Source organism: Maylandia zebra, linkage group LG16 (genome assembly GCF_041146795.1).
Source record: "Maylandia zebra isolate NMK-2024a linkage group LG16, Mzebra_GT3a, whole genome shotgun sequence".
NCBI classification, from domain to species: Eukaryota; Metazoa; Chordata; class Actinopteri; order Cichliformes; family Cichlidae; genus Maylandia; species Maylandia zebra.
In genome coordinates, this window is record NC_135182.1 from 17,264,779 (window position 1) to 17,321,250 (window position 56,472).

A 56,472-nucleotide genomic window follows, 5' to 3' on the forward strand; every position below is an offset into this window, starting at 1 on the left:
ACGGCAAAATGTTCCCCGAAATGCACACTTAAATCTCCACATATTTCCAAAGAGCCGCACAACACTTAGAAAAGCTGTTATCCAATAACATATTACATGTTTAAGCAATATGGCAGGTCTACAGTCTGATGTCTTTTTTATTGTTTGTTACCATTGTTGGCTGTAATGCATTCCAAAATAAGTCATTACTGTTATCACATTAGGTTTTTCAGTAATGGAACACATTACTGTATTAAACTCAGTAATCACATTAGAGCTGCAATTATGTTGTTACATTGTTACAAAGGTTCATCAGTTATTTGCATGCCAGACAGACAAAAAAAAAAAATCAAATGTGTCTTTTTCATTCTCTGCACTTGCACTTTTCACTTTCACTTTTTTTTTTTTATTGTCACATCACATGTGCAGGCACACTGGCACAGCACATGCGAGTGAAATTCTTGTGTGCGAGCCCCACAAGCAACAGAGATGTGCAAACACAACAACACAAACGAGCAAAATACAAGAATGGCCAACCTGAAACTAATAAATATATGTACAATATATAATAGTGTATGCATTTCTGGATGTGTATACTAAATATTTTCCTACGTGTGTGTGTGTGTGTGTGTGTGTGTGTGTGTGTGTGTGTGTGTGTGTGTGTGTGTGTGTGTGTATACACATTTTTACAAATTAAATAGTAAAAAAATAAAATAAAATAATAATAATAATAATAATAATAAAATATATAAAATATACAGAGTTGAATATGTGCAAAACAAGTGGCATTTATATACAGTGTGGAGTGCATAATGTTGAAGTTCCAGTAGTGAAGCTGAGGTGTCTATGACGTGTTCAGCAGTCTGATGGCCTGATGGAAAAAGCTGTCTCTCAGTCTGCTGGTACGGGACCGGATGCTGCAGAACCTCCTTCCTGATGGAAGCAGTCTGAACAGTTTATGGCTGGGGTGACTGGAGTCCTTGATGATCCTCCCCGCTTTCCTCAGGCACCGCTTCCTGTAGATGTCTTGGAGGGAGGGAAGCTCACCTCCAATTATCCGTTCAGAGCACCGCACTACTCGCTGGAGAGCTTTGCAGTTGTAGGCGGTGCTGTTGCCATACCAGGTGGTGATGCATCCAGTGAGGATGCTCTCAATGGCACAGTGATAGAAGGTCCTGAGGATGCGGGGGCTCATGCCGAATCTTTTCAGTCTCCTGAGAAAGAAGAGGCGCTGCTGCGCCTTCTTCACTGTTTTGTTTGTGTGTACTGACCACGTAAGATCCTCAGCCAGGTGTACGCCAAGGAACCGGAAGCTGCTCACTCTCTCCACAGCAGCGCCGTTGATGGTGATGGGGGTGTGTACTTCTCTGCACCTCCGGAAGTCCACTATCAACTCCTTTGTCTTTGCGACGTTGAGGGTGAGATGGTTGTCTTGACACCAGTGGGTCAGGGCGCTGACCTCCTCCCTGTAAGCCGTCTCATCACCGTTGGTGATAAGACCCACCACTGTAGTGTCGTCCGCAAACTTCACAATGATGTTGGAGCTGTTAGTGGCCGTGCAGTCGTAGGTGTAGAGTGAGTACAGGAGAGGGCTCAGTACACACCCCTGTGGAGCACCAGTGTTCAGTGTGATGGGGGATGAGGTGATGCTGCCCAGTCTGACCACTACAATCATCTGGACTTTGCATTTATTTTTATGTTTATATTCTTATTTGTTATTTTTTATTGTTAAAATATCTATTTTTCTAGAATAAGAAAATTATGAAAATGATGGTGAAGTGCAATTATGCCAAGAGCAGGAACAACTGCATTAAAAATACCACCACAGTCTCTTTGTAAACATCTGCACAGACTGCACGCTCACATAAACCCAGCCAAGAGCCCAGAATGATTGCATGCCAACCCCCAACACAGCAGCCAGAGCCTGATCTTCCACAGGTAACAAAAAGCAGTGATGAGCAGTCAGGATTGTATGGCATTGTAGCTTCCATTTCCTCATGTGCACGTTTGTAACTTTTATACAAATTACTTTCTGCAGTGATTAATTAAGTAATGTACTGTAATTACTTTTTTGACTAATGACCTGAACACTGTTTATAACATGATATTGCCATGTGTCTCCAGCCTGCATTACTTCTATATGCTTCAGGTTAAAAAAAAGTAATAATAATAATTATTATTAGTTCTAAGGTTATAATGTTTATAATGTTAATAAGAATTTGAATTAATACAATTTTAATAATAATAATATTATCATCAATAACAATAATGAGGAGGGGGAGGAGAAGCAAACCATCAGTTGAGCATGTAATCAACCCATTAATTTAAACAAACAGATAAACCACCCAAACATTCGTCATGAAGAATCCTGAAAAGAACATGAAAGAAATGTTGATTATTCTTGTAACTATATGGACAAGAGTTAGACTACATGGAATATGATGGATGCTAAATGACCAAAATGATTTGATCCCATAAGGAACCACAGCCTAGTGTGCTGACTGGAGATGGCTACCTGGATTTACAGCCACATTAAATATTGTACTAGTTACACTCTAGCCGTTGCTGTCATAGCAATATATTTTAAAGAGCGAGCGTGCTCAGATTCAGACTTCGTGACATTATTTCTGCAGTGCTGAAAAAAATAAATGCATGTTTGCTTTGTTTTTCTTTAGATGATGATGATATAAATTTGGTATATAAATCATGTTAGACACCAAGTTATAAGATGCCAAAAAAGAAGTATATCATATACATCACTAAAGTGAAAGCCCTGAATAAAATGGCGGATGTTTTTGCCTGGAAACTGTTGTATAAGTGAAGTTTGAAGTCATGCATCTTACTGTGTTACTGTTTGGGCTTGATTTAAGCCCACTGTTCCACCTGCTTTTAGATATTAGTCCTGGATTAAGAAAGATGTTGAAGATGCCAGTCCATTGTTATAGCGCTATCATAGCGATACATATTTTTAATTGTGCTGCCATAAATAGCAGCTGATGATCTTAAAGTAGCGTTCATGTCAGCATCCAAATTTTAAATACGACCTGTATCTGAAACATTATAATAAAGGTATCCAAAAACAATTACTCATATTAGACTTCACAAAAGTCTGCTCAAGGTTAGGTTACCAAATGACTTGAATGAATGATCCTGAAATCTGCTTCCAACCATCTTTCATTCCTCCTATGACATAAACAAAGCACAATTTTTATGAACAAATGGATGCGAGAGGAATTTTTTTTGTATAACAAATAAAAGTGACATTTAGAGACTAAATTAAATATGCTGTCTCAGTTTTTTTCTTATCATAAATTTGAAAGAGCTTCAGGATCTAACAATGTAGGTTAAGTGCTATAAAGTCTGGGTGTGCAAACTGAGTTATATTGCTTGACTTGTGTCCTGAAAGTCAAGTGGAATGGTTTGAAACATTAGTGTTTTCTTAATGCAAACAAAATCTAATATGGAGAAAGCAGAAGATCTTTGAATTCTAGAGCACAAATAAAGTTTGGTTCAATCAGCTTGATTGTGTTTTTTGTTGCCCGTACATCACCTTGGCAGGCAGCGATGGCTGATATTTTTTCTGATCTGTTTTCATGTTATAGGAATCATCTAAGTGCCACCACATTGAAAATCACAGTAATATTATTTGATTTGACCACAAATGGTCTTATCGAGATTAGTTTACCAATATATTTGTTCTAATTTCCAAATTGTGTTCTATCAGTGTATCAGCGTTTGGTCCCGTCTTGGATGATTAGCCATGGCTCTAAAATATTCCCCACAGTGTGTCCATGTATAACTCAGGCAAACAAGGCAAGACTTGTTTTTTCATTTTACTTTCTGTACAAGAAAGCAGCTCTGTCCACAGGTGTGGTATAAAATATTGTAAATGTTAAGTCCCAGTGGAGTCAGCAAGACAAGAATCTATGTGTATGAAGACAGATTCTTGAAATACAGTTCAAAGCACAGCACCGAAGGTTGCATCCTGTTTTCCCTGAATGAATTATCAGTTCTGTGGGGATTGGATAAACATCTCTGTGATCTTCTCATAGGAAAACTGAAATCTGATTTTATGAAATACTCATAGGATGTTTAGTAAATGAAAGTAGCAACTATAGTTGCTACTTTTGTGTTCTATCAGTGTAGAACACAAAAGAGAAGCAGCACGACTCAAAGGAAACATACTATAGTATGTTTCCTTTGAGTCATGCTGCTTCTCTTTTTGCTGTTCGCAGACAAACATTCCTTTGAACATAGCTTAATGTTCAGATCATTACTACAACGCTACATTTATATTTACCAAATTATTCAAAAGTAGAAGAGTATAATTTGCTTTCTGGCTAAAGTGATCATGGTATTTATTTAAGGAACAGCCCAAAAAGCCTGTGTTTCCTTAGTAACAATGTGATCCAAATAAAAGTGATCCCACTAGAGGTGTTCGGTGATAATTAAGGGTCAGCAACAGGAACAGATCTTCAAGGGAGGAATAATGAGTGAGAAAGTCATTTATACAGGATGACACGTGTTTAAACTGTGCAACTAAGGCAGCATTTCATCTGATTTTGTATTAAATGTCTGTGCAAGGGAAAAGGCATATTGTTTTAATAATGTATCCTAAAAAGTATGGCAGTATCTTGTGTTGGAGTCTTTCTGTAGCTCTTACACTGCGTTTAGGATCCTTATGGAGCAACACCATCACTTAAAATAGGAACCATTAGGTGAAGAGACCATCACGAGTCTACCATTGCTATAGTACGAGATTGCCCTCATCAGTCTCACCAGGCTCCTGATTGATGTCGTTGATAACTGCGGGGGGATTTGATGTGATGGTCCAATGTTGTGACAATCACTCGCAAATAGAAGGATCTGAAATTTTACCTCCATACAGTAAAGATTGAGAGCAGAAATAGCATGCCTTTCAGACAATCAAAGAGGAGAAACTATGCAGGTTTCTTGCTCAAGGAATCTTTGTTACAGGCAGAGGAGTCTCAAAATAGGAGAAGAGATTTATTTATAAACCCTGGCATATAAACCCACAAATCAGCTAACGTTAGACAATTCTGAGAGCAATTTTTTGTAACTCTCAGTAGGGATGGGTATTGATAAGATTTTAACGATTCCGATTCCATTTTCGATTCTGTTTAACGATTCGATTCTTTATCGATTCTCTTATCGATTCTTTTTTTTTTTTAAAAAGGAGAACACTAAGGTCGATTAGCTCAGAGCTTTGTTTTATATCTTCTCTTTGAACAAGATAGAAATTTAGGAGTAACATGGCCTTACAAACCCAACAGTGAGATCTTGAGAGATCCAGCCTACGGCTCTTCAATGGGGTGTCACAGGGTCCCCAGGAAAAAAAATTGTAAATGTAAAATAATAAAATAAATATTCTTGTGAGACATATCACATATTGACGGGGTCGGGTTATGTTAAAAAGTATAAATTGTTATACTTTGTTCATTGGTTCAAAGGTACCCCACACTTCTTTTTTTGTTTGCTTGTTTGTTCTGGTGTATTTTTCATTTGAACTGTTACTCTGCCAGAGTACTCATATTTACAAGATGGCATTGAACGCCCCATTGGTGTATCAGGAAAACTATTTTGTACGTATGTTCCTTGAAGGGGATTGAAGTCGTTCTTTTTTCCACCGCAGCGAAGGGCTAGGAGTAGGAGAGGAGCTGCTGTATGTTTTTGTTATCGAATCGATCTGATTGTGAAATAAAGCATATGCAGTGAGAAAGCAACTCCAGGAGTCATCCCTGCCTTAAAGCTGCAACATTCTTCTGTAGCAATAACAAAGTATAACATAAATTGTTCTGTGGCAATTACACAAGAATATCCAGTAATGTCCCTGCCCACAATTAAACACATTCACTTACCAAAATTCGGGGGCATCTGCTGTGGCAAATGGGTGCAAGCCTTTTACCACAAACTTAGTCACTGCTCGGTGACATTAGTCTATCCTGGCCTGAAAGGAGACGCTACCGGTAGACTGCAGCGAGAACTACCAGCGAGCGCCAGCCAGACTCTGTCTGTCTCTCTCATCATGGTCACCTACATGTACAGTAATGGCAGGTTTTGGAATAAGGCAGATTGCGCTAACATAATATGCACTGTTAGTTGATTATTTACCTGCCGCATTAACGGGAGAGGACGTGCAAACGTTAGCGCTGCTGCTGGGTTGAGAGTCACGAGTCCGGAGCGGAATTAAAAACGCGTGTCATCGCGTGTTTTGTGAGCAAATGCTTTTGCATATTCGTAGTGTTTCCTCCCTTAAATGAAATATCTACTTTGCAAGTTGCCCTGTTGTCATCGGTTCTCATAAAGTATAATCAAACTTTTGAGCGTTTGAGCCGCTTAGGCGCCGTGTTTCCTGCCAGGTAAATGACGCTCCGCAACGTGGTGACGTCATTCGGGGCGACTGGAATCGATAAGGGAATCGTTTGCAAAAATGGCAAACGATTCCAAGGAATTGAAACAGTGGGAACCGGTTCTCAGCAAGAACCGGTTTTCGATACCCATCCCTAACTCTCAGACATACTTAAGATTGAATGACAAAAAAAAAGGAACAGTATGACTGATGCTTATGTTCAAACTGGGGACTGCATATCAATTCCTGTGAGGTTGTGACATAGGACATTATTAAAATTAATTGTAAAAAAAAATAAATAGCAGGTGCAGATCGGAATTTTGTCAATGTAGCAGTGAAACAAAACCTTTGCGAGCTACTTAATCTTTTGAAGCATAAATCGTCATCCACTCCACCCTAGATTTTGGAGAAAAAGTACTTTATTGGACAGAATCAACATAGATTTTAATGCCTGTTGGTTAGATTTTTTTTCCATGAATGCCAAGATTTGAGAAAACTTTTTTAAAGAACTAAAATAACAAATTAAGATAGCATAGAGTTGGGGTTATAGTTAGGGTCATAACTGATTATAGCTTAGACCTCAGAGGGGTAAAAGCGAGACTATGCTCACTTCATATTCAAAATCTCAAGTCTGTCTGTCCTTTCAAATATGAAAGGCAGAGAACAATAACAGGTTTTTTAAGTCAGATTATCGATCCACAATCAAGAAGTAATATAGGAGGGTAACAAGCATTCTGCTGACCTCAATGTGAGGAACCAGCAGTATCTGTCTCCACAGCAACCTTCTTAAACTATCTTTAGCTCCAATCCAGTAGCAAACATGATTTTCAGCATCACCTCCATGGACACGTGTCTAGTCTTGCTCAAGCAGTCCAAGATAGTAGAGCCATGATCATGCCCAGAATACAGTATGTATGTATCTGCATTTCATGGTAAAGTACCGTGAGAGCTTGCTTACGAATTGAAGCCTCACGACATCCCCTTCAGTGTTTTAACATAGGAAAGATCCATTTATGCATTGACTCGGGCAGACTCAGTTTTCTTAACTGCTGGAAGGATCAGCGAGAGCCAAAGTGGGATATGTGCTTATTGTTCGTGTTTATAGAACTACACTGCCATATATATTACATTTTGGTGAACCATCAATTTAAAGGGTATGCTATACAAATCTTTTTCAATATTAATAACATGTTGTCTCTCTCTCTCTCCTACTCTTCTCTTTATCATTGTCTCCTTCTCTATTATTCCTTTTTTTGTAAAACCCCTGTTTCCTGTTTTTCTGTTTCAGACTGATTTTTCTTTTAGTTTGGTGACTTTCCACTTCAGTGTATGTGGGCGTTAGCACTCACACTTGTATATGCACTGTATGATGTGTGTGAGCGTAATGTGGAGGGCATGGTGGGTAAAGCCTGCTGGACATGTTCCTGTTTTTTACTTGCTATATTGAGTCACCAGTTAAGCCTTGCCAGACCAGTGTGTCAACAGGGGATTCCAGACAGTTAAGCTGCTGTGGGTGGATGCCTACCTGCCTAGGCTGAGCTTTGTTGGTAACACGCACCTTTCCATCCAGAATTGAAAACTCAATCTCTTATCCCGTCCTTATCAAAGTCTGCAGTATTACAATCTGTATTTTCCATCAAAAAGGCTGATGAGAGCCCCCAAGGCCAAGCTGTTGTTATGTGTTGGGAAGCAAACAGAAGGCATAGACCATAATGTGCTAAATCTCCATGGCAGGTGTCTGGATTACCTGGGGTGGCACCAACATTTATGCACATTTATATTCTTCTCAAAGTCATACGAAGTAGATTTTGTGGATATTTTAGATTTAAAATTATTCAAAAGTTCTGCAAGTGCTTCAATTTATTAAAGCCTCGTTGGTTTTAATATCAATAGTTTCTAAATTAACTTAGAAGCATTTTTATTTCCTGACTTTTCCGGTTGCCTATCTCACCCCTAGGTATATATATGCCAGCACTCCTGTTTGTACCATATTTCAAGGTCATCTCCTGGCACCATATGTGTTATTTCTCCCACTAGAGCAGGTGATGAATAACCTGCTATGTGCATTAGCAATGTTTAGACAGTATTGCAAACTTTTACATTTGCAAACATTTTCGTTACCGCACCATTGTCCAACTAGTGCAAGCATCTGTCTAACGATCACAGCAATAAATGGTGTGCCTACAAAAAACAAAACAAAACAAACAATAAACCTTGCGCATATTTATCAAAATAATGTGCTGAATTTCAAACTAGCATCAGACTGGGAACGAAAGGGCATGGTTGTTGATGACAGGCAGGCTGGTCCGAATGTTTCAGAAACCGCTGTTCTACCGGGAATTTCCCTCACAGCCATCTCTAGGGTTTACAGAGAATGGCACAAAAATGTAAAAAATATCCAGTGAATGAAAGTTCTCCCAGTGAAAATGCTTTGTTGTAGACAATAAGTTCAGTGCGCTCAAATAGCAGTCAACGAATTTCAATCTAACAGCTTTGGGATATGTTGGAACAGGAGATATGTTTCTGGAGCAACAGCGTGATGTCAATATAGACCAAAATCTGGGAGCAATGTTTCCAACACCAAGAATCCACACCAGTGTCTTTAGGTCTATGGAAGATCTCCACTGCCTTGCAGTCCACACTATTCAATCTTGAGCAGCATGTAAGGATGCTCTTTGAAGATTTCAGTTTTGTTTTTAATACCATCAACCCAGACAGACTGGACACCAAATATAGCGTCTTAGGACTTCACAACCTGTTTGTTACTGGACTTTGTGACTACCTGCACCTTGATTGTTAGATTAGGCCCCAATCTTTCTTTCACCCTAGCAGTGCACAAAGGCCTCTTTAATGTGCTCTCTACACCCACAACTCTGTCCCTTCCATACTACCAAGACTCTCGGTAAGTCATTAAGTACGCGTACGATGGAACTGTGATTGGACTTGTTTCAGGAGAAGATGAGACAGCCTATAGGAGTTAAGTCTATGACTTACAGCATGGTACACTTGAAATCATTTTTCCCTGAACTCCACCAAAACAAACAAACAAAAACAAATGCATAATAGAGTTCCAAAAACACAAGAAATTCAATACACACCAATGGAAACTTCACGTTTCAGGGTGTACATGTTACGGAAAATCTCTCCCTGTCTACAAAAATTGCAGTGCCACAGCAGAGACTTCTCTTCGTGAGGGTTCTCCGAAAAAATATAACATGCAGAAGAAGCTGCTGGTGTTATTTTTGTTTTTACCCATGCTCTAGTGTCTAGTGCTGTCATACTACATCTCTACGTGGTATGCCAGCAGCTTAGCTGGCAGACAGGAAAGCCCCTCAGAGGATCATAAACTCTACACAGAGAATCATCGGCTGCACACTCTTTCTAGCTCTTGCTGAGCAGCCGACATCATGAAAGACCCCTCCCACCTTGGACATTACCTGTTTAATTTACTGCCATCTGGCAGATGATTCAAGTCCATCACAAAGAACCAGATTTAACAGCCTCTATCCCAGAAGCACACGAGAGCTGAACTCTGCCAAACACTTACCTCAAATGAGAAAGCACCACAACAATAGTCAGCCTTGCATTACAAAGCACAGGCTCTAATGTCCAATATACCCAAGTGCAATAACTAAGCTGCTCTATTGAATTGTATTTATTGTATTATATTGTATTGTTGTAAATTAATTATGTCTATTATATGTGAAGGCACCTCTGGGATTGCTACAAATTGTGTTGTACTCTGTGCAATGACAATAGAAAGGATTGTAATCTAATCTTTACATCCAACAACTATTTCCTCCACAGACAGACAAAATTCTTCTTCCATTTCAGTCTTTAAAAAATCATTTTTAAGCAATCTTCTGATCAGTAGTAAAGCTTTACTTCCCACTTATTATTTCTTGAAGAGAGCCAGATTTATCTACATCAGGCTTAAGATTGAATGTGAGATATTACAGACTTTTGAACCGTTTTATTTAAAATAGTTGAGTTTTTTGGGTTTTTTTTTACCTTTTCATTCGAGGGACTGTTTAAAAAGCATGAAGTAGGTTAAGAAAAACAAGTGGAAATCAAACAAAAGCCGGAAATGTGGTCAAACGGGTTAGAAATGGAAAACGACAAAACTGAATGGTACAAAGGAAAGCACAAAGATGACAAACCTCCTTTGATTCATGCTGACATCATCCTTGCTGCTTTTACTCAACATTGATTCTACCCCTAATGAGAGACACTGAGAGGAAACCAGGAATCAGTAATATATTTGATTACCTGGGTTGTAAACCTGTAGTGTAACTGCGAAAACAGCCTCCAGTCAACCATACCTCTAAGCACAAGAGAAATAGGAACAGAAGAGATGAAGAAGTTAATTTAAGGTTCATGAGCTCTTTCATGCCTAATACAGAAAGGGCATTAGTGTTTAATAAAATAAGAAAATTGCCAAAGGAGTCTTTAAGCCTATAACTTTAGTGGCACGTATTTGCTTTACTAGTGACTGAATTCACTTATTAGTCTATGGCTTGTTCATGGGAAATAAAGGTGGTTTTGGACTGAGATACACTACTGGACTTGAAACTACAAAAGGTTTTCTGTTGAGACAGAGTTCGGATACAAGCAAGTCTAAATGTTTTATCAAATGTTCTCTGAGTGTGCCAGTTTGAAAAATAAACCTGAGGATGTTTTGCTCCATCCCAATGTTAACTATGATTTCCGTTTTGTAAAGAAGAAAAATATCACTCTTTGATTGGTGTCTTGGAATTCAGCTCTGTCAGTGCAATTTATTCTATGTTCCACAGGCAGACAGAGAAGATATCTGGCACAGCACTGGACTATTCTTAACCCTTTCTTTGCTTTTCTTCCTGCCTTTAAAACCACATTAGTGATTATTACTGGGGAATGAATCAAAACTGATATCAGTAATTACCCTTAAATGTTCTGATGAGTTTAATTCCATCCTTAAATGTATAATTTCACTGTGTAATTATTTTTGATATGTGTATGTTGGCACGCGTGCATGTGTTTCTGGACAGTAATTAATTAAATGTCTCTTGAGCTGTCTGGTATTCCCTTCATATAATTTAATAATCTAGATGAAGAATCCATTTTTCACTTGTCATTTTTCATTATTAAACTTTAGAGTTTTACTTCATGAGTGTCCAAGAGGCCTCTAATGGAGAATGGGCTCAGCTATTCCAATTAAGGAGATGAGACTGTGCAGCCTCCTTATAAATAAAGGCATGCAATACCAGGTTACAACAGGCTTTGTTGCATCTGGATATATACTTATATGGAACAGCGTTCTTTGGAGAGATAAGACAAGGTATCACACCAAAATCTTATCCCAGCTATGAAGCATGGAGGAGGAAAACTGTGGCAGATTGCCCACCATACAAGCCATGTATTTGCATATCAAGCATAAATGTACTCTTACTAAAAAAGGTCAGAAACAGAAAGCGTGTGGAAATGTTGCCAAAAAATATTTCTCGGTGTATAATGCTACTATAAATAAATGATAATGACATTAAGAAATGCATTCAGCCTACATGCTGAGGCATAAAAACAAGCAAAGTAAATTCTGAGAAGAACTTGCAACACTGAATATCCTGGTAACCTTGTGATGATGTGACATCCGGCATCCCCATCCATTGACTTATTGACATCGAAGTGACCTAAGATTATTGTCCCAATTATCACAACATCACGTCTGAAATAGTGGCAGCTGTGACTCTAAGGCACTTTACTCTTCATTCTCTGAAGATATCCTGTTAACACGATGAAACAACCTAAAGGTCACATGTCTGTCTTATTGGCATATTTGCTTAAAGCCTTGCTATTCCTGAACCTTCGTCCAACCAACCCCTTCTTTAATTAGACAACTGAAAGGCTAAAAATAGGCAATAATGACTCATGGAATATGTTTCACAGTGAGACTAACACTGTTTCATTTTCCATTTGACCAGAAAATATGGCATATAAATGATTCCATAAATATGTGCTTTGGTCTAGTTGTAAGCAACTGTAATAAGATCTACAATGTGGCCCCGAGTCACAGCAAGCAACCAATCTTCTGCTAGTGATTTGTATGTTCAGTACTATATGTTCCTAGCAGTGGCAATTTCTCTCCCGCATCAGTAAAAAATAGTACTTCTGTGTGGTGCTATTACCTTCTTAATAGCTCTGCTAGAATGAGTGTATTGAGAGACAAATTGTTGGAGTATCTGGCATTATATTCAGACTGAAGGCTTGCTACTGAAATTTGGAACACGTCTAGGCCATTGCAGCAAATATATAACAATATTAAACTCAAAACCTACAAGTCCAGTGTGGCTGAGGTGTCAAATTCTATAATATGACAAGGGAGTACAAGCAAATGAATGTGTCCAAACTTTCTAAGCCAGTTAATTGTTTTTTGTTTGTTTTTTGGTGTGTGGGTGTGTGAGAATTGTTTAACTATAGCACCACTAAACAACTTTCTTTTGCTAACATGGAGAAGTAAATACAGTTGAATTTGGTTCTATTATCTAATCTCCCGGGTCTCCGTTTCATTCAGATCCAATAAGTTCTGGTAATCATCTTATCTTGGTAAGCTTTTTTCTTTTTTTCTTCTTCTTCTTCTTTTTTGGGGAGTTTCCAAAAAAAGTGATTTAGGAGATTGACACCTAAAAGCTTAATTTAAGGAAGTGAAAAAGTCATTGTGTCACTGGTTTTGTACTATGCTGTTGAGTCACTTTGTATTTGTCCCAGCACTGTTCATTTTGGAAAAGAAGTTGTCAAATTCTTTCATTTCACAAATTAAAGTAGCTGGAACACATCTATAGTCTAGATGCAACATGCAAAGGCTCCTTAATGGATTTTAAAGTAGAGGTTAGGAAAATAAGCCCCTTCTCTCCTGCGGCTCGCTTTTAGCTATGTGGTAATACTATCTACACTGAGTTCCATCATGTCGATGGAATTGCTGTACTCTACATTAAACCTCACTCTTGTCTCCATCTCCGTGGCTCTCAGTGCTCTGTCAATTTTTCCATCCTCCCTTTAATGTTGCAGAGATGGGAGTCCCTAGCCAACAGCATGAATCTTTCTTCCTTCTAACAGGGGTCCTCTCTCTTAAATCCTGAAGATTCCAGAGACAGTGATGTAATTTACATGCAATTTTAAGATTGTAATATCCATTACATTTTTTTTTTCCTTATTTTTTTAAGGGACAACTGAGTTTTCTTTAATTCACCAGCAGCATATCAAGTAAATCAGATGGAGATAATATGGAGAAACAAACCTGCTAGAACTAAGGCAACGAAGATTGTAGACAATTTTCAGTAAAACATCCACAGAAACACTGCACAACAGTCTTTCTGTTTATACTGTCTGTTCAGTAGGGTCATCTAATCTTAATGCACTCAAAGTGGTCAGATAAAAGTCTCAAAAACACTTTTTTTGCCTAAAATTATGGATGTAATTTCCACATCCATAAGCACACTAGGGTCTAAGTAGAGGTCTGTTCAGTTGTCCATGTTTCTGTTGGCTTCATATGATGCTAGTCATCTCATCTCCAAAAAATATCCTGAAAAACATTTAGAGAGATCCTGTGTGAAGGAGTCCTTTTCTACCTGCATCTACCATTTGCCTTTCAATAAATATAAGGATCAAAGCAAAACTTCTCTTTCTAGACACAATCTATTACAGCTGATCATCAAGTGGAATCCAAGTGTGCGAGAACAGATAGAATCATGGTGTCATTGCATGTCTGTGGAGGATAGCCAAAACAATATAGATATAAACAAAACAAACGAACTTCAAAACATTTTTATATTAATATAGATTATTTTATTGTTATTTTATCTATCTATCTATCTATCTATCTATCTATCTATCTATCTATCTATCTATCTATCTATCTATCTATCTATCTATCTATCTATCTATCTATCTATCTGTCTGTCTGTCTGTCTGTCTGTCTGTCTGTCTGTCTGTCTGTCTGTCTAAAGCATAGTGTGTGTGCAATTGTTGGTTAGGGTTATTGGTTGGTTAAAAAGTAATATTGTGCAGTGTACAATCCCTTTGATATGACTGGCAGACATAATACACATTCGCTATTATTTGTCCAAGCTGCCAAATCATTTTCCATGTCTGGCAGGATGCTTGCATCCCACCACAGTGACATAAACAAAGGATGTCATTTCCACTTTTTATCACAGAGTTTGTTGCTATGTTACTGAAATAAACTAATGAAATGTTACATTGAAAGAAAGTCTACTGAAAGAAAGACTCCCGCAAATGCTATGTGTTTCTCTTTCTTTTATGTTTTTCTCTGGGGTGAGGTGTCAGGGTCTTGTTTTTGTGTTTTTTTTGGTGGGGGGGTTGTACATCTGTAAACTGCAGGCTGCACTGCAAGTGATGCAAGTCACATTTCTATATATTTATTGCCTGCCTGTATCCATCAGTCTATGATTTTTAGATTTCTGTCAGTTTGTCAAACCACATGGTAGTTTTTCTGTTTGTACCTCAAACAGTAACAACATATAAACTGCAGTGTATACACTAACCTTTTCAATTTGGATAGACAAAAACACATTCAATGGGGTCAGCATGAGCAGTGTGTGAGAAACATTACTTCATCTGCTCCTTCATAAGAAGCTTTTGTTGTATTTTTTCATAGATACAAATCTAGTTTTTGAGTGGTTAACAAACTGAGACATGCAAAATTTGTAGATAAAGTCTTATTATTATTTTTATTTCTTCTTATTATTTGCAAAATAAATTTGATGATTAACTGTTTGAAAAGTAAGTCTGGTAGTAGACTTAATAACTAATGAGTGGCCCGAAATGGATTTTTGTACTGTCAGCCAACAAAGCAAATACTCTGCCCAGAACAGTTAGTCCCAACAAGTGGTCAAAACACTTTTCAAAGGATCCCAACTGATTTTTTCTGCTAAAATGTCACATCACAGCAAGATAAGCAAACCTGCCACATTTTCATCCTCTGCTTATAAATGTATTTCCCTTTTGAAAGGTCATGTTTTATAACTTTCTGAATTGGTTCAGCGGGCAGTTTTGTTCTGCACTTACATGACTGCTAATGAAAATGCCCAAATCATTAGGATTCATTGTAATTGTAAAACACGAGTATCTGTACACAGTTTAGTTGAAATTCATCTAGTATTTGAGCAGATGGGTAGGTGCAGTCGGTCAGTCTTCTTTTTGGTTCGTGAAGACATTCCACCTTTCATCCAAGAGGTTTCTTCAGTTTGATCTCTTCAAAGGGACAACCCCAATAGGAATCAAATACCTGGTTCTCTTCATCAGTCCTCTGTCTTTTTTTCTTCACCCCCCCCCCCCCCCCCCCCCCCCCCCCCAATTGCTCAAGACTAATATTTATACGTACTCAGAAGTGATAGACCTGAAGGTACAAGTGGGAATGACAGAAGCTCCACTCTGGTGTGGATGAATAAATAAATAAATAAAATTAAAAGCTTTTCCAGCTTGTTAGCCAGAACCATTACTGTGCTACATGAGTGGTATTTAAATGAATGGGGAGGACTGTATTTTCTCGTCTGTCTGTCTATGATTATGTAAGCATAAAGTCACCTAATGATGTCATTGGTGGTCAGTGGAGGTCTTTAACCACATTTTGGTGATTTTCTTCACATGGAGCTGTGCATGCAAGTGTTTTTGTTGAAACATTGCAAGGTTTTATCCACTGAAATCACCAATATTAAAAGAAAATATCATTTGTAGTACCTAATGCATATTTTGAGTCTTTACACTCTCACTTCTTAAAATCTTTTTTTAAATATCATGTAATCTGGACTTAAATCAAACGAAGCAATGTTCTGTAGCACTACGAAACACTCTAAACATCATCCTGTAGCATTATGAGTCCTCTGGGAAGAGGGAGGGAGTTTCTATATAGTTGATTAGAATTTTTGATTTGAGCAAATAAGCACTAATGTATCATTATGACATTTGGACCAGTGTGGAGAGAACAAACAGGCAGTCCAGTTGTTTGCATGATTAGATTATTCTGTGTCCAAAGCATTAAAAACCGTATCCATTTGATCATACCTTATTTGGCTGCACGTCTTTGAATTCAGTTCTCAACTACACAGAAAGCCGCTAAACACAGCGTCCGCATTATGGATCTGTCCGTGTTTTACTTACAGTAGTAACAGACGGCACTACTGGGAGATCATTTATGCATGAAACACAAAGCTGTGTTATCGCTTTGTTTTGACGTCTTATTTTGGCACTGTGTTGTGTTACAACAGGTCAGACATAATTTATACAATATGTGATGCTGTGATGAAACAATTCAATACTGATAAATGTCCTCATTCTCAAGCAGTCTGCAGGCACAATGACCTTAGAGTGATATTTTTGATATGATTTTTTGGTAATATTGTGAGATATTGATGGGTAGAACTGAGCTAAACCAGTGTTATACAGATGTAGAAAAAAGGTTTTTCTTCAATATGTTGTTGTGTATGTGTGCACATATATGTTTGTATCTAAAAGCACCTGACTGTATATGTATACCATAGGCACATTATATCACAAGGGACAACAAGATAATCTAATATTGTAGAGGAATAAAAAAGTAAGAAAAAAAGTGAATAAAGACAAAACATCACCCAAATGTACAAATGTGCCCGAACACATGGGATTATGCCAGTCTCATGGCTCCAAGTACTCAAGACATATACAGGCCCAGTAGTCACACTACTTGTGGTTAAATTGGGAGGTGTTGTTTCAGCTTTAAAGCTGCCCTAAGGGATGAGGCTGACCTTTTAGAGTAAGCATCTGATGACTCCCTATGGACAAGCCCATGCTCGTTTAGATGGAGTCTTTACATTTTATTTAGTTAGTTATTCATGCAAGCCACCTTGGGGGAGTCAGGCAGTCTGTGACAAATGCGACCTTTTATACCTGAACTGCATTAAGGTGATGACTGGAGGAAGAAGAAGGCTGTCTGTTGTTGAAACCATGTCCCTGTAATGTAGTTGCTTAAAGCCACTAAATGATCTTCCATCATTTTGAAAATAGGATTAGTTCATTATCCAAGGACACATTTGTGTATTTATTTGTCTTTTACATAAATAAGCCAACTACTGCTCAGGAACCCTTAAATCCCAATTAAAAAAAAGACATGTCTTTCAGTTTTTGTGTCTTTTTCTTATCCCACTAGAATAATATTTGTACAAAAACTCTCACACAGTCTGCAGCACATGAGAAAACACTGGATGGCTGAAATCTCTCCAAATGATTTGTGGCCTAAATGCTTATTCATTTCTAAATTAGCCAGAGGTGCTTATTCTTGTCAGGGCACCAATATCCCTAACAAGCACTTGCTTAATAAATAGGCATCCAGGGCACTAAACTTTAGGATGACACTATTTTGGAGTGAGTACCTCTTCATGTACTCAGTTATTTAAAATGCTGTCAAGAGGCTGCAGATCATCACTGAGAGTGCTGTCTATTAAAGGTGCTAAATGAGGACGTCTCTGCTTGGCTTTCATGTACAGAGTCTATTTTTATACAGATGTGATAGAAGGTTTTTGTAACACCATTTTTTAAATAGGAGTGGATTTCAACCATTCTGTACCCAAGGCACCTCCAAAAGTCATGCAACAATTTTAAGGCATACCTCCATGCCATCTGACACATCATCAGTTGTTCTTTTCAACCGTATATTGTCACAGAAAGGCAGCATCTGGATGAAGCACTAATGACACATAAGAAAACAACCTTTATTATCATTTTCTCTTAATCAGATGAGTACGTTTAAATGTCATTCTTGAATGCAGTTGCAGTAATAATGTATGGTTGACATCAAATACCCAGCCACACCAGTGTGCCTCACCCGTTGGCCTCACCACACCATTTGGGAACCACTGTTTTTTAGTGCATGAAGATTTATTTATATCCCATGTGCTGGCTGTGTTGTGAGAGAGGCTATACAGGTAGGTAAAAGAGCCACCATTAAGCTTTCCATTAAGACCACTCTGATCAGAACTACCAAGGAGGCAAATAATTGAGGTGGGCAAACGTCTGTGCACTTTACCTTCTCAAATTTCAGTGCGACTTCAGACCTAAAAGTTAAAACCAACCAAACCTGCACAGTGAGGCCTAGAATGACTCAGATGAAGCCTTCCTCTTATGCTCCTTTAAAATGTCTGCTAATGTGTATAAACTATCACTTGCAATTGTCATATAACACCAAATTCATTCAAGAATGAACAAGACGATATTATTTGACATATAACCTTTATTTGGATTAGTAGACATTGCACATAAAAATCTAAAGCAATTTACAACCATTAACATGACCAAATTGTACATGCATATTTAACACTGTGTGTACATTAGAAATACAGGGAGTGCAGAATTATTAGGCAAATGAGTATTTTGTCCACATCATCCTCTTCATGCATGTTGTCTTACTCCAAGCTGTATAGGCTCGAAAGCCTACTACCAATGAAGCATATTAGGTGATGTGCATCTCTGTAATGAGAAGGGGTGTGGTCTAATGACATCAACACCCTATATCAGGTGTGCATAATTATTAGGCAACGTCCTTTCCTTTGGCAAAATGGGTCAAAAGAAGGACTTGACAGGCTCAGAAAAGTCCAAAAATAGTGAGATATCTTGCAGAGGGATGCAGCAGTCTCAAATTGCAAAGCTTCTGAAGCGTGATCATCGAACAATCAAGCGTTTCATTCAAAATAGTCAACAGGGTCGCAAGAAGCGTGTGGAAAAACCAAGGCACAAAATAACTGCCCATGAACTGAGAAAAGTCAAGCGTGCAGCTGCCAAGATGCCACTTGCCACCAGTTTGGCCATATTTCAGAGCTGCAACATCACTGGAGTGCCCAAAAGCACAAGGTGTGCAATACTCAGAGACATGGCCAAGGTAAGAAAGGCTGAAAGACGACCACCACTGAACAAGACACACAAGCTGAAATGTCAAGACTGGGCCAAGAAATATCTCAAGACTGGTTTTTCTAAGGTTTTATGGACTGATGAAATGAGAGTGAGTCTTGATGGGCCAGATGGATGGGCCCGTGGCTGGATTGGTAAAGGGCAGAGAGCTCCAGTCCGACTCAGACGCCAGCAAGGTGGAGGTGGAGTACTGGTTTGGGCTGGTATCATCAAAGATGAGCTTGTGGGGCCTTTTCGGGTTGAGGATGGAGTCAAGCTCAACTCCCAGTCCTACTGCCAGTTTCTGGAAGACACCTTCTTCAAGCAGTGGTACAGGAAGAAGTCTGCATCCTTCAAGAAAAACATGATTTTCATGCAGGACAATGCTCCATCACACGCGCCCAAGTACTCCACAGCATGGCTGGCAAGAAAGGGTATAAAAGAAGAAAAACTAATGACATGGCCTCCTTGTTCACCTGATCTGAACCCCATTGAGAACCTGTGGTCCATCATCAAATGTTAGATTTACAAGGAGGGAAAACAGTACACCTCTCTGAACAGTGTCTGGGAGGCTGTGGTTGCTGCTGCACGCAATGTTGATGGTGAACAGATCAAAACACTGACAGAATCCATGGATGGCAGGCTTTTGAGTGTCCTTGCAAAGAAAGGTGGCTATATTGGTCGCTGATTTGTTTTTGTTTTGTTTTTGAATGTCAGAAATGTATATTTGTGAATGTGGAGATGTTATATTGGTTTCACTGGTAAAAATAAATAATTGAAATGGGTATATATTTGTTTTTTGTTAAGTTGCCTAATAATTATGCACAGTAATAGTCACCTGCACACACAGATATCCCCCTAAAATAGCTAAAACTAAAAACAAACTAAAAACTACTTCCAAAAACATTCAGCTTTGATATTAATGAGTTTTTTGGGTTCATTGAGAACATGGTTGTTGTTCAATAATAACATTATTCCTCAAAAATACAACTTGCCTAATAATTCTGCACTCCCTGTAGAGACAAACCAGGAGAGATAAAACCCCTTTCAAACATGCACTCCTTTTTACCTGCCAGGATCTAAGTGTGAATGAGAATCCCAACGACTTTTTCCATTAAGTTAGGGCAACAATATCAGAGCTAGGGACAGAGCAAAGTACAATACATCCATCCATTCGCTTCCGCTTATCCTTTTCAGGGTTGCGGGGGACGCTGGAGCCTATCCCAGCTGTCATATGTTATGTTTGAATTGGAGGAATGATGGCATGCCCTCACCTTAGCAGATTAATGAAGGCAGTAATATTACATGTCTGAAAAGGGCTGTATTTTGGATCTGCCAGACATGAGGATCACAAGTTTACTGAGCCGCTGCAGCAGCCTGAAAACATATTCAACATATTTAAAATATACTAATGCCGATCAGATGATCCTCATGCCGAGAGAGAACATCTGTTGTGTCTGACAAGTCAAAAACAATGAACCGCAGCTGCAATGACAATCAGAGACTCTGCACTGTCATAAGGGAGGTACCAAGGGAACCTCCTCCATCTAGAGCAAAAGCACGAACGAAAAAATTACGCATTTGCAAACTGCAGTGTCACAGCAGCACATATTTGTTAAGACAGCATCACAAACAGTAGCCAAGAAACCCAAATTAAATATTCGTCATAACTGTTTCCACAAAGTTGTCACTGATGCAACAAAGAGTCACAAAAAGTTATCTTTCATCACCATTTACCACAAACAGAAAAGGATTTCTAGCCAACACCTACATTTCTCCGTATAAACAACATTCACCATTATCCATATTATTTTCCAACACTGCCAAATGCTTTCATCTTCAGCTCTCATCTTGCCTCAAACAATAGTGACTCACATGTACACACAGCAAATGTATGAATTACTCATTCGCATACACACACACGCACGCACGCGCGCACACACACAGCTACTGTATTCTCCAAATGCTCTTAAGGCAATGGTGGCCTGGCAACTGTGACTATTCAAGTAAATCTAAATGCATCTTCGTATGCATCTCTAACCCTTCATCTCTGTTCACCCCATAGACGCCTACAGCCTGAACGAGTTGCTGAGAAGCATGGGACAGGACTATTTATCACCAAGAGACACGGTCAGCAGTTTCCCTTACAAAAACATCACAAAACAAAGAACAGTTCATTGTTATATGTAAACACTTGACAACATAGAATAGTGTACAAGCTAACTCTGCTAATTGCGCTTGTATTTGCGTGACGCTAAAAGGGGTTTTTTTATGCCTTCACATGTTGCCGCTGACATTCACGTCAAAATAGCTGCACTAATTCAAAATCTGCCCCCAAGACAGTAAACATCAACACTAATGAAACTATTCCCAGAATACTTAACTTTCAGACAGCACAACCTTTAATCATATTGTACAGCTTGATTTCTGTGCTCCACATAAATCATACTGATAGCAAAAATCACTAATACATATTTAATACACTGTAACAGTGAAGACTATATTAAAACATAACTCATTTTGCAGCTTGCTGTGCACGTGATGACTGTCTGTTCATGTTGATGTTTTCCACAACAAAGATGCTTGTGACAGCTTTAAAAAGGGCAGCAGTGTGTTTTTCTGTGGTTATTTTTGTTTCAACTTTTTTCCTTTTTTCCTTTAAAGATCTTAAACTGTTTGTTATGTCATAAATGAGCTCCTTGCTTTATAAGATAATGCAATTAAAATGGCAAATCTGGTTTTGCAGTCTGGCAAAGATGATAATGTTTCCTGGCGCTCCAGACCTTCTGAGGCACCAAACGGCCCCAAATTTACAGTATAAATTCTGTAATTCAACTGATTATGATTTACAATCAAATATAACTAGTCAGGGAATGTCCTTCATGATTAGGGCGACAACATTAGTTTGCTGTTTTTATTTCTTATTTTTCTCGGGCAAAATTGAATGTATAAATAATCTTTACACACAAACACACAAATGAAGTAAATTTCAAACCCTCATTATAATTTCAAAGAAATCCTTTGAAGAATGATTTTCTCTGGCTTGTTGTTAAAACATTTATTTGAATGAATGATTAAAATCTCATTTAACACTAGTAGTTCAATTGTACCTCTATTTCCTCACAATGACTTTAACCTTGCTAAACTTTGTAAAGACAATGCACAAGACACTTAAGAAAGGGTTAGGGGACAGATGCTTGTCTGGTTTCATGATGAAAATATAGTTCATTTATAGTTACTTCAGACAAAACATGCTTAGATACATGTATGCAAAATATCAGTATTTCGCTATCCTTAAATCTCACAGCTCTGCTGTCATTCTACACCTCATCCTGCCAAGATAGAGTTTCTTGTCCAAGTCCCCACCTGCTTCATCTTTGCTACCACCACCAGCGCCAAGACTGAAGGAGTTCTACCTCCTCCCATCATCCATCATCAGACACAGCTTTGCTATGTAACTTCACCTGAGTCTAATTGCCAAATAATTTATAACTGAAACTTTGTATTTCAATAATTCCAATTTTCAATTCATCCAAATATTCATTTATCACTGACTATGGCTGCTGCTGCTGGTCATTTATATGTATTGAGCTATTTAAAATAGAAACAAAAACTATGTTAAAATGCCTTATTGTGTCATTATTATTATTTTTTTTTAAATAATTAGTTATCTTAATGCTGAATGTGATATTAATCATAGGAAAGCCAAGATTTACATATCAGTTGGGAATCTGGACAGACGTTTATTTAACATTCAGATAACCGAGATTGAATTTTGACATTTATTTTCTTATCAGCATTTTACGGCTGGAGAGCAGATTTTCCATGAATGCCCCTGCCTCCGCTGCCCACTCAGGCAAATTTACTTCTCAGGCAGCTTTGCTTGCACTAAACAATTACAGCACTGTTCAAACTGTCAACCACGTGCACCAGAGAGTCCCTGTGCAACACCTGTGGACAGTATTCTTATCATTCTTCAGCAGCATTTCCCCTGAGCACAACTGCACCATGCGTCAGCTACACTAGTGTCAATACCCCAACATTTATTGTAACAAATGGCTACACCTTTATATAAGGGAACCACTCTAAAATGCAAGTAGCAGCTAGAGTTCATTGGAGAATTACCCAATGTCATGTATTGCAGAGACATGTAGTGAGTAAGGCTGAAGAAAAAGCTATTGTCATGCATGGAGCAGGGTATGTGCCATCGTCATGCATGTTAATAAGAAGCTGAAGCAAGAGGAGGCGAGGATGGTAGAGAAGTCAATCAATGCAACCACTTACAGGTTTGTATAGCCTTTATGGAGAAGAGGGGGATGTGTAGCTGGCATGATAATTAAAGAATGTGTCACATTATAAAGGCCAACCCATTGACTGAACATGATTGATTACTCAATCTAATACAAGTCTGTGGTAGTGCATAAAACAAGAACAACATTTCTACTGTATGAACAGTGCTGAGGCTGGATGAACAGGCCATAAAAAACACATTGTTCACACTTACTCTTCTTCACACTGACATTTAGACTGTGTGTAAGTGAAATTTACTAATGAGCGGTCCAAGCACAAACTATTCGTTATCACAGTTATTTTTAGAATGAGATTCATTTTCATGGCCAGTTTTAATTGCTGTGAAGGGAGAAAGCAGTATTTATTGGCATCTGTCCGTAATTGGTTGCGAGCAAATTCATAATTGAGCTGGAGTGTGTGTTTGTAGCTGATGGATGAGATGCAGTGGGCTGGGGAGTGAGGCATAACAACCTCTTTGACACTGCAGGGAAATAAGTCTGTTATAATTCTCCAGGACAAAAGTGCTCCTCTAATGTGGGAAACACCACCAGCAGATGCATAAATATCTCCCGTCTGCTGCTCAGTGCAGCGGCAGATCTGTGTTCACAAGGGAGGAATGTCTGCTTTACAAAGATTTAACAATGAGTTTGTCAGATCAGACTGAAAAACATAATTCCTTTTTCCGTGACATCACTTTCATGTGCATACTTTAGATCAGAGATATACATACAAAAGCTAAATGTCCCTGTGGAAATCAGTAAAGCTCAAACACTGTCAGAGGGGTAGATGAATGTCTGCCTCTTGAATTTCAATGATGATGGGGCCTGAGCGTGCACAGTGACACATGGAGGATCTCTGTAATGTTCTGTTTGTCAGTTTGTCCATGTGAGATCAGAGTTGTCTCAGTAAGATTTACTAGGCTAGTCTGGGTGTGTCAACAATATTGTCATTTGCTATATTTTCCATTATACATGCTGAGATTTCAGCTGATAAAATTATGTGCCCTAAAGTAGCTCTCCCACTGTAGGACATACATAAAAGGAAGTGTGCTGTTGCTCTCTCTCTCGCTCTCCCTGTATCTCTCGATAGATAGATAGATAGATAGATAGATAGATAGATAGATAGATAGATAGATAGATAGATAGATAGATAGATAGATAGATAGATAGATAGATAGATAGATAGATAGATAGATAGATAGATAGATAGATAGATAGATAGATAGATAGATAGATAGATAGATAGATAGATAGATAGATAGATAATGAGGGTTCTGGGAAGTGCCTGTACCTTGCACTTAACAGACTGGTTTACAAATGCAGTTCAGCAATAGGAGCAATATCTGGTGCTATAGCTACAATGTCATTTTAAGCATTAGTTGCAATGATATTGATAAACCATATTTACATCAAGCAGCAAACTCCAGGGCTAAAAAATTAAGCCATTGCAGACGTTCCAAAAAGTCCAGTCCCTTCAATAGCCACTGACACCATCTCTAAAATAAACATCTTTTATGTGCTTGGGCTTACATAATTTTTTTTCGTTTGATTTTTTTTTTATGTCATGACATGAATATCACATAACAACCCACACATTTATCAGCTGCCATGTAGCAATTTATAACATCTGGTGAATATTTGCAGCTTAAGAGCATTCCAGAACTTTTAAACTACACTTCTAACTTCAATAGTCAGAGGAAAAATAATATTTGGTAAATATAATATTTCGTTTTCAGTGGTGATAGTCTTTGTTGTCTTCATCCCACCTGGTGCTAATGCCATCATTATCAAACAGCAGCGCATCCATTCAGTCACCCGCATGTGGGCAACTTTAACCACTGGTGTCTTAAAACAGTACTCCCCAACTTCTATCAGCATGTGACATTTGCAACATTTGCTGCTAGAAGTAGTCAAAGTCAGGAATGAAGACGATCACAGCCCGAAGAGGCTCAATCACAGCTACAGGACTGCTTTGATCACACAACCTGGGATTTATTCAACCAAGCTGGAGGAATGCTTTTTTATATCACAAACTGTGGATGACAAGCAATGTCCAAACACTCTTCAAAAACCACAACACTTTCTTCAGAACATGTGACAAAGCCTGTTACAGCAGAGCAAGAGCCAATCTAAAAGAGTGGAATAAAGATGATGAAAAGGGCCTTCAAGAGCAGGACTGAGGACCACCTGATACATAACGGCTCCTGGAGGGTTTGGCAAGGGTTACAGCATAAAATCACCGTGAATGTGAATCAATGTGAATCACTGTGGAGGAGCTAAATGGTTTCTTCATCCAGTTTGAGGCCACAACAGACTCACTGCAGGAACAGGATGTGGGATATTTGCTAAGGTCAGACATGTGCTAAGGAGAGTACTCCAAGCATGTGCTAACCAGCTCACTGGGGTATTAGAAAAAGTCAAGTCAGGCACTATAATTCCTTTTCCCAAAAAGCCAGTCTCTGTGGACTTGAATGATTATAGATCCATTGCACTTACTGTATGGCTGTGATTATGAAATGCTTCAAGAAGCTTGCCAAGCATCACATTAAAAGCCGCCCCTCTCCCACACCTGATCCACATGCTTACAAAGCTAAGAGATCCTCAGAAGAGGCAATTGCCATAGCAATCCACACAGCAATAAACCACCCAGAACACCGAGGGAGCTATGTGACTATAGCTCTGCATTTGATATCATAATTAGAGACATTCTAGTCAGCAAACTATAAAACTCTCTTCATGTGGAAAGGGCACAAACATTCAAGTTTCTGGAGGTCTTCATATCTGAGGACCGTAAAATGTAAGGACAGGATGCTGATGGTGGCCTACTGGGCAACAAATGAGAGGCTGGTAACATACTGCATGTCGGCGTGGTATGCAGGCTGCAGATATGAAAGTACTCCAGAGAAAATCACTGGGTGCCCCCTCTCCCGTCTGGAGGACATTGCCCATTCATGCTACCTGAGCAGAGTTGCCAACATCATCAAGGACTTCACTCACGCAGGCTTTTAGCTCAGTTTCTTCTCTCATGCAATAAAAATCAAATGAGAAAAAATAATAAAAGTGTGCCACCCATCTGGCTCCTCTGCACCCGCACTTCATTTATTAATGTACATACAGATTTGTATATTTTATACAGGTTTTTAGACCTTTATTTATCCTAGATTTTATTGTACGTCTTAGTTATAATCCTGTATTTTAGGGGTTTTTTTTACGTTGCACCACAGAGTAACATCTCAGTTTCCTTGTATATATTTACAATGACAATAAAGGCCATTCAGTTTAGAAGCAGGCACTTTGTCCACAAGGCAAATGTATTATCAGCATTAACACAGACAACCAGCAACTGACTGCAAAACATCAAACACAGTTTTAAAGTTACATAGCAAATCATGGGTTTGTTGTTATAGCTACATAATTACTATTTAGTTATAAAGACTGTCTCACATATCATGTAGCCAACCATGGAGGTATTCACACTTAAGACTGGGTTTCTTAAGATAATCGATATATAATTTTATTCACAGTCATAAATGAAGCTTCTATGCTGCTACATCACATGGCATATTTTTTCACTTCACATGAATGTCCCTATGAGCACGTGTTAAAAACAAAAAGCTGGGGGGATGTTGGGTCTCGTGTTGCCTCTGTAGCTGTCTTTTTTGAATTGTTGTGAATCCATTTCCCTCAACAGGTTCCCATAGTGCTGACAGTAGTGTAACTAAACTTGGACATGGACGCACCTGTTGCCATAGCGTCCTCCTCATTGTCCCGAAGCCCACGATGACGACGCCGATGGCAAGGCGCGATGCAACATGAGAACGTGGCGAGCAGAGCTTTGCGGAAGCGTGTGTTCATGAAGCAGTAAATAATCGGGTTGACGCAGGCGGAGGTGTAGCACAACAAATGGATAAAAGCGATGGGGGCCCCTGAGAGCGTCTGTGTGGCAGAGCTTTCATCAAAAGCCCGCCAGGTGTTGACACAGTACAGTGGCATCCAACAGACAAAGAACAGGACAACAATCACCACCAACATGCGAATGACTCGTTTTTTGGCCTCTAGCTTGGCTTCTGATGTGTTGCTGCGTGGCCTCTCTGCCTTGATCGCCCTGCCTGATGCAGCCATTGCAGACATCTCCATCGTGTGCGGCCGCTGGACTGCAGTCACATAGCAACCGTCTCCATCATCGCTGCCAGCAGACACAGTAGAGGTCAGGCCATTTACGTCTGAAATGACAAACAGGGTGAAAGAGAGAGTATTTTGGTGTTAATTAAATGCAATAAAAACAAATTCTCAGCCAAGTTCTTTAAAACCTCATCCTCTAATGTTTGAGCGGTGCTCCTGCTTTGTGATACTTTATGCCTTTTGTGCCCTTTGGGGATGGGTCTGGATTATATCAGAGGCAAATTAAAATTCAAAACACAAAGACATAAAGGACAGACACTACTTGAAGGTTTAAGTGAACTGATGCCAAACCACTGGAACAAAACAAAAATACAGAACATAATTAAAACAATAAAAATACTGGATATAGGTATTATTCCAAATGATTGCACACTCAGTAGCAATGAAAATATAGACATAAAACTGTGTATTACTTTAAGAATCCATCTGTCTGTACTTCATGTCGGGGCCTTCTTCTGGCATGCTTTAAATCATTTAACGACACCTCTGCACCTTATAATGTTTTATCCTATGAAACTAAATTGCCACGTCGTTGGAAGGAAATTACATCAACATAATGAAAAAAGCAATAAAGTCACAAACATCCTATAATGGAGTGCTGTTGTATCCACTTGTGATGCCTTCGGCATTATTAAACTTTCAGACATTTACAGCACTTGATTAATGTTAGGGAAAAATGTTGTTTCCATTTAGAGAAGAACGAGTTTGCAAATACCTGAAATAAAAAGTGCTTGTTTACATTTTTTTAAAAATCATTTAATAACCTCAACCAAACAGTTTTTTTCTGAATACAAACCCATGGCTTTGTGTGTCCAAATGATTCCAATCACCGACTGCATTAAAACTAAAATTTGAAAATCAATTTAATTGTGAAGGAATACATTTTCTACAAGTCAGCGTTGTTAAACATAAAGGGTCTTGATATCAGAGTGATTCTGCCATCGCATTAAGAATAGTTTATTCTGGGAAATCATCTTTTATCCTGCAGCCAGCTGACTGACTCCTGTGTAAGGTTATTTTGGAGTCATTTAAAGAGCAACTTCTTGCCTTCATAGATGGAATATTAGCAAGTAATTCTTACTAGCCTATGGGGGTATTACAATTCAATAAAGCAATTTGAAAACCTTGCTTTTCCTCTATAAAGAAATAATAAAAGAGGATTCAGAATTAAAAGCCTCAAGGTACCACATACAAACAAAATCTGGTATTGTAAAGCACCTGCTGGATTATTAAACACATTTCATAGAGGCAGTTTTGCAGTCTGTGAGGTAAGATGCAATTTTTCAATCTCTTCTCCTCCCCTGTTTGTTTTTAATCCATATTGTTTTCCTCCAAAAACTCTTTTTATATTTGTACAATCTCTTTCTCTCTGAGAGCAAACAGATGGTAATGTCCATGCCTGCAGCTGCCAGCCAATCCATCCTCTAATGGAGCATCAGCAAGGACAGTCGGTGCTGCTATCACCCCAGACACGAGTTTGTATTCCGATAAAAGGTTATGTTTCACTTAGCCTGCGCACACTATATCAATTGTAGCACTAATGAAATTCTTGTAAAAATCCTCATAATTCACACAAACCCTGTAGAAAAAAAATGTAAGGTTCGAACTTGTTTGGTATGAGCTCATAAGAATTGTGGCATTCAGTAACAGAGAGTTTCATTCAACAGTGAAATCAAAACAAGAGTAAAGTCAATTAGAGAGCACTGACTGATCTGACTCATCAAGCCTTCAACTAATCCAAAATGCTGCAGCAAGAGTACTGACACGGACTAGAAAGAGAGAGCATATTTCTCCTGTTTTGGCTTCCCTTCATTGGCTTCCTGTTAAATCCAGAATTGAATTCAAAATCCTGCTCCTCACATACAAGGTCTTAAATAATCAGGCCCCATCTTATCTTAATGACCTTGTAGTACCATATCACCCTATTAGAGCACTTCGCTCTCGCTCTGCAGGCCTACTTGTTGCTCCTAGAGTATTTAAAAGTAGAATGGGAGGCAGAGCCTTCAGTTTTCAGGCCCCTCTTCTGTGGAACCAGCTTCCAGTTTGGATTCGGGAGACAGACACTATCTCTACTTTCAAGATTAGGCTTAAAACTTTCCTTTTTGCTAAAGCATATAGTTAGGGCTGGACCAGGTGACCCTGAATCCTCCCTTAGTTATGCTGCAATAGACTTAGGCTGCCGGGGGATTCCCATGATGCATTGAGTTTTTCCTTTCCAGTCACCTTTCTCACTCACTATGTATTAATAGACCTCTCTGCACTGAATCATATCTGTTATTAACCTCTGTCTCTCTTCCACAGCATGTCTTTTATCCTGTCTTCCTTCTCTCACCCCAACCGGTCGCAGCAGATGGCCGCCCCTCCCTGAGCCTGGTTCTGCCGGAGGTTTCTTCCTGTTAAAAGGGAGTTTTTCCTTCCCACTGTCGCCAAAGTGCTTGCTCATAGGGGGTCATATGATTGTTGGGTTTTTCTCTGTATCTATGAAGCGCCTTGAGGCGACTTTTGTTGTGATTTGGCGCTATATAAATAAAATTGAATTGAATTGAATTTATATCATATAAAAAACTCAATTGAATTACTCATAAAATGTCAATGTACTAAAAAAAACATCTACTTTGTGTTTGTTTTCGGAGTCCATCGTCTATTCGACTATTTTGTGCTTTTAACTGTTTAGTGAAAATACTAAGTATACTCTCTGTATACTGGAGCTACACACACAGATGAACTGAAATACAGGACCAACAAAAGTTCTATATAAACATTTAATATGAAGACGTTTTTTACTTCCTTTAACAAATCATTTCGATGAATATTTTTGCGATTCAGTTTAAAAGTGTAAAAAGTATGAATACAAGTAAAATTATTGTTATGGCACATTGATTCACCTGTCCATGTATTGAATTACTGCTCTTTTTCTCCAAAACATAAGTGTTAATATGCGTGTCCTTTTTATATTTATGTATTTACATTTATACACATTTGCCTCATTTTATATGATAGCTATGCCGTATGTCATGTGCATGCTGTTATGACAACTGAGATTAATAAACCTTCTCTGTTTCTGATTCCGATTTAAATGTTGTAGTTTTCTCTGTTTTTTATTGTTGTTTTCTTGGAACCACATGGCTTTCTGGAACATTAATTCAAACTTACTATTTTCTTTATGTTTTCTTTTATGTTTTCTATAAGTACTGTAGTGTAAATGGCCTCACCTGAAGAATCTTTTTTATGGCCCATTTCAAACTGGATGCCTCGATAAAGTTCTCTCGAGATCAAACCGTAGGCCACGATCATCATCACGCCTGGAATGGCGAACAGTACAAGCAACAGCAGAATGTACCTAAAAGAGAGACGAGAAGTTTAAAAATCCAACCACAGTGGACAAAAAAAAAACAATAACACGTGAACTCCGTGTACTGAGTTGCAGTCTGTATATATCTTATGAGTAACGCATTCATCACGTGCTTTGTATGTTTGCCTGTTGGTTTGTTGGGTCACAGCAAAGCATTGCATTTGAGCATTTTAACATCCAACAAGCTTGTTGCCTGGACCAGAAATAAAAACACAACTTGGATAAAAATGGAAACAAGTAAAGACAGTAGTTCTGGAACAAAATTCATAGCAGTTGTACATATACAGCATTATTACATGAGCGGTGTCTGCTAATGGGTCGCGCCACACTCAGGTTGAAGGCGGCTCTCAATTACACACCTGCAAATGTTACAGTGAGTGAATTTAACAAAACAGGGATGTTTTCCTGTTGGCAAAATCTGAACACTGATGGAAAAAAATCCTTCTTTCCAAGGATTTTTTAAAGTGGTCTCTTGAGGATTAGTTCTCCAGGCTTTCTGAAGGTCTTTCAGAGTTTGTCTTTGGTACTTAATGAATCTCTTTCTTTCTTCTGTTCTTTCTTTTTGTTAAGCCAGCAAATACCTACCTATGAAAAGGAATGTAACTCAAAGAATGAACGAATGTTGTGGCTACACATAACAGACCATGAGCAAAAAAAACCCCATTTTAAATTATATCTTTAGGCCTTTGTTACAAGCAGCCGTGTTGCAAAAGCATATAATTTGTTCCCATTTATTTGGTTGAATGTATGAAAAATGCCAACGTTAGCACAGTTTGACAGGCATAAATTAGAAGTTTGGCACCAACAAGGTGATTGCCAAAGATATTAGTTGAAAACTTGCGCAGTTTTGGAATGTCCCTCACAAAGCCTGGAGACTGAAGACTACTTATAGAAATGAAAAGAAAGTAAAATGTTTGTTTCTAAGCTCATTAGAATTGTGCAAACTCTGTTTTTTCCTTATGTGCTGTATTCCCATGTATGTTTGGTCATGTTTCAATCAATCACTGCAGCTATTTCTCATTTCCCCAGCAAAATATAAAGAAATCAGGCTTGAGACACACAGTATTGTGTGTCTAAATAAAATAATAATAATAATAATAAAAGTCTTGCAGGGAGACTGATGAGATAATGTCTCAAGTGGAGATTAGACCAATGACCTTTCCATTTTTAACAATTCCCAAGGTACTCATCTAATCAGCCATTTCATGAAGAAACACATACCACCGAGGGACGACTGCACATTAATATTCCAGAGGTTTATACAAATACGTTCACCATTGTAGACACACACAGTGAGACAGGATTATAGTTTTCATTGAGACACACAGAAAAGACATAGATACGCTTTAAAAAGTATAATCTTTTTATGTGGACTGGATGTTTTGAGGCCATTTGCTACATAAATTGAAAATCAAATGAAATGGGATCTAGCGCTCAGTGAAAGATTCACAAGGTGAAAACAATACCAGCTCTGCTGCTGCAGCTGCTTCGCTCTGTGGGTCAAATGTTATGATAATACATCAGAGACAGTGGGAGCAGAATTTATACCCAGAAGAGAAAATGAAATACAAACGTGACAAATCAGACACAAATACAAAAACAAAAATAATGAGCACACAAAGATAATCACATGGTCGCCTGAAATTACATCCAAAGCCTGTTTTATCATAATTCATAACAAAAACACACTGAAGCATGCTCTGTTGTCTTCACCTGTCCTAATGGTTCCACATAAACATTGAACAGACATAGTTAAAATAGGCTCCAGGTCCAAACATGGAAGTGAATGAGATATTTCAACACAGAGTGGCTTACTGAAAGGACACAGAGACACACACACCACTCATAAACACACACAGTTCATCTAAAGTTTATTACATTAAAAATCACTTTGTGATTGCAAGTGTTGTGAAAGTAAAGAAGGAAGGATGGCCCGACAGCGGGCTTGATGATGAAGTAAAAATATAGCTGGAAATGTGTGTTTATAATACGAGTAAAATGTTCAAACATATTTCCTATGAAGAAATAGGAACTTTTAATCTTCAGTCTTATAGTTGCCAAAAATATTGTTGCATGGAGTTAATTTAATGCCTGACTAAATTAAGGCTATGTAGCATGACTGAAATTTCATGGTATATTAGACCATCCTGAGTTAAAACAACTTCCACTGTGTGACTGCGTACCATATCCACTCATGGTGTCTATGTTCGTTAATCCAGGAGACATCCTTCTCTAAATTTCAGAGCATTAATGACTTTTCAGATATGTTTTGTTGTTGTTTTTCTTATATTTTTTATCAAATATGCATACAATAAATATATTACCTCACCATAATGTTAAAGAAATGAAAAGTATAACAAATAAAATGGTCTACACAAGAGACACTGATTTTGATCTCTTTGTAGTCTCTTCTTATTTTTCTCCCGCACTAGCTCATTAGGTAAGAATTAGAATTTGTTATAAATACAACTTAAAACAAATGTCACAGTAGTAAAAGAAGACATCAACTTCTACAATTACCCTAGCCATAGCAAATAAAATCTTGTATTAATCAGTAAATCAGAACTTTTCATAAAACACTGCAATGATGGGTCTTGGTGCTGCAGGTGTACTTGGTGTGGTATGTAATTCACTTATTACAAGGTGTTGCTTCACATAATTGATTTGGCAGAGTTTTATGTCCCTCCTGTCACAATCCCAAAGGGGATTTGTATCTCCAGCTGGAATCAAACTTGGCAAGAGAATGTGTGGATACTATGGGCACTTGATACATAGCTCATATACACACATATATACACATGGATACAAAGGCTTTATTGTTATGAGGAAAAATAAATAAGTCACCAGCAGAAAAAAAATGTTGCAAACTGACAAAACAGAACATTTGCCAGTTTGCTGTTCTGGAGCATTCAGACGTGTGCTAACACAATGCCACAATGGACTTCCCAGCAAACCACCACCCCTAAGGTTAGACTGTAGAACAGGGGCCCCAACTCCAGGCCTCGAGGGCCGGTGTCCTGCAGGTTTTGGATCTCACCCTGGGTCTATACACCTGAATCAAATGATTAATTCATTACCAGACCTCTGGAGAACTGCAAGACATGTTGAGGAGGTAATTTAGCCATTTGAATGAGCTGTGTTGGATCAAGGACACATCTAAATACTGCAGGACACCAGCCCTCGAGGCCTGGAGTTGGGGACCCGTGCTGTAGAACAATCAAGAATATTGTGGCATGGACTTCCGGAGCAATGCCCTTTGCACAGACAAGACTAACGTGAAGATTTTTGCTACATTTGGCAAAAACCAAACGCAACATATCAGCACAAACATCTCAGTGTCATGCTGCACAGCCACGGGAACTGGGTATCTTGCGGTCATTGAATTGACCATGAACTGCTCTGTATACTAAAGTATTCTAGAATCAAATGTGAGGCCATCTGTCTGACAGCTAAAGCTTGGTTGAAATTGGGTCATGCAACATGACCGTGATCCCAAGCTCACCAGCAAATCTATAACAGCCTGTCTGGGGGGGAGAGAAGCTTTTTACGTCACATTACAGAGTTATCCGAAAGTAATATAAGTGCAGAAACGAAGTTTTTGATATTAAAACTCGTTTTTCAAGGTGTGTGCTAAGTTTTTCATAGAACTGAAGATTTGTGTGAAAAACTTTCTTTACTGAGTTTACCAAGTTGATAAGGGTTGAGGGTAAGGGGTAAGCTGCATCCACAGTGGAAGCGATTCATTTGTCATGTTTCACTTTGAAGCTTAAAGGTGGTTGCTTCCAGGTTCCTGTTGCCTAGGTAACCCCTCTAATGTATTTACGATCAGGTCATATGTCAATCAGATCTTATTCTCTCATTTGCTTACCTGGAAGTTCAGAGCACTTTATCTCAGATCTCATTCACTTTGCACTGGCATTGCATGTTACAGATTACGGGCCATTAAAGGAAATTTCTGCCAATTTTTTTTCTCATAATTTTAGAATAAGAAAACAAATTATTCCGAGAACTGTTTATTTTGTGTAATGTATCTAATAATCTATTTTTAATTCATTGTAACTTCATTTAGTTTGAAAATGTTTAGTTGTAGCTTAGTTTTTAATAGTGCCAGTGCTAGTTTTAGTCTTTTTAATTATATTTTAGCTATTTTGTATTGCATAGTGTACATGCCCCTGTGTTAAGATTTGCAAAAATTAGTACAGGTATTTTAATAAATACAGACTCACAGTGTTGTAACACATCAATCAATGCCTAACCAGGCAAGTTGCAACGCAAACTATAATAACCCTGGTCATCGGCGTAACTTTGTGCTGAACATTGGGGGGGGGGGGGGGGGGGGGGGGTGTCATGATCTCTGTCTAAATAAATAAATAAATAAATCTGGGTAAATTCCCAGATGAGTAAACATGCAACTATTTTGCTGGTGATACCTGAAACGAGTAAAGAAAATCAACAGCCTATTTATGCAAGATTATTCATAATTTTATTGAGGGGGTTATATTGGTTGGGTCTGACTATTGGGGGGGGGCGGGGGGGGGGGGGGGGGGGGGGTCATAAGCCCCTAATGCCCCTGGAAATTACACCCTTGACCCTGGTGATGGGTGAAGAGTATTATTTTGAACATAGCACTCATGATTTATGTTACCAAAGTGAACCAAGACACGCACCAGGTCTGCTCCGCAGTTGCGACAGGCCACTTGTGGCGACACCGGTGTGCTGTAGTGTTGTCACGGCGCGGAAACGACTCCAGGTGACTGATGATCGGATAGGGGATCATAATGATCAAGGCCAGCACCCACGTGGCAGCAATCACCCGATAGGCGTGCGAACGGGTCTGCCATACCCGTGACTTCAGGGGGTTACAGATGGCGCTATAGCGCTCAATTGCTATGGCAACCAGGCTAAAAGTGGAGATGCTCACGGATATGCCTGTTGGAAAACAAACAAAAAAGTAAGCAGGTAAAATACTGTGTTCTTGCTATCTTGTATCTAATGACATCTTTTATTGTACTGTATAAACCTTTATTACTGCTCAGTGCCAAAAAAGAGTTTGGACCCATAATAAAAAAATAACACAAAGCAAGTAGGCTATTATCTGCAATCATAACAAAAAGCTGCAGTCGGTGGAGACGTGTTTGCAAATGAATATAGTGTGAGGTGGAGACAGTTATCTGAATCATGTGGTGGAGGAAATCATGCTGGCCTGAGCCACAGATTTGATCTGCCATCCCTGTAGTGACAGGGCAAGACGGGAAATTACTCTTCACCTCTCTTATCCAGGTCTTCAGCAAGAATACACAATACAGACTGAGTGTGTGTGTGAGTGTGTGTGCGTGTGTGTGTGTGTGTGTGTGTGTGTGTGTGTGTGTGTGTGTCAGAGAGAGGGAGCAAGAGACCCTTAGGTGCACTATGGTTATATACGAAGGAAGCTTTAGAGCATCCCCCAAGGAAGCAGGAGACAATCCACCAATAGTCTCCCCTTAGGGTCCTTTTCTTCAGTGCACCTTAATGATGGCTGCCTTCATAAGCTTTACATGAGCCTTCTTTTCTCTTCAGTTCTCAAATAATTCTGGGCACAAAAGCCCTCCTGTTCTTGTTTGCTTTATTTTTTTTGACATATTTGAATATCAATAATTGCATTGGAATTTCTTATGTTGTTAGCATAAAAATGTTATGTCCTCTCCTTTTCCAGGTATCTGCGTTACAGTACATTAATTAACTACTTAAATGAAATAAGCAACCATATTACACACTGAATTAAAGACTAAAGCTTACCTCCATCTCATTCCCCCTTCAAATTATTTTAAGAGGCCATTCTGTAGAAAATATATACTTAAACATTATGCTTAACTCTTTCCACTCCGTGGACAAATGTGTTTCTGCTATTTGTGCAAACGCAATTTTTCAATGGTTGCCAAGGGCGGCACATTCACTCATTAAATTGTGCTTCATTTACTCTATGTAGCAACCAATTTGGTGGAGACACAGTTGAGAATTCAGGGTCAGTAGCCCCAGTCTAATCTTGATATTTCATCATCACATTTTATCTTTAAAGATGTAAAATTGCGCGTTTGTGCTCCAGGTTTTTTTTTTTTTTCAGTCTGGGTTTATGAAGACTTGTTTTTTGAATTTTTAAAGAAGCTCTCAAGTGTCTCTTGTCTGTAGAAAGCTCTAGCCTCACAGCTGTTGAGCTGTTTATGAAGTGAGGGATGGTGCATAGGTGGGAATGTCAAAAAAAGGCTTCAGACTGAGCGGGTTAGGGGCACGTCATCCTTGTTACAAACAAGTGAGAATACGTGCCACTTGTATAAGCTGAAGGTCAAAAGGTGAGAGATCCTAACCCTCTGTCTGCTATTGCTCCCCATTGTTTTCACAGATTTTATTAAGGTTAAGTGAAGTACAGGATTAGAAAGCAACAGGAACACTATAGTCAGTGCATCTGAATGGTGTCTTCATTTAGTATGAAACCACCAGCTGCCACTGATGATTGTTTCATTTTCTAATATCCATCCATCCTTTTCAGGGTCGCGGGGGGCGCTGGAGCCTATCCCAGCTGTCATAGGGCGAGAGGCGGGGTACACCCTGGACAGGTCGCCAGTCTGTCGCAGGGCCAACACACAGGGACAGACAACCATTCGCACTCACATTCACTCGCACATTCACACCATTCACACAATGGCAATTTGGATTTTCCAATTAACCTATCCCCTTAAGCTGCATGTCTTTGGACGGTGGGAGGAAGCCGGAGTACCCGGAGGGAACCCATGCAAACACGGGGAGAACATGCAAACTCCACACAGAAAGACCCCAGCCTGATGTTGGAATTGAACTCAGGACCTTCTTGCTGTGCGGCAACAGTGCTAACCACCGTGCCACCATTTTCTAATAAGCCAAGTTAATTGTTTTCCAGGTAAAATTGACTTAGCTTTGCAGTCAAACTCGAAATGTAATTGCTTAGATTTAAAATAGCAAATGATGCCAAATCAGCTTGCATCAGACAAAAAGATTTTTGCTTTTGAAAAATGATACATAATCAATGATTACATGATACATGATTATAGATTTTCTTTTGTTTAAGCCATTATTTTTGCCTTTGCGTTAAACTTTTTAAATACAGTTAATTTGTTTGTTTTTGTTTTTTCTATTTCTGGTTGCAAAGTATTCCAAATCTGTGGGCCCTTAACTGTAAATGATGACTGACCCAATATCCTTTACAGATAACTCGATCACCATTAACAACTCCCCTCAGAGCCCAACTAATTTACCAAAAGCCAGAAAAGTAATTCCGTAGTGAACTGAAAAATGTATCTCTTTATAATCTGCAGACAAATGTCTGATGAGGAAAGAATTAAGAAAAGTGTCCAGGCAAGCATGAATGTTGCCTATAGTAAATGCCATAATTGGAGAAAATGATGTTCTTTTATTCATCCTCATCCTTTAGCCGCCCCTCCTTGAGCCTGGTTCTGCTCCAGTATTCTTCCTGTTAAAAGGGAGTTTTTCCTTCCCACTGTCATCATTCTTGGGGGTTTTCCTTTTCATTTTTCATTATTATAAGGTCTTTACCTTACATTATTAAATGCCTTGAGGTGACTGTATTGTGATTTGGTGCCATAAACATAGATTTGAATTGAACTAAAATGTAATATTTACACACTGCTTGCTAACAAATGACAGCATCTTTAGCTTTGTAATTATCTGTAACCTACTGTCGCTGATTTAGATTTCATACATTATTAATATATATATTGTGTATTCATTTATATAATTCATATATCATTAATACTGATTTTAAATGTTGTTCTTGTAAATATGAGATGGAAAGTGACTCCCATTAGTCTGGAGTGAACTCTAAATTTGCAGATATTTGCAGAAATTTGGAGCAAAGTTACTGAAAGTTGCTTCACATTCTTTAGTTTCATGGCATTAAAATGGCTTTTGATGATTTGCTATCCTCACCACAAGCTTGAACTTTAACACTGTTCACAGAAAAGCCCATACAGGCTCCCTGAAGAAATTCCCATTGGTAGAGATACTTTTAACCTCCATCAGAAGGTGTCTGACCTCTCATCTTATTGCAAACCACCGATGTGCGACTGTGCTGCTTAAAATTCAACTGAATCAGATTTATACAGCACTTCATAGCAGTTCTTCTGTATCAGCTAAAAAGATTATCACCAACATTGTACCAAGGACATTTGTACGTACATTATCGTTCTGTAAAACACAGCTATATTTACAATGTATGTCTATATATGTCTTTACCATAGGGAAACCTAAAATTTATGGTACAGATAGATTAAAATGAAATAAATTGTATCTCTCCAATAAGCTTAGCTAAGAAAATTTAAGAAACTAAAATGTTCCTAAAATGTAAAAAGGTAGCTTCCAAATATCTGAAATCACTACACCCCCTTTCTCTCACCCATGAGGTAGGTGACTATCTTGCACATGGCAGCTCCAAAGATAAAGTCCTTAAGGATGCTGGGGATGAGGTTGAAGGGCATGCAGAAGATGGCCATCATCAGGTCACTGACGGCAAGAGACAGCAAGAAGGTGTTGGTCACGGTGCGCATGCGCTTGTTGACCGTTAGAACAACAATGATCAGCAGGTTTCCGAATACACTCAGGAAGAAGATCAGCGAATAGAGCAGGATCCGAAGTGTGTGGTCTTCATCTGGTAACAAAAAGAAGAAGAACACAGGGAATATTAGCGTGCTAAAGTGTTAGTCTGTTTTCATTCAGTGGTGTACTCTTCACTTTTTAGCTTCATAAAGCTGTCTAATTCTCGCTGTGTTTATTAAGTTGTAAAAGTCAATGAGTGAGCAGGGTCTTATCTGCTAGGATTTGTCTCTTAAAGGTGGAACGTCTGATTGTGCAGCCAACAGCAGTACAATTGGGAGTTGTTACTGTTAAAATATTATTATTATATTGTAATGCTTTGCACAGTTTTTATTACCTTTAAACTGCGCTGGTTTGTTTGTAAAATGTTAGATGCTATTAAGTGACAATATGCCATGGCCACAATGAAGGACATTACAGTGTCGGTGACTGTGTCCAAACTGTTATGGTGTGAAAAGTGTCCTGACAGTTCAATTTATCCCCAGCTGAAAATTTGCAGAGTGGCACTGCTCTGTTTCCTGTCTATAAACACTGTGTTGGCCAAAAATTGTTGTGGTCCAAGAGCATCAGCAACAACAGAGGGGACCTTGTTTTTACATCCAGTAGTGGTCTCTTAAAAATCGTAAAATATTGATCATATCATTGATCACAAAATATAAGAGACACTATTCGTCAGCATCTCTTGTATTTTGTTTTGAGATTTACTTTGTGTCTGTTTATTGCCTTGGTTATGTTCTTCTGTTTTCTGTTCCCCTCTTGTTCACATTTTCCCAATTTGCCCTCAGCGTATAGCTCCTGTTCTACCTTTGTCAGTGTGCCTGATTGGCCTCATTTGTGTGCTTCCTGTTGTTCCTAGAGTTTGTGAATTTTGCTCATTTTGTTTTGTGGACTGTGGACTCTGACCTAATCAAAGGTTAGGTTTTGTTTAGCTTGTCTTCCCTAGTTTCTTTTGGCCCACTTTTGGCATAACCGTAAAAATTATTGCAATGAAACAAAAAGTTACATGGATTTAACCTTAAGTTTTAATCAATAGAAGACAATTGTGTATCTACAGAGTGATGGTGATGATAATACAGAAGAGGATTAGGGCCACTGGGGGAAAAAAAAGTGGGTACGTCTTTTTTTTTTTTCTTTTTCTGAATTCTGAGAAAAAGTCAGAATGGTGCAACTGCATAAAAATTATAGAAAGTTATGCTAGGAAAAAGGACTATAGTTGGATGCACCTTCTTATTAGTTTAAATATTTAAACTTTGCTGTAAAAATTCACTTCATGCTGCCTCATGAAAAATCCTGTGAGCTGGATCCTCCCATAAGGTAGTGGACTCTCTCCTGATACCACTGGCAAGATAAATGACCCTTTTTAAGTCGAGAGGAGCTGACTGTGTTAACCTTGGCTTTTAGAGAGACAGAGAAAAAGGGAAGAGCTTAGAAAAGAGAAAGTGAAATCATAAGCTCTGAAGATGTTATTGTAATTTGATTACAGCTGCCGGTTGTCCTGACGGCTGTATGGGGCAAATATCTGTGGAGTCAGAGGTGTAACACAACTTTTATATTGGAACCTCTTTTTTTTTAATCCACGATTTTGATGATGATATTGTGGCGGGGTGTGGTTAGCGGTGCCACTGCAGAAGAGGAGTGGCGCAGTGGGTTCAAGGCGTGGTGGTAGGGGAGGCTGGAATCCTAACAAGGAACTTAAACCATGTTTTAAATCTCGATTGTGTTTATTTGAATGGGACTTGATTTGTATTCCCAAAAGAGGGATTTAGATCCCACGAAATGACAGGTCCCTACAAAATAAATAATGCAAATACAAAAAACTACAAAGAGTCATAACAGATAACACACGCTAGGTTTTTCCAGGTCTCTCACCTACTATAGGCAGGTTTAAACATTCCCAAAGTGGATTTTTAAAATACGTTCACTGATTCATTACTTCCTGTAACAGCTGCATCCCAAATAGCCAACAAATCTCTTCCCCTCTTTATCTGGAGAACATCTGGATAGCACTAAAACCCATGTTATAAAACCCATGATACGAGGCAAGTTCATACACCTTAAAATGATGTCATCCTTTTAAATGATAAACCCTGACAGGCAGATAGTTACATTTTTTTTTTCAAGTTAGCAGGTAAAAGTCAGTATGAAATAATACTTACAGGATTACAACGACACTAAAACTATCGAGCGCATCCTTTCAAATGATTTTTGTAAATTGAATAGCAGTCTCCAGGCTGCAGGAGCTCAGCAACAACCTCTGAAAAATATTCAATTTATGTGTGAAACAGTTAATATCATTTGCTTTTCATTCCTTCAGTGCCATTTCAACCAAGTTCCTCTAACAAATTTAGAAGGTTTTTTTATTTTCCTATCCTAAAGTTACAGTCTCAATCTTGCATAAAAATACTGTTAAATGTAAAAGATTACCTAAAGCCTCTCTGTGCCCTCAGCCATTGGCAGCTTCACTGGATCATATCCTGTAAAGTCCATGTTAACGGCATTCTCTCTTATCTTCACCTCGCCTCCCTTCTTAGACACAACACTCTTTTAAACAGGTTAGCTACTGTGTCTGTATCCTGGGGATTGGAGGTACCCATGTGTGCTGAATCTTGAGGACACAAATCACATCGCACACATAAGCCCGGACTTCACTGACACAGTTGTGGAGGCATGTGCAGTCAAACACACTCAAGCCTTTAATCCCCTGAAAATATACCACCGCAGTTCCTCAAAGGCACCGGTAAATTAGATTAACTAAAGTCTGCAAATATATATCAAGAGTGTCTGTGTCCTTGAAATCACCAAATTTATTGATATCCCTTTCTGTCAACTTCTTTTTTTGTGTTTTAATTTGTTTTTAATTATTCTTTTTTTCACTCATTTCAGTGCCCTTTTTTAGTGAGGCTATGGTCATTGTGTTTTTAATTTAAATCTACTTGACTTTTAAATGTTTCAGTTTCAGAAGTCTTTTGCTGCTTTAATACTCCATTGATTCTTTCCCCCTCTGCTCTCAGTTAAAGTAGAAAGCTCACTGTAAAAAAATATTCCGTAGAAAAACAGAAAATGTCCTGGTAATTTTCTGCCAGTACATTTTCTGTTTTTTTACGGAGGTTTGACGGACCTTTCTGTAAATGATAAAACGGAAAATTCTGTAGATTTACAGTATATTCTCTGTACTATTTACGGACATTTCCTTCAGCTATAAAACAGAAAATTCCGTTTATTCACAGTATATTTTCTGTATCATTAACTGATATTTTCCGTTAATAGAAAAATTGAAATTTCTGTTTATATTACTATTTCCAAGCACTTCTTTTCACTGTAACTCATTAAATATAGTTCTTTATATCCTTAAACGTACATTTCTATGCAATTACAACCTAGTACACCATGTACTCAAAAATTCATAAATTAAAACTTAAATTAATTTGTGCTTCGTACACAACAACATTGGTACAATTAATGTTAAATATTCTTTTATTCTCCTTAACTCAAACACTATACTTAAATATAATGACAGCATCCATCTTGTCATAAAACTACTCACAAGCTTTCAAATTTGAGCATTTTTATTTCCTTGAAATCAGGTTGCCCTCATGTAAATGTGTTTATTTACATTCATTCAAGTGGCTACCAAGTGTTTTCTTCAAACAGGACACCTGACAAACAAAAAATGTCATATTTAACGACATGTTCACATTTAATAATATCCAGAGTACCTTTTAGTTAGAATCACTGCCTTGTGGTAGTTTTGCCTCAGCCAAATGGTTAAGGTGTGGTTTACATCCATCTCTGTCCACTTATGATACAGTATACACATGTAGTCAGTTATAGCCAAACACCTTTGATTACTGAATTGCATTCACTTCATTAATGAAGTGAATGCAATTCACATTTGCGTGAACATTTGTCTGAGATTAACTCTTTGGGCTCTTTACCTTACAATATAACATACTTGAGTCAAAATTTGTTGACTGTTTAAGTGGTGCCACATGAATACAACTGAACAGATCTAAAGAAGATGTTCCTGAACTTTGGGTTTATTCGAACAGGACTGATGGATAACCACAGGACTTTTCCCCATATGATAACTACAACACATAATAAATTAAGACAGATTACTGTCCCAAACTTAAAGATAAAAGTGTATTTACTGGACTTGTTTTGTCAGTGAGGAGCAAAGTATAATTAGAAGTGCTTGTTCTGATGAAAAGTTAAACTGTAAACAGCAGCATAGTGAATAAGGATCTGTGTCCACGACTCCTCAGCAGTGACAACACTTAAACATCATAGTTCAAAATCCTTAATGCACACCTTTTTCTCCACGGTGTTCAAATTCTCTAAGCTGGTTAAGTAGAGGAAAAAGTCTGACATATTTCATGACCATTAAATGTTAGACAAGGCTCTGAAAACGAGGTTACAGTTACAAACAAAAACCTCTGCTTGTGCGCACAGACCCTAAATCACAACAAATAAGACAATAGTAAGACAAATTACTACAAAGTCTTGTTACCGCTCTTCATATAACAGTGTGACAAAGTCCTGAATGCAGCCTGCATGTTAGTACATCAAGGTCCATCTGAGCTTTAAGTAAAATACACACAGCTTTTCCTTGGATTTTAAGAGTTGCTCAGTTCATACAGGAACTGCAGCAGTCGGAGTTAACGTGTCGCTGTGTTGCTCCTCCGTGTCAGCCATTGAGACTAGTCGCAATTTATTCTGAGGAAAAAAAGAGAAACAACAAGACATTTTTAAAAAGTTTGTATTTTTATAATTTTTTTTTACCTAGAGCATAAACAACATAAACAAAAAAAGGATTAGGGCTGTGCGATATGACGATATATATCAGATTACGATATAAAAATGTCTATCGTTTCATATTATACACTATTCTTTGTTTTGTGGTGTTGCAAAATAAACTGTTTACGGCAATATTTTTTTCATGGTTTTGATGGTCACTGTAGTTGCTATATTATTTCTTAAAGTTCTCTCCTTCTCTTATACTTAAAATAACCACACTATGGACGGACAAGTGACTGTTTTTAACGCGTACTTTCGTTACCAACAATGAGGATAAAACCATCGTGTGGCTCCGCCGTCCGCTTGTTTATTTTCCACATAAACCTTTCACAATAAAGCTCAAGTTTCTGTTGAGACTTTTCAAACTAAACTGAAATGATATACATTATTCTCAAACACAAAATTTCAGAATATGCATCAGACAAATGACCTCAAATAAAAACATCAAGTAACTATAAATGGCGCTTACAGTCACCACACAGATGAAGGCACAGAGAATACCAGCATGGCCAGCAAGGATGAGGCAGAACCAGAAGGACCAGTCAAAAGAAATCGAGGACCTTATTGTTAAATGAGGGGCTACCTCTGTAGCATGGACATGGTTTGGTTATGAAAAGTCTGACACGCCCCAGAAAACTGTACTATGCAAATTATGCCACAAACTGGTCCCCACCACCACTCGAACACGACAAACCTCTTTAACCACCTACACAAGAATCACATGAAAGAGTTTCGAGAGAGTTTACGAATGAAAAGCAAAAAAGAGTCGTCAGGTGCTCAAAATAATCCTTAGACTCAAACGTTAGAACAGGCTTTTCCTTGCAGCACGCCGTCTAATAAATACTCAGAAAGAAAATGGCGGCCATTTAAACTCATGTCTAAAAATGTATAGTTTCATGCATCGGTCAAAACACTCGACTCCTGGTACACGACGCCCAACTGAAAACATTTCACATAAGTCGAGTTGCCCGAGAATCACAGAATTTACAGAAAATGCACTATTTTGTGATATATATCGTTATCAGGAGAGATACGTCTTATATTGGGATATGAGACTTTGGTCATATCACGCAGCCCTACAAAGGATTATAATTCACGTAGAGTTGCATACACATAACACCATTCTGTTGCAACAAAAGCAGTTTATAATTAAAGTAACATACATACCTTGAAAAACTAAATCAACCACAACATTAAACTCACCTTGTGTTTGTAGAGAAGGTGATCAGGGTTTTTCTTCATTTCCTGAGACCAGCTGCTCTGGATCATCACCAGCTTGTATCTTCATCTTTTTTTTCACTCGGGGAAGTCTTTCCTTTTCTTGGCCATTGCTCTGCACTGGAAAACCAAAGTGTGTGATCAAAGGTGAAATAAGGGATATTTTTCCACTGCAGGACTTAAAGTGCTTCAAGTAGTGATAGCTGTTGATCCATTTCTCAAATAATCTGTAAGGATCTGGATTTTTAAGAAAGATACAAATATCTCTGCTTATATTTGGCTAAAAGCTTGATATAGACAAGGCATATAGAGCCCCTGCACACCAGCACTGCGCTTACATTATAGTTCAATCAAGAAATAGTTATTATTGATTTATTATTGAATTTTTTTAGTAATAATTTTTAGTATTTAATCACATTAGCACAGTGGGGTGACAAAAATATTCCACATACAAGAAATGCTGCTCAGCATTTCATAAATTACATTTTCAACAAATGTTGGAGTAAAAACACAGTTACAGGGAAAATGTGTCTGTCTGTAAATATTAACTAAACATTTCTATGTGCTACAAAATAGACATACTGTAATTGTAAATGTGCTGAGGTGAAACTATACTTTCAATAATTTTACCACTACAGTCTGTTAACCACCGAAATAATCTATGCTGGTCAGCTAGCTAAAAGTCTTTACTTTAGCAGCCCAAATCAGAGGCTAACATTAGCATTTGCTAGCGTCAGCCAGGAAGGTCTGAGGCTTAAACTAGGGTTAGTGTAACTTTGCCTGAAACCCTTTAAAGTGTACAGTAGAGCCAACTGTAAAACACAGGTATTGATACAGTACTTATTAGAGTCCTAGAATAATTTCTAGAACCATGAAGTTCTCACTTTCCCAGTTATCCACATCGCTGACTTTCGCTAATTAGCTAGTTAGCAGTCACAGCTGTGTAATACCCAGAGAGACACAGACAGCTAACTATAATATTTATGAAAACTGGTTCAGCCACTGAAGGGCAAAACTGGTGGTATCACAGTAAAAATTATTTTAACATTAACTAAAATAAAGCTTAAGTCATGTTAAACCTAAATAACAATTATTTTAAAAAATGAGTCAGCAAAATATTCCTGACTTGTCTGGAGACAGCCGAAACCAGTTAACAAATAAATTAACAATTCTTTCTAAATAAAAACACGGAGTCTTTTGAAAAAACATTATTTTAATAAAACGAAACATGAGTTTTAATACTTACCACAGAAATTTGAAGGCAGTTTCTCCAACTTCAGAATCCAAAATCCAGATGAAGCCTGAAAGAAGCCTAATGGCTGCTCTTGCGCTTACTTTTCCCTCCTTTTCAGGTTCTTTTTCCCACAATGCATTGCAGTAGTTGAGAAATACAGAAAAATACCTGTAAATGACTAATACGGAAAATTCCTTCACGTTTATACAGTAGATTGTACTGTATTTTTACGGATTTTTTTTACAGTGCTTTTACTGTTTAAAAAAATGTAAAAAATTAAAAAATCAGCATCCAGACACACGACAATGTGGCTCCCACCTAATTTGCCAAAGTGCATGAGAAAAAAAAGGTAGCCTAGTGCTTGTGTTTTGAGCACTGAGTGTTTTATTTAAGAATCAGGAGCTAATGCCAGCATTGATTAACATTTCCGTTGCTTTAAGGACATTCCTTAAGGATCACATCAGTGACTTCCAATATAAAAAGTAGGATTAACAACGCAACATAAAAAAAACACCCAGAACCACATTTATTTGAAGTAATCCCAAACCTAACTCTTATTGACTTTTAGTAATCCACCTGGGATGTAAACATGTGTATTGTGCACAGCTGGCTGGGATAATCCGAGCTCCACTTATCTGCCTGCTTAACAGAAGGCGACGTAATGTTCAGGTTGTGCTGCAAAATATGAACATGGATACCCAAGAGCGGACATGAAGTTAAAGAGGTACATTATTGGAATTGCTTCGGTGCTCCTAATGCATATGAGCATATTTATAGTTCATGGATAAAAATAGAATCATGTCTTACCAAATTGATTTGGTGCTCTTGAAACCACCCATTCACTCAAATGTTCTTGTATCACTTAGCTTGGTCAGCAAAAAGACAGTATGCCAGTGAGTCATATGGTCTCTCTCTCTCTGTCTCTCCCTTTCACACACACACACACACACACACACACACACACACACACACACACACACACACACACACACACACACACACACACACATCTAATGACATGTGCCTCCACCATCTGTCTCACAAACTCCTCCTATGCAAATAAAAAGCATTAAGCTCTAATATGGTTGGTGTGCTAATAACAGACATGCAAACTGCAGCCACTGAAATTGTTACATTTGCATTGAGGGCGCAAAAGCAGAATGGAAATACGGAGACACATGATTGGCAAGAAAGAGGAAGCAACACTCTTCTTCATTACTGTCTATCTCTCTTTCACCCTCTCTTGCTTAATGAAATATGTTACACTGGCTTCTGCCTAATCAAAGCCAATTAGCTTTCCTGTGTGCTCGCTGATAACTCCCTGAGCACATTTACCAGTTCCTTCAGGACAGTCTTCGCAATAGCTGCTACTTGGCTCATCAGTGTAGAATGGAGGCATTCTTAATATTTTACCTTTCTCTCACACGGGCCAAAACATGTCTGCAAAGGGAGCACCCTAATACTGCAGTCTTCTGTTTCACAGCGTCGCTGGGCTGATTAGTGCCGCAAAATGAAAATGCGGTACTCAATGAGTCTGTTTAAATGCTAAAATTAATATTATTGTTACTTGAACTTCTGATAATAACTTATTTTTAAGGTTGTGAACATATTGCAAAACAGACTCATATATAGCCCAAAGGGTTGACTCTGTTCATCTGGTCGTAGCGTTTTCAGTGGGAGAAACGTTTCGTCACTCATCCAAGTGACTTCTTCAGTCTCAGCTGACTGCAGGTTTCCTCAATTTTATAAACAGTGCATTTGCACAATGACTGAAACTAGCACCACTGAAGGAACGATGGGCTGGGAGGTCAGTTCCTGATCTCACATCAACTGATGATGATCAATTCTGTGACCATCATCATTAATGATCAGGGAACTGACCTCCCAGCCCATCGTTCCTTCAGTGGTGCTATGTTATGCTGAACCAAAGCTACTTATTTGCCATTTATTTATTTGGCAATGATTACTATGTAAGGGAAAGTAAATGACAAAAAAATATAAGCATTGTTGAGCTTTTGTAAAACAAAAGAAAAATCACATAATGAACTCCTCAAGTCAGTAAACCTTCCCTGTAGAGGTGCTATAGGTATATTATACTTGGCCAGATGTGATTTATGACTGTAATAAAAAAAAGGGGGGGGGGGGGGGGGGGTGGAACGATGATTCAGAATTTGATGACTAGTGCTTACTTCAACAACAGGCTGTACGGTCTGTGCATTTTTCATACAGTGAAATCTTCGCTTGTGAAAATGGGCCCACATCTTGATTTAACACATCTACTCTATAGGGTTATTGATGTTGGTAAAATATCTTAAATAAGGGTAAGAAACAAAATAGTAGTTGATAAGATAAGGTGAAACTGTTTTTGCACAGACTTTTGAAAAACAATTTTTTAACCTACTGTATTGTAGTTGAGAGGGAGCAGGGTAACCCCCAAAGCACATTTTATTCATTCTTTTCCTTCTGGTTACTTTTGCCTTCTTTCTCATCGCTGTTTCTTTCAGAAAACAGATCCAAAATGAAACTAACATCTTAATGTAATTTTATACTAGAATTAGTAATTACTACAAATGAGTAATTTCTAAAGAATTGGTGCTTAAGAAAGATTAAAGCACTAAAGCTTTAATGTTGCAATTTACATCTACAGTTATGTGTCCACTGTCTTTTCGGATACACAGTGCTTCCTCATTCATTACTTTATTGCACTTATCACTTATTTGTCAATCAAATTTTGACTTTAGACAAGAATTTAAAAGTGCATTGTTTAAATGATGATTTACCCAGAACTGTTTGGCCCTGTGTGAAAAAGTAATTGCCTTCTAAACTTGATAACTTGTGCCACTCTTGGGAGAAAGTGCAATAACTGGCACTGAGTCTTTCACGACAATGTGGAGGAATTTTTGCTCATTTTATTTCCCCCGAATTGTTTTAATTCAGTCACACGAGATTTTCTGGTAGAGAGTAAAATTCCTGGTTACATCAATCATGGCAAGCTTTCCTGTTGTTCTGGGTTCTTTTGTGATCTCCTGGATGAGTCATCAATATAGTTTTGGAGTAGTTTGTTAGAAAACTCCTGGGAAGGTTCACTACTGTTCCATGTTTTCTCCATTTGTGGACAATGTCTCTCACTGTGTTTGACTGGAGTTTCAAAGCCTTAGAAATGGCCCTGTAATCCTTTCCACACAGATAGATGTCAACAGTTTTTTTTCTTAGCTGTTCTTGAGTTTCTTGTGATCATGGAATAATATGCTGCTTTTTATTGGTCGCTTTTTTTTTTTAGTTTAGATACACTAGCTGCTCCATAACATTAAGTTAGCAATCATGACCAAGACATCTGCTATACCCTTAAAAATAAGGCAGGAATTTCTAGTTTACTTCATACCCGCCAGGTAAGTATGAACAGCTTTTTCCCGTAATACATGAAATCATGCATTAAAAACTGCATTTGTTTGACCATCTAAATCTAAGTGTGAAAAATATGCAAACAAAAAAGAGAAAGAAATCAGGAAGGGGCAAATACTTCTTCACACTATAAAATGTCATCACTTCACCACTGTATACTGAGCTTTGAGCCAAGCTAACATTACCATGCCATTACGCTATATTGTAGAGAAAGGCAAAATATAGGGTGATTGGGGGTGGAATTTTTTTTTCTTAGAATGATTGTTTTCTTTTTTCCCTTGGGAGATTTGAGAAAACAATTTTATAAAATGAGAAATGACAACTTAGACCTCAGGAAGTTACATATTAGTCTGAATGTTTGTAATTATCAGCATATTTGAATTCTGGCCTGAAAATCTGGCCTGAAAATTTGCGTCTGGTTTTCTTGTTATACAGCAGAATGGGCCAGATAGGGGACAAAAAAATCAAATCAGACACATACGGACAGACACAAACATAACACAGAGGCCAGAGCTGCCAGTGAGGCAGAGAAATATCATGTAATGGTTAATGTTGCAGGAAATTACTCTATAGATAGGAAGTTATTACTGAAACCAACACTGACCATTTGGCAAGGCTTTGTTTGTACCCAGCTAAACCAAAAGTCTTTTCAGTTTAAAAAGCCAAATGACAGAAGGGAAGCCTGTAGCACATCCACGTCTGGCCACTGACGCTGACACACAGTCTGCTCTCTGTTTACAGACTGCAGGAAAAATCACTTTGTTTTAACTGCTGGGGGTTTTCTACTTGCAATTATCCGAAAGAGGCCAGATATGCTGCTTTAGATCATGTGTCATTTATTTCTTGTTCGGCTCCATTGCCAGCACATGTTGTTTCACTATGTAATAGAGAGATACGTCTCTGAATTTGGGCAGATCACACAGAGATGCAAGATGTGGGTCGTATTGGACACCATTGATTGTTACGCTTTTTTTTCATGCAGAACAAATTTGCAAATAATGTGCGACAGCATATCTAACATGTCATTAATAACAACTTACCAGCCATTAAAGTGCTGTTTAAACACTGCAGAGCAGATGCTAACAAATCATCTGTAACAATTCAACTGACAAGTAAAGTAAGCCTGTTATTTAATATGTTCAATTATGAACAAAAGTATAAGAGTTTGTATTTCATTAATGAATATTAAAGGTTTCGTATGTTTCTTGCAACCAGTAGCTACACAGGATATTATAGATAATTTACTAACCCTGCATTTCACCAGTCTCTTAAACATATGCAACACCCATCGTTTTAAATCCCAGTATACCCTCGCGTCGCTGCGCCTGTGAGAGGAAAGCTGGCTCGTCTCCTGTTAGACCTAGGTATTGGTAAATGTCACAGCTAGTGGCTAATCCAGCAGGGTAAATGCCACCTAAGCCTTGTCACTAAGTCAACACCCCCCCAACCCACCCCCACCCCCCAACCGAACAGTTGATCGCGGCAACGAGCAAACCCATTTACTGCTGACTGACAGACTACAGCATGCAATCCACAGAGTCTCCCATCACAGCGGTCAGCATGCAGAACATTAGGTTTGCTGCTTGTCGCACAGCGCAGGCATGTATTAAACACCTCAGCTCTCACAGGCAGAGTGAGAAGCGAGGGTGTGAGCGACAGTAGATGGAGCGCTGAGAGAAGTGGTGGGAGAAAAAGAAGAAATGAAAGGGAAAATGGTTACATTTTTGTACATTTTACTTTGGGGTTTTTTTGTTTACTAGACACCTTTTGTTTTGCATAAACTGCTTTCTGAAAACAGATTTGAAATGGTGGTTTGCTCCTGGCACTGACAACAGACCCCTCTTTCATTATTTTTCATCATCCCCTCCAGAAATTGCCTCCTGCTGCTCGAGTGACAAATTATGCGCCAGATTTCCAGTATCCTAGATAAAGTATAAGGATTTTTATTGATTCTATTAATGAAAACCAAGCAACGTGTGACAAGCTTCCTGTGAAGCCACAGTAACTGAAGTCTACAGCGATGATGTAAATCCATGTGCCTTGAAGCCCTTAGAGAATACGTAGGTGTCTTTTTTTTTTTTTTTTTTTTTACCTTTTTTTTCTCGCTTTTTGTTTTGTTCTTTTTCTTTTTCAAACCTGAAACAACACCTGCACTGTGTTGAGTGTGAAACCATTTTGAAAGGTGTCTGCAGTCAAGCAACATGTTTCCACCTGGAGCTTGCAGAGGTTTGGCCTTACTTTGACATGCACTCGCTCCCACTTTGTGCCTCGCTCAGGGGTGAATGCCAGTATCCATGGTGAAATGCTCACAAAGCAGCGGATGTACATAGACATTTTGCAGAGCAACCCTTTTTTTGTTACCAGGTTATTCCAACAATTTTGTGTCATATTTCTGTCTTCAGAAAATGTGCATTAAATTCTCAAATTTAATACTTACAGCACTTTCCCTTTGTGTTTTCCATTTTTATGGCAACTTTCATTCACAACTTACTGTAAATCATGCAGTATCATAGCTTGGCTTTTAGTGTACCCTCTCCTCTTATACACATATCAAATGATTTATACAAAAAAACACTCTTTGGCAAACAGGCGGAGCCTGGACTGGAGATATCTCACTGATCAAAATAAATGTCATCCATTGAGGAAGGATAAATTTACTAAATCCCTGCAGACTACATGTGGTCCACGGCACGCTCCTTGAGGTCACCAATCTGCATAAAACATACGTAACTCTTTCAAAGTCTGACAGTGATGCAACTCAATCTGCCTGATAAACACAGAAGGGCAGAAAGAGGAGATGAGAAGAATGATTGACAGAGGTGGAGAAGCAATCAATTTGGGAGTGATGGAGTGAGAAATGACGGTGACAGCAGCTGCACTGGGTCCGACACTTTAATTTGATCTATTTATATGATCATCTGAGATCAGTATGAAGTGCAGTTATGAGATACAGTGAGAATATTAACCAGAGAGAAAGAACGGCCTGATTTGAAGGAGTGATTGACATGTTGTGGGGGAAAGAAAATATCTTAGTTTGCTGCATATAATATATGAAACACATCTGCTGCCAGGCTCGGGAGACACAAGCCACCTTACATTGATCTGTACTTGTTAGATGTGCCCTCAGTGGGCTTGTAATTTGAAGTGTTCTAATTCAGCCTCAGTTTGAAATTACTTACCACTGGGAGGTGTAAAAGATCGTGTGTAATTATGGGAATGATTGAGGGAGAGGCAAATCAATCATCATCGCCTACAATGCACTACAGTTTTAAGTCTTATAAAAGGGGTACAGGTATCTGTCATTTATATAAAAGTATACTGACACTATGCTGCTCACAAACACACACACAAACACACACACACACAAGCGTAGGCACATGTGGCAAAACCACCTCATCCAAACACAGAAACACTGACAAATTCTGAGGAGTGAAGATTGATAATGTCTGTGAAGGTTCTCAGTCATCCAGGTCATCGTAGTCTAAGGAGCTTGGAAAGAAAAGCGTCTGGACTTCTTTGAGTTGCTTGAAGACATTTCACCTCTCATCCGAGAAGCTTCTTCAGTTCTAAGGTCAAATGGCGGAGAGTCCCAGATTTAAACCAAGTGGGAGTTTCCCCCCAAAGAGGGACAAAGGATGATCCTCTACCTAATCACATGAGCCAAAGTGTGAAAGCGGGTGTGGGTCCCAATCAGCCAGAGTTTCGGGTGAGCTCATTGTGAAACCTGGCTCCACCCTATCATGTGATTTCCTGAGGTCAAATGGCCCAGGATGTGAGTGATTAACAAATTATCACAGACAGAAGCAGAGCAAATCAGGATGAAAGTGTCAGCCACCCTCTCCAGTTCCAAAGTCCCTCCATCTAATCTCACATTACAAGAAAAGAAGGCCGTCGCTTCCCTGAGCAAAGACCACAACATCACTATATTACCAGCTGATAAGGGAAGGTGCACTGTCCTAAACACAACGGATTACCACACAAAGATCACTACTCTCCTCAGTGACAACAATACCTACGAAGACCCCACAATGTAATGTAGCAGCTGGAAACAGGACACAGGAAATTGCAAGTGTACAGTGATGATGCACTCAAATGTCCTTTTTTTCCCTCCAAAATTTATAGATTTACATGGGGGGTGGGGGAAGTCTATGCATAACAGGTGCTCTGTTCTCATCACAATTTGGATAAAGTGCATTAAAATGCTTTAGGACTGGGATGACCGTGAGGAACAGCCCTGATGTGACTTTTTTTTTTTATGAATAAATCCCCTGTGTGGCCAGGGTTAGATGTGCCTCTCTGTCTGTGTGCATCCTCTTTGATCTGTAATTCACTGCTGCTCTGTACACTTTTTTGCTTAAAATAAATAGAACCTAAAAAACCAGCCTTACTGTAAAAAAAAGAGCATTAACGCACCTCCATATACTTCCAATAAACTGCTAAGTCCTAAAGACTGAAATGGTATCAGACAGAAAGTTTGTCACCTCCAGGTAAAATGTTAAGCACAGAATGCTTTTACCTTAAGTTGTTAAAAGCACAGATTGTATCTGTTGTAGTTTTAAGGACTTGAAAAACAAAAACAATCCGTTTTAGTTTCTCTGAAATCAGAGCTCATCAGTCCCATCACATCCCAATGAAGTCAATACTACAAATTAAACTTAAGTTGGACATTGCATACAGTCTGCGGACGTATGCAATGCTTCAGTGCAGATAATAGCGCGTTAAAATTAAATAAAGAGACATTATGGTGGCACATTTCATTAAAAGATGAGCTATGTGTGTGCGCGCTCACCTCTCTGCCTCGCACGCTCAGGTATGAGGAGTGTGGACGCGTTGCCGCAGGCGATGTTTGTTGCCTCCAAGCTCCCGTTACCCGCTCCGTTCTTCAGCGCGTCGACCTGCGCTAAAACGCACTCTGGGTTGATGGATGTCTCATTTCTCACGTAGTCAGCCATGATTCTGATTTAATTTTCGCAGCGTAAGTTGATGCCGTATAATATTAGGAAAAAATTCAAAGGAATTCGAACCTTTAAAGTGTCAGATAACACTACTCTGCATCCACTGTCCATCACACTGACTGAATGAGGTATAAGTTGTCTTTTTCCCAATTTGCAAAAGAAAATAAAAACGTAAAAACAAAAAAACTAGATTAATGTCCTTTCTTTTATTTATTTTTTACTCCTTCTCGGTTACTGTAGATGTGTCTCAGTGAGCGTCGCGCGTTAATCGAGGGCTGGTGCGCACCAGGAGAGGTGAGCGCGGTGCGCTCCTGCGCTTTTGCCAAATGAACTGCCAGAGTCGCGGACTGCTGTCATAAAGGGCGTGTGGTTTGTGTGCGTCTGTGTGTGAGCAGTGGGAATAAGAAACGCCTGGTTCGTTTTTTACGTGTGTAACTCATACACGAACATATTTATAATAGCTTCACAGCTTCTCAAGAGGCAGCATTGTTTGTCTCGATTAAAAGAAAAAAAAAGTCGGGGTGAGCCATAAAATGAAAACCATTCATCATTTTTTGCAGCACCACGAGCCTGAAGCAATGAGTACTGAAACATTGTGTTGGGGAAAAGCACTCAGTTCTCTTTCAATATCTAAATAGTGACAGTCCTAAAACGCTTAAGACCTCTTGAACTTTGCAAAATAGTCAAGGATTTAATATGGAAGCAGCAGGGGAGATTCAAATGAATGAGACCTTGGTGATTACAGAGAAGAGAAGAAAGAAACACATTGTGTTCAGGTTTTTGATTATTATTACTTTACTGCCGTCACTTCCACTTATATTTGGCTATTTGTTCCATAGTGTGAAGGTGCTTGCTGGTAATTCAATTAAGAGCGAGGACGTTTTCACCTTATTTAAGTGTTGACGGACTGTAGGCGGTTTTGTGGTTTTTACATGCACGCCACCGCCCCCATGTGGCAGGTCTGAGCGGATTTTCGGTCATCTTGTTGCAAATCTCTCTTGACTAACAAAGGTTTGAGCTGCAGAATATATCAGTGCAGTTTCTAAACGCTTGTGTGATAGACTTCCTCCGTATAATATCTGGTGCATGATTATCAAAATCCTCATCATTACATCTTTAACCTCTTCACTTGAACTGACTAATCTTACGTTATTAAGAAATGCTTA

The 56,472-nt window shown here is 38.6% G+C and overlaps 1 protein-coding gene and 1 long non-coding RNA gene across 2 annotated transcripts; both read right to left on the reverse strand.

The window, feature by feature from the left end:
* Positions 1–18,591: 18,591 nt before the first annotated feature.
* cckbrb (cholecystokinin B receptor b) lies at positions 18,592–55,637 on the reverse strand. The gene is made up of 5 exons (XM_004551364.3): positions 55,141–55,637; positions 39,504–39,755; positions 35,749–36,010; positions 30,942–31,069; positions 18,592–27,770 (listed from the first exon to the last, which is right to left on the reverse strand). Exons 1-5 carry the CDS (start codon positions 55,301–55,303, stop codon positions 27,232–27,234), a joined length of 1,344 nt encoding a protein of 447 aa, XP_004551421.1. The 5' UTR covers positions 55,304–55,637; the 3' UTR covers positions 18,592–27,231.
* On the reverse strand, positions 43,249–47,180 carry LOC143412979 (uncharacterized). Its single transcript, XR_013093518.1, has 3 exons — positions 46,962–47,180; positions 45,701–45,835; positions 43,249–44,416 (listed from the first exon to the last, which is right to left on the reverse strand). It is a non-coding gene; the product is annotated as an uncharacterized LOC143412979 (long non-coding RNA).
* Positions 55,638–56,472: the final 835 nt, after the last annotated feature.

Excerpts from the sequence above, each read along its gene's own strand:
- cckbrb (XM_004551364.3), bottom strand. The coding sequence starts at position 55,303 with ATGGCTGACTACGTGAGAAATGAGACATCCATCAACCCAGAGTGCGTT. Across the intron at positions 39,756-55,140 it reads TGAGCGTGCGAGGCAGAGAG|ATGAAGACCACACACTTCGG; the intron begins GTGAGCGCGCAC and ends TTTTGTTACCAG. Across the intron at positions 36,011-39,503 it reads GATAGTCACCTACCTCATGG|GCATATCCGTGAGCATCTCC; the intron begins GTGAGAGAAAGG and ends GTTTTCCAACAG.